This window comes from Heteronotia binoei, chromosome 5 (genome assembly GCF_032191835.1).
Source record: "Heteronotia binoei isolate CCM8104 ecotype False Entrance Well chromosome 5, APGP_CSIRO_Hbin_v1, whole genome shotgun sequence".
In the NCBI taxonomy this organism is placed as follows: domain Eukaryota; kingdom Metazoa; phylum Chordata; class Lepidosauria; order Squamata; family Gekkonidae; genus Heteronotia; species Heteronotia binoei.
In genome coordinates this window covers 41097920-41157762 of record NC_083227.1, presented here as the reverse complement: position 1 = coordinate 41157762, position 59843 = coordinate 41097920, and the positions used below count along the sequence as shown (strand labels likewise).

Here is a 59843-nt window from a genome sequence, read left to right as displayed (position 1 = left end):
TACCGGGGTTGCTGCATAGAGGTAGGCAGTGGCAAACCATTTCTGAACATCTCTTGCCTTGAAAACCCTACAGGGCTGTTGTAAGTTGGCTGCAACTCGATGGCACTTTCCACCACCTAAAACATTCCTCTTGCTGTTTCCGTAGGAATGAAGAGCCTAACTAATACTCCCATTGACAAAATCCCAAACTACCTGTGAAATTCCCCAGTGAGTCACACAAGTCTTGTGACTCTTACATTGCCGGTGTGCATATCAGTGGGCAATACTACATAGAGTTGGAGGCTATGATGATTTCCATTCTTGGGTGGAGGAGGAGGGACTGCAACACAGCAAATTCTGTTGATGGAAACAAGGCAGTAAACATTAATCACATGGTTTTTGCAGTTTTACTTGATGGTATATGTATCTGATACATATAAACACCATAAAAGTCAATACCAGCCTGAGCATGGAACAACTAAAAAAGATTGGAAAACATGAAGAGAACTGGCTCACAGAATCACCAAGAGTCAAACATGGCTGAATGGTTAACAAAGACAACATATGTATCTGCCAGTCAGCAGGGTCGACCCTAGACTGTCTGGCACCCTAGGCAAGGTTAACTTATGGCGCCCCCCTGCACTGATAATGTCACTGAGTCATGTGGGAGGGGGCGCCCAATTTGGTGCACGCAGAAGGACAGCGACCTAGGCAATCACCTAGTTTGCCCAGTGGCAGAGCCGGCCCTGCCAGCCAGAGTGACCTGTTCACTGCAGTTTTGAGCTTGCTTCCACACCAGACCAACATTTACTTCCATCAGCCTAAGTTTGCGCTTCTGTACAGCAAACAAGTTGCTTGGGCTGGTTTGCTAAGCTCTAGATCATGTATGTAATGGATTGCATCTATACTCATAGTCAACAAGATGATGGCAGCTGTCATAAAGCAAATCTCTTTTGAAGCACAGATAGTTGATACTGTCAATCACAATGCACTCACAGTGAGCAGAAGTGCACCTTTTTGCATGGCTGTAATAAATGTGCACAACAATTTGGCACATTTCTATAGATTACTGTGCGTTGTGTCTCTTGCATTCTGAAAGGTAAGCCATGTCTGTCACACTGTCCTAAGAAAAACAAACAGGACGTGTAGGAACAAACTGAAAATTTGTCACAATGGTGGAAATAAACAGGAATCTGCATCAGGATCAGTTAGTGTTATTTCACACTTTCATAAATTCCATGTTAATCACTCTTTGACTAAAAAAGCCCTCATGTCTGTTTTGAATCTATTGCCCATCAACTTCATTGGGAAGCCCATGCATTCGTAAGCTTCCATCATGATCTGACCCCAGCTGTTGTTTCTGTAAAAAGAAAAATCTCCAAGCCTTTCTTCACAGGAACTCCTTGATCATTTTAGTTGTCTTTCTCTGCTCCTTTTCCAGATCGAAAATGAGATGTTTCTGAAGTTGGATTTGGAACCACTTGGCCATCCTAGTTGTCTACTGACCCTTTGATCATTCCAACCTTTATAGTTTGGGGGCTCTTTGCTGTACCTTTCCAAGCATTGCAATATGCTTTTTGAGAAAGGATGAACAGAACTGAGAGCCAGTGTGGTGTGGTGGTTAAGACTGTTGGACTACTACCTGGGAGATCCACGTATGAATTCCCACTGATGCCACAGAAGCTTGCTGGGTGACCTTGGGCTAGTCACTCTCTCAGCCTAACCCACCTCACAGGGTTGCTGTGAGGATAAAATGGAAGATATGAGAATAATGTAAGCTGCTTTGGGTCCCCTCTATGGAGAACGGCAGGATATAAATGAATATATAAATAAACATTAAACATTAATCGAAATGCAGCACCCACCTAGATCTATAATAACTGTGTGCCAACAAGTCACAACAAACTGATGGCACTGGAGACCTCAGCTCCATGGGCTTTCAAGGCAAGAGGTAAGCAGAGGTGGTTTACCATTGCCTTTCTCTGCATAATAACCCCAGTCTTCCTTGGTGGTCCCCCATCCAAGTTCTAACCTTGGCTAAGCCAAAGTCTGAAAAGACTGGGCTGGCTGAACTATTAGGCAGCTGTGTCAGTGTGCCATCAAGCTGAGGATTATGGCAACCCCACTGGCATATCTCTTCAAGGCAAGAGAAATTCAGAGGTCGTTTGCCATTGGCTGCCTCCACATCACAGCCCTGGTATTCTTTGGAGGAATTCCATCCAACTATTAGCCAAAGCCAATCCTGCCTAGCTGCTGAAATCGGGCTAGCCTGGCCTACCCAGGTCAGGGCTAGGTAGCTGTAGAGCCAGGGCTTTTTTTTTTTTTTTGAGCAAGAATGCACAGGAACACAGTTCCAGCTGGCTTGGTACCAGGGGTGTGTGGCCTAATATACCTGCTGGGCTTTTTCTACAAAAAACCCTGTGTGAAACAATAGTGATGTCAGGGAGTGTGACCTAATATGCAAATTACTTCTTGCTGGGCTTTTTCTACAACAAAAACCCTGGGAGCTATATAAATATGTCATGATACTTACTGGTTTTCTTATTTTCAGTCATTTCCAAATTAATCTAGGGTTGCCAATCTCCAGGTGGGGGCAGGGGATCTCCTGGTTTGGAGGCCTTCCCCCGCTTCAGGGTCATCAGAAAGCTGGGGGGGGGGGGAGGGAAATGTCTGCTGAGCACCACCCCCAGGTCTCCTGGCTCCACCCCTAAAGTCCCCAGATATTTCTTGAATTGGACTTGGCAACCTTAAAATAATCCCTAGCACAGAATTTGCCTCTCTTGCCACTGTGGCACAAGGAATTGACAGCTTCATTAAAACTGGAGTGAAAATAAAAGAGCAAGCATTCTAAAAAATCTGCAGTCTCTTTTGCTCACGGAACTGTTTAACATTCTGGCTAACACATCTAAACATAACAAGCACAGTCAGGCTTGCCAAGGTTTGACCTACTGTAGTTGTCTCTTTAACAGCAGTTTGAGCTGTTGCAATTAGCAGGTGATCATGTTTAACTCCATGCCATGCAAAGTTTCACCTGCTGATTTTTGCAGCTCCAACCTCTGTTAAAGGCACAACAGCTGACCTAGATAGGGTTCCCTCCCCCTTTCAATTTGATCTCTTAATTTCAAGAGATAGTGAACGTCACTAAGATGGCTTTATAGCCCCTTCTCCCAATCTTTTAGAGCCTGTGGGCACCTTTGGAATTTTGAGATGACATGGTGGACACAGCAGCTACAAAATGGCTGCCACAGGAGGCAGACCCAGCCCCAAAATAATTGTCCATGGAGGTAATCAGCAGGCCAGGGTTGTTGTCCATGGTTCTTGCTTGTAATGTTCCCTGTGCCACTGGACTGGTCAGTTAGAAATTGAATACTGGGCTTACTTGATGGCCCTTATCCAGCACATCAACTGTTATATTTTTATGCTTTTCATAGCAGGGCTTCAGCTAGGGTTGCCAGTTCCCCCTTTGCTACTGATGGGAAAGGGGAGATAGGGTTGTCAGATTCTGGGTTGGAAACCTCTGGAGATTTGGAGATGGAGCCTGGGGAGGACAGGGACTTCACTGGGATATAATGCTACAGAGTCCTTCTTCCAAAGCATCCTTTTCTCCAGAACTGATCTCTGCAGCTTGGTGATGAGCTGCAATCTTGGGGGATCCCCAGGTCCCACCTAGAGGCTGGCATCCCTCATTTTAACACTGTTGTTACCCTCATAACGCTTCCAAGCACCTTTACATGGATTTAGGGTTCTAAATGACATGGAAAACCTACTGAAGTAATAGAACCTCACTGGCACATTGTAGCCATCCAGCATTATTTTGTTTACTCCTAAGTAAGGCCCAAGTTCAGTGAAGCTGGCTCTATAATCAAGAGGACTTATTCTACATTTTGGGAGGAAGTAAGGCCTACTGGATTCGCTGGGCTTTACTTATGCATAAAATTGCCTCGATCCAGCCTGTTCGTGTGAAATAGGCCAAGAACTAGAACGTGAAGGTTCTTTTACACATGGAAACGGTCTCAGTTAAGCCTTGCGAATTCGAGGGGCTGCCAAGGGAATTACATTTAGGAGGAAACTGGAATTACATTTAGGAGGAACTGAACGGTTCAGATCTGGAGCAACTCAGAAGCTGCTCGTCACTTTTTCAAATTTCCTTTTAAAAAAATTTCCCTAGCGCTGAATTTCAGGGGTTAAAGGCGGGAGGGAGCCACTCAGGCAGCCTTCATAAGGGCGCCTGGCTGAGGCCGTGCCCGCTAGAGGGCTCCTTTTCCTGCGAAAGCCGGGAAGGTTGCTTCTTTCCCGGCCGCCGCTCGGCGGCCCCCATCAGCTAGGCGGAGTTTCCTGAGTCAGCCGCCGCTGCACATCCGGATTAATCTTAAGTGGCTGCTGCTGCTCCCCGCAATAACGAAGACCCCCTGGAAGCAAACTTGAGGAAGCCCCGGGGCAGCAGGCGGATTGCCTGCTTGCAGGTGATCCATGGCGAGGCTGCGGGGCAGAGGGTGGGGCGGCAGGAGCTAGGCCTGGAGGGCTGGGGCACCCATTGGCCTGGATCTCCTCCCCCCTCCTGCTTTTTGTGTTGCTGTGAATGGGACGGGAAGGCGTGGAGTGGCTGGCTGAAATGAAACCCCTTGCCTGCGGGGGAGGGGGGTCTTTCTGGGTAAATGGAGGATGAAGTCTCAATAGGGTGTCTTTTGCAGTGAGAGGGGCGGAGGCCTTGTCCGGAGGGAGAGGGCAAAAAAAAAAAAAAGAAGGGGGGAGGAGAGAAGGAAGAAAGGAAGCACCCCCCTTTTGTTAAACCGAATTGCTCGTGCAACGAGCGGTTTTAAATATCTCTACACGGGCCAGGTTAAGGTGCTCGTCGAGTATCCAGGTAAACAACTTTTTAAGGCCGCCCCTTAATTGCAGAGCGGTTGATACAGTTGGCTGGAGTCACGAGCTGGTTCTCCCTTATTGTGGATGACTTGAACGGGGATAAATAAACCCGCCGAACAGAAACTGGGCAGTGCTGGTTATCCAGGCCAGTCCTCTCGCGCCACTCGGCTTCTGTTGCCTGCCTTGCTGTCTAATTTTTCTATTCCCCCCCCCCCCCCTTAAGTACCGCAGAAGTTGTATGACGGGGCTTGTGCACAGATGGGTAAACTTTAAATGTGCTGTGCCGAAGAAATGGGGATGGGAAGTCGTGCAGTGTAGTTGAAAGGCAGAAGAAAGTGTTGGTGGTGCTTGGAAGCAAGAATGCTGATTGCTGTTGAAGAGTCTCCAGTAATGAAGGAGACTTTGGAAGATGATAGTAGGAGGGAAGGGGCTGGTTCTTTCATAGGTGGAGTGTGATGGTGGATTTGGGGTGCAATTTAAAGAGTGCTATATCACCAGTCTCAACATTCCAGAGGAACACAACTTGGTCTTTTTTACCAAAACCAGCAGTTTGGTGGGACCTCTGAGGTTGTCTTTTTCTGGTGTTGGCTGTTGTGGGCGTGCCCACTTTGTGTGTCTGGTAAAATAGGCTCTAGTCCAGAGTGCATATGCTGCAGTAAATGTGTTAATCTCTGAGTAGTTGGTCTTTATATGCTGCTTGTCTCTACCCAAAATAGTCTCAGAGGGGCTTACAATCGCCTTCCCTTCATCTCCTCACAACAGTCACCTTGTGAGGTAGGTGGGGCTGAGAGAACTGTGACTGACCCAAGGTCACCCAGCAGGCTTCATGTGGAGGAGCGGGGAATCAAGCCTGGTTCTCCAGATTAGAGTTCATCTCTCTTAATGACTACACATTGGCTCTAACATGACACAAACACCTTGATTATTTTTTAAAAAATTGCATTTGCAGGGATGACAAATGCAGAGCTCAAATCCACCTCCAAGCAACTTCCTTCCCCTGCTTCCTTTTCCAGTGCTGCTACTGCAGTCACACTGTGAGTTGCTTTTCCCCCAGCTTCCTGCTCCCCCCCACCTTGCAGAGAAAGAGATACAAAGACAAGCCCCTCCCTCCCCAAGCATCTGCTTCCTTCTCCAAGGCTACTGCCCCTCTTTTGGAGAGAAAAGGAGGGGGAGGGGAAAGAGAGAGAAAACAAATTTGTTGGAGTCCCATGGCAGCTTTAAGACCAACAATGTTTTATTCCAGGCATAAGCTTTTGTGTTGAAACACACTTCTTGGGAGGGTGGATTCTTCTGACAAGCACAATTTACATTGAGGAAATTATTTTGGCTTATTCTGAAAAGTTTTTAATGGGTTTCTCTGTTCCTATCTGGATTTTACTTTCTTTTTTTTTAAAAAAGACCCTGATTAGGAATTAGAGCACTTGGATTAGTCCTCATATCTTGGAGAGTGGAGTGATTCCAGATGCCCAATGACAATAGCCCACATTGGTAATGAGACAGGAAAACTAGCTCCCAAGTCAGTCCTGCACTGTCCATTTGTTCTTTGCATCCTTCTGGATTGAATCCTCCTGGATGGAATTGAGACCTAGGTTTCCTGTCTCGTTACCAATGTTGGTATCTCCATGCCTAGTACCCCTCTGCATATCACCCCTAATTCAATCAATCCTGCTATTGCCATTTGGCATCTGAAATCACATTTATAAAGTTTATATTTCCAGTACCTTGTCTTACATTTTATGGCACACATGGGCAGTGCAACAGTGACATTTATAGCAGATCCAGCCTCTGGTGCAGTTTCTAACATTACCATGTAGATTTTCTGGTGCAGTTGCTAAAATGTCCTGGAGAAGAGGGACTGCATGAGGTGTTTGACCAGTTGCAGGAAGGTATATGTCTCTTTCATGAGAACATAAGAATAGGCTTGCCAGGATCCAGCCATTGGTTCCTTAAGTCCTATTTTCCCACAGCAGGTAGCCGGAAGGATGTTAGCAAACTAGAGTGCAAACAGTGTGCAGTAACTGGCATGGTAAATGATTGGGATAGCAATCCTTCTGAACAAAGGCTAAAGAAACAGGGCATGTTTAACCTGAAGAGGATTAAGACTAAAGGGAAACATGATTAAATGCCTGAAGGGCTGCTGCATGGAAGAAATTAAAGACTAATTTTCTTTTGCTCCAAACTAATTGGTAGACATTACATGGAATTTAGATTTTGGCAAAATATTAGGAAGAACTCCCTAATATTATGAGCTGTTCAACAGTGGATGAGGCAGCCTTAGGGGATGGTGTGTCTCTTTTACTGGAAGCCTTTGTGTGTGTTCCACTATTGAGTAAATGAAATGACTTCCAAGTTACTTTCAGTCTTTAGAATTCTGTGGTTTTTATCAGCAGGGGCACAGAGTCTGAAGCGCCCTGCCTCCAGTTGCTGCTGGGTGAAGCATAATAAGGAAAAGCACTCCTGGAATTTTTTGGGCAGAGGGGTAGGTTATCATTGATAAAGACACAGCCTTGGATAGAAAGCGATAAGCAATGATCGGTCACTCTGACAAAGTGTTGTCAGTGCCCTAACAGCTGACTGAAGGTGTTTTGGTACACCCAAATGGGTATGCTGCCTGTTGGGAGCAAGCTGGCAGGGCCTTGGCTCAGGCTGGGCCAGGGTTGGGGGAGGGCAGGTTTTGGGTACCACCTGCAGTGCCACCGCCATCTGGGAAGAAGATGAATTGTGCTGCTCTTCTAGTGCCCCTGGAACTCTCCTTGTGCTCTGGCAGCAGTGGTGTTGATCAGAGGAGTGATTATAGGTGCAAACCTGCTTTATGCTGCTCCCTCCGTCTATGCCCTTGTCTGATTATACTGCCCAGAGTGGCTCCTTGGATTGCCTTGGTGGTGGAGAGCCAGCCCAGCAACTCATTGCTTGGCTATCAAGGGACTGCCACTATGAATCCAAATCGTCACACCCTGCAAATAAACCTTTTTCGGGAGGGCTGGGTTGGGTAGCAGGAAGTAGCTGTTTGCCTGCTTAACCCCTCTCCTTTTTAGGAACTGCATAGCTCTTCTGTTACATCTCTTAAATGAGAAGCAGTATGTTTGGGGGGATGAAGCCCATCAATGGCTGGGATCAGTCCATGACGTGCAGCAGTGAATCACTTGCTAAGGCTAGTCTGGTTGAATTAAGCCCTGCATTTGGACTCAAGGAATTTGGGCACAAAGCCCTGCTTGGCTGTGGAGTTCACAGGGAGTCTAGTTAGGCAGTTCTAGACTCTGGATTTAATAGTCCTTTGCACATACATCCTCTTTACACCCCTTCCCATGTTTCTTTAGATGCAAAGCACAGAAAGAACATTCTGTAATACTGTTTTATCCCACCTGGCTGTCTCCACAGATAAACACAGGTGGTGTAATCTGATCTTGTGCATATTTACTCAGATGTAAATCTTGCTGTGTTCAATAGGGGTTATTCTAAAGCAAGTGTGCATAGGATTAAAAGTGGCCAAGAAATCCCAAAGAGAGATGGGACCTTAGAGACCAGGGAGAAGCCAGGCCATAAAGGCACACTCTTTTACCTGGACACCCCTTAGGCTGCGGCTGGTGGCAGAAACTGCTGCTCTCTTTTGCATGTGTTCCCCAGCAGATATAAACAAACCATGCATCAACATCTTGCTCTCCCACACATTTGTCTGATGCTGGGGAGCAAACAGTTGGCTTCCCCTTGGTGTATGTCTAGCCAGACCTGCAAACAGGATGCTGGCTTTGGTCTCATTCATCACTGCTGCTCAACTCCCTGAGAAATTACAGCAGGACTGTATTCTCTTGTGTCGGTGGTCATAGTGTGGCAAGAAGCACCTGCTAGCATCTGGAATCACTTTACTTGCAGTCCTTTCCTCAAAAATCTAAGCAGACAAACAAGGTTCTAGTGTTTGCAGTTGAAAGGTTTAATGCTATGCCTTTAGCGTCTGCTAAAGCAAAGTTTCTGGAAAGTTTGGGCCTAATACTAACAGTTAAGTCATATTTTTAAACTCTGTATAGGGCTTTTGAAAAAATGCATTCTTGGTTGAACCCTGTTGGCAGTCTTCATACAAAACAGTCAGCGCTTCAGTGGATCGTTTCAAAGTTTCAGTAAGTTGCTATAAAATGCTGCAATATAGATCCAAGGAAATAGCAGTCTGCCAGTTGTAATCGTAATTGCTTTAAACTGCTTGCAAAAGTAGTTTTCTATTTAGCTTTCTCTAATGGACATGTGGTAATGCTTGCCAGAGCTTGGAAGCGGAGAGGGTAGGCTATGGCTAAGACTTGGTTGGAAGTCCACTAAGGAAGTCCAGGATTGCTGCACAGAAGAAGGGAATGGCAAACCACCCCTGCTTGCTTAAACTCCATGGTCATAGGGTCGCCATAAGTTGGTTGTGACATGACGGCACACAATGAACCTATGAAGTTGCCTTACATAGAGATCAGACTGATGGTCCCTCTAACTCAACATCGCCTTCTTGAGTGGAGAGCTCTCTAAAGTTTTGGGTCAAATTCTCTCAGCCTGGCTACTGGGGTCTTTAAACCAGTGCTGTCCAGTGCTCTGCAGGTTAAACTTGTTCCAGAAGTGTGAGGATGTCTAAGTAGGTTCCCTTAGCATTTATCTTTTAAATAAGAGCCCCGTGGCGCAGAGTGGTAAAGCTGCAGTACTGCAGTTGGAGCCCTCTGCTCACGACCTGACTTCGATTCCTGCGGAAGCTGGTTCAGGTAGCCGGCTCGAGGTTGACAGCCTTGCATCCTTCCGAGGTCGGTAAAATGAGTACCCAGCTTGCTGGCGGGGGGGGGGGGAGTGTAATGACCGGGGAAGGCAATGGCAAGTCATTGGGGAGGGACAGTGGCTCAGTGGTAGAGCATCCGCTTGGTAAGCAGAAGGTCTCAGGTTCAATCCCTGGCATTTCCAACTAAAAAGGGTCCAGCCAGGCAAATAGGTGTGAAAATCCTCATCTTGAGACCATGGAGAGCCGCTGCCAGTCTGAGAAGACAATACTGACTTTGATGGACCAAGGGTCTGATTCAGTATAAGGCAGCTTCATATGTTCACCCCGTAAAAAGGTCTGCCGTGAAAACATTGTGAAAGCAGCGTCACGCCAGAGTCGGAAATGACTGGTGCTTGCACAGGGGACCTTTCCTTTCCTCCTTTCTTTTGAGTGTCAGCAGCACTGCCAAGCCTTGTTTCCGTGTGCTCAGAAAACAGGGGAGTTCCTGTTGATGTCATTCTGTTGCTCTTTTAGTTTGCTTTGCTCTCTGCTGGAGTGCTGTGCACTTTTAGCAAAGTGGAAAATGAACTCAGGATGGTGGTGATGCTGGTGCTGGTAAAGCTACCATTCTAGAAGGGATTTAGATGGGGGTGAATCTATTTTTTTTTTTTTTGATGTCACGAAGAGTCATAGGGTATTTCTTGATCTGCTGTTGCTGGAGAAGCTGCTGGCTAAGGGTTTTTCTTAAAATGGTATCTGCCACTGTTAGTGTCAAAGCAGAAGAGATAATAGGAATTTTACATCTGGAGTCCCCCATCCTTTGTTACGTAATAGGTGGTCACCGCTAATCCCTCCCCCTTCTCCCCCCATTTGTTGTAGGATGTGTGTGTGAGGGTTACCCTTTTCTCAAGAACCTTTGTGAAGTGCCTGTTTGCCATGTTGGGAGATCCTGTGGGTGTTTCGTGGAATCTGTTTGCCCCAAGAAGCAAGTTATAACTTTGTGTGGCCATTTTGGATTAGACAGTGTAATGGGAAGAGGTTTTTCTCCCTGTGTTGTGTGTCGATCTGAATTTGGACTTTGCCTGTCTCTTCAAAAAGAGAGGCCTCTTGAAATCTTAAGGCAGAACTACCAGGGTTGCCTGTAGTTCAGCTGTTCAAATGTAAACTATGTCCCATTCTCACACTTTTCTAGTAATACCCCAAGTAGTTGTTTTGCAGAGACCCAGGCAACTTCTTAACTATTTGGTAATTCTATGAACCGTTAGAAGATGCAGCCTTATGCATGGCCTTGTTGTGCTGAATTGTGTGTAGAACTATTGTGAGCAGGAAACCTATTTAAATTTCTGGTACATTGCAGTAGTTGCAAAATGGTTTCTCTAAATCCCTGCCAGAGGGCTTGAATTGCATTTGGTAACATAATGATTGTGTGCCCTCAAGTTGCAACTCATGGGGATCCTAGGACCACGGGGCTTTCAAGGCAAGAGATGAGCAGAGGTGGGTTGCCGTTGCCTTCTTTTTCATAGCGGTGGTCTCCCATCCAAATACTAGCCGTGGCCAATCTGGCTTCGCTTCCAAGCTCTGAGATGCTCTGAGTAGGCTGCTCTCTCAACTCTCTACTTGTCCATTTAATTTGCTGCAGGTTAGCAATTTTTCTGATATGATTGGGGAAGAAAATCTATTTCTTTAGCTCTTGATGGATTTTAAGGCAGGTCATAATTTTCTTTGTTGTCTGTGCATTTCCTTTCATACCGTTGGAACAAGCTGTATGAATTCATGAAGAATTTGGCTGGTGGTTTATTTGGAGGAAGAATTTTCTATGTCATGTAGAAAAGAATTCCTTTGTGCAAAGGAAAGGGCGAGATATGGGAAATGGGAACTGGGGGTTTGTCACTGGATGTTCATGTTCATCTTGCAACCGTGAGGTCTAGAAAGCTGGGGGGGTGGTGGTGGTTGTTTTTGAATGGAAGCATGGGTTTCTCAGGATTCTTATCCTTTTTGCTGTCCAGTCACAGCTGACTTCCGGTGACCTCCATAGGGCTTTCAAGGCAAGAGACCAACAGAAGAGGTTTGCCATTGCCTGCCGCTGTGTAGTAACCCTGATATTCCTTGGTGATCTCCCATCCAAATAATGACCAGGACGAACCCTTGCTTAGCATCCAAGATCTGATGAAATTGGAGTTGCCTAGGCTAGGGGTGGCCAACGGTAGCTCTCTAGATGTTTTTTTTTTGCCTACAACTCCCATCAGCCCCAGCCAGCATGGCCAATGGCTGGGGCTGATGGGAGATGTAGGCAAAAAACATCTGGAGAGCTACTGTTGGCCACCCCTGGCCTAGGCTATCCAGTTCAGAGCCAGGATTCTTACAGTAGTCTGTAATTTCTCAATAGGAGATTTAGAGCCAGCTCCCCTCTCATGTAGACTTTGTGGCCCCTAATAGAGCACCATTTCTTAGCTGTGAGTCGTCTATACATAATTTGCCCTTTTGATGTTCTGCATATTGAGTGTGATTCCTTTGCTGTCTCATAGGTGCTGGTGGGCTTCTGAGAAGACCTCTGTTCGCCATGGAGCCATGGGTGTATCTGGACCCACGGCAGAGGGCCTTGTATCGAGATGTCATGCAGGAGAGCTACGAGACACTGATGTCTCTTGGTAAGGATGCATTTCCACCTTCTTTCCATTTCATGCTCTGCTCCTTTTGCACTTGGTTTCTCTGTGTTTGGCCCTAAAACAGATTACCAAACCCTCTTCCCCCGAATACCCTGTTTCCCTGAAAATAAGACCTACCCAAAAAATAAGCCCTAGCAGGATTTCTATACATTTGTTAAATATAAGCCCTACCCTGATAATAAGACCTAGTGATGGGCGTGGCTATGCAGCGTATCTGCATAGCCATGCCATGCATTTTGGCGCAGAGTGGTAAGGAAGACTGAAATACCTGGAGAGTTATGACAATGTTACAGAAGATGACTTAACTGTATTTGAATAAATGTAGATTGTTGTATCATACTTAATAAAAAATAAGACACCCCCTGAAAATAAGCCCTAGTGTGTCCTCTTGAGAAAACACAAATATAAGACAGTGTCTTATTTTCGGGGAAACACGGTATACACAGAAGTCATGACCCCAGTGGTATGATAGGCTAACAGGCAGGATCCTTCCCTTCAGACCAGACTCTGGAGGGGTGGAATTAATCTCCCAAGGTGAGATGGCATGAGGGACTTCTGTGGCTTCTTTCCTTCTCAGAAGCTCGGTGACTGTGAGAGAAGACTGTTTGCTGTGCATGCTGGAGGATTTTGGGGTGTGGTTGGCTTGGCTTCACTTGGCATGGGGCTTGCAGAAGTGATGTGGAGGGCTCCTGTGCTGCCTCTGCAAAGCTGATGGGAAGACTGACTCCTGCTTTGGCCAAGCTTTTTGCAAGTCATGGAGGGCTTCAAGACTGGCACTTGCAGCTGGTGGAGTGGGCAGACTCCACTGATGTAGCAGATGGATTTGTGGAGCCCCTTGGTGTTTTAATTCACACTCTTTTTAGCAATCAGCTTCATATACTGAATGTACTTAAACCCCTCCCCCCACCTTATTGGGTAGATCAGTGGTATTGTTATGCTATATGTTGGGGCTGGGGTGGGCTGAAGGATGGCAGCTCTTCTACTTAGTGAATTTCTGTTGGGGGTGAGATTTGAATTGGCAGTTTCCAAGCTCGTGCTGTGTCCTTACTCTACACTGCATTTGCTCTCAGTGTTGCTTAAGTCATGTTTTGAATGTCCAGATTCCCAAATCCTACATCAGTTGACAGCCAGGGTGGAAGTGATTTGGAAAACTCTTTACGTGTTAGCAAGGCCAGGGCCAGCACTAGGGGTTCTGCAAGGCCATGAGGGTATGCTGCTTCCTTCACACCGCACTGCCTCTTGCCACTAGTCCCTACATTTATGTGCAGGAAGGGAGGCAGTGTGTGTGTAGAGGGGGCACCCTGGTGGGTGTGGCACCCTGTGGCAGCTGCCTACCTAGCCTACTCAGTAGTGCCAGGCCTAAGCAAGGCAGAGATTTGGAGGAGCATCTCTGTGCCAGTATCAAGATCCCGGATGCTCAGTTACCCTGGCTTCTTTCACACAGATGTTGTTCTTCACCATGGCTGCTTTACAGCCGTACTGCTTTTGGAAGCATCAGCATGCCATTGCCCTCTCAGTTCATCTTGCTTCTGTGTTTTCTTACCTGCTTTGTTAAGATCTTACGCAGAACTGGTTTGGTACTAACTTAATTGTAGTCAAAGTGCCTTTGGAGGCCATGTGGATGGCTCCTACCCCCATGGTCACCATTTTGCCCTGTGCTGCTGAGATGGCTTCTCTAGGCTGTTTTTTTTAAACAAAATCAAAAATTGATACACTGATAAAGCATTATGTGACATTCTATTGTTATGCACTGCTGGCTCCCCTCCCCTTCTGTAGCACTTTATTGTTGTGGACTTAAGGGGGAAAGTGCAAGCTGTGTATTTGCCCTTGTAACTCTACAACCAAAGGGCTAGAAACTTTTTTTTTTTTTAAATGAAGCTGGGGATCATGATAGTGTTAGAGTAAGATACCAGTCATTTTATTTAATGTGGTGTGTGGTGGGGGGGGGGGGGAATGGGGATCTGTGGCAAGAACAGTGCTGGGAAATGTGTCACATGAATGCCTCTGCATTTGCAGCAACAACAAGAACTTCACAGATAATAGTCTCTAGGTGGAAGCAGCCTCTCTCTAGAATTTTCCTAGTTTGGATTCTGGTACTGACCAGAATTTGAAGAACCTTCCCTACATGCGTAAGGCATTTTAGGCAACGTTCCTCCTCAGGATACATATTCTAAAGAAGCTGCAATCCAATCAGCTGTAAAACCTGTTGAGCGGATCACACAAATCCACATATGTGCATTTCCTTGAAGCTTATTTTGAGGCAAAGCAGTAGGAAGCTGTTTTAATAGTCCCAGCTACCTCAGTCTTGTGTACTCCTGTGGTCTTCTGCTCAGGGTTCTGAGCCTCCATGTGGGTCTCAGAGTCCCATCTGCTGTTGGGTCACAAGTGCAAATATACTAGAACTGTCTTTTTGTGTGTGTGCATGTTGCTTTTTGTAAGGACCTGCTGCTAGCATGCATGCATCAAAAGTGAAGGCAGCGTACCCCCTTCTCAGGACGGCAGGGGCATTCAAGTGGGAGAAGATTCTGTTGGCACAGGCAGGTTTAGATTACACCCCTCCCCCTACACACGTATAAAACTCAGCTTTGCTTTCTCTTCCTTCTGAGCATGGCCTGGCTCACTCCTCACTCGGTGGAAGAGCCTCTGCTGATCTTCTGGAGGGAAATGGAGGTTCTGGTATGGCAAATGTAGGAGAGGGGCATTGGATGACTGATGGAAGTATCCGACCTGTAATATAAGCAGCAGCTTTTGTGAGGATTTTTGTTTGCGTGTGAACCTGTCTGTGTTGACTTGTTGCTCACTACAGAATGCTTCCCATCCCTGTTTGATCGGCTGTCTGCAGTTCTCTCCTTGACACAAGTCAGGTTATATAACTGGTTGCTCCTCTTTGGGTCTTGGGACTTTGATGTCACACACTTGTAGCTCAGTGGGTCCCATGCTGCTGCCTGGAGAGTATTGCAGTTGGTGGGGCTGAGGCAGAGTGGCTTGCCTGAGGTCACCTAGTAAGCTTGTGACATGGGCAAGACGAAACCCAGGGGCCCTCCTTGTTCACAGCTCGCTCTATGGCTATTTGACAAAATTTGGGTCCAGCAGCACTTTTAAGACCAACAAAGCTTTATTCTGGGTATTTAATTTTAATTAATTAAATTTAATTTTTAGATTTATATCTGCCCTGTCCTGCAAGTGGGCTCTGGGCGGTTTACAACAAGCTTTTGTGTGCGTGCATACTACTTCAGACACCACACCCAGAATAAAACTTTTGTTGGTCTTAAAGGTGTCCCTGGACTCAAACTTCGTTCTGCTGCTTCAGACCAACATGGGTGCTCACCTGAATCCATTGCTATTTATTATTGATTTATACCAGGAGTGGCCGAACTTGCTGAACATAAGAGCCGCACAGAATAAAGTCAGATGTTTGAGAGCCACAAGACATGAATGTCAGATGTCGGAGAGCTGCAGGACAGAAACGCAGGAAGGCAAACAGATGAGGGGAGAGGTGGAAATAAAGTAACTTTATATGCATTATCCAAGCCATCAGCTGGCTTGGCTCAGAGAAGTAATTGAAAGAGAAATGCCTTTTCCAAGCTGGCTGACAAGGCAGTGGGGGCTTTGAGAGCCACACAATATGTGTGGAAGAGTCACATGTGGCTCCTGAGCCACAGTTTGGCCACCCCTGATTTATACCATGTCTTCCCAATGGGCCTCCAAAATTTTTTTTCAACATCATTCTCTTCTCTGGTCTTTTTCTCACAACAGACATGTTAGGTATGTTAGGCTGTGAGTGACGGGCATCAGGTCACCCTGAGAGCTTCCATGACAGAGTAGGGGTTTGAAACTGGCTCTCCCAGGTCCCTAGTCCAGCACTCGAATCACTACACCATCCACCTCCTAGTGTCAAATACACGAGCCATTGCCCGCTTAGCAGTTCAGTTCATTAAAACTTTAGGTAATATCTTTCCCCTTAAAAAAAAAAAATCTCTTGCAATTTGCTCTGTTCAGGAAGCAGCCTAAATTACCATTGCGATAACATCCATTCTGTTTTATGGCTCAAATTATAAAGGAGCACAGCGTAAAAAGTCAAACTCTAAGTAAGTTAAACCTGGATTTCCTAGCACCTAACTGGACAGTATAGCCTATAAATGTAGTGAGCATCTGCTGTAACAGAAGGCTGTAGCTCTATTGGGTAAATTGTTATGGCCAGATAAAACTGGCTGCACCAAACAAATTTGGCTACACTAGGAGGCACAACTCTTAACTTACAACCTCTGGATGAGCCCATTTTGTACAAAGAGTTAGTTTTAACTATCTGTAGAGCCCTCAAAGAGCTTTTTATATTTTCAGTAAGACCACAGTTAGTCTGGCTTCCTTTACGCAGTGGGCTGCTTGCTTCCCAGGGAGTCCCAGAGAGGCCACTGGGCTGAGGGGAGGGGTTTCCAAAGAAGGTCTCCTTGGAAAAGTCTGTGCTTGTTTTCCTTTGAAAGTGTGGTTGTTTTGGGTTTCTTTCAATGTAATGAATGTTAAATAAAAGAATTACAAATTTATTGTATTTCATTTATGTTGTGAGCTTCCTGGAGCGCACCATGGGATAGTGTGGGATATAAGTGCAAATAAATAAATTTTAAAGCATTTAAGGCCATATCTGAGTAGTGGCTCCCTTCCCTTGTGCCTCAGGGAATACTCTTTCAAAGCCCTGCCCACTGGCCCAGTGACTAATGGCCCTTATCTCTCCCACCCTTTCTCTCTGGGTAGAAGAGAGGGGAGGGAGGGAAGACAGGGCAGAGCCCCCCCCCAGAGATGGCAGCAGTGAAGGCAAGGAGCAGGGCTTGTGCCTTCAGCCAGACAGGTCAGTGTAAAAATAGGAAGCTGTGATGGGGAGAAGTGGGTGCTTTAATGGATGATGGAAAGAAGGGCTACCTTATCTCGTCCTTCCTCTAGTAGTATCTTTCCTATACTTACTGGATGATGTCCTCCCTGCACCCTCAGTTATTTAATCTACAAGCTCATTTCTCCCTCTTTGCCCCAGCGAGGGTCCCTTCTCCTTGCTTCTCCTTGCTCTGCATTCCCTTCAACTGCATTTCTTTCCCTCTTCCTCTCCTACCACAGCAGGATCCCATCACAATCTTTCTTCCAATTTTTCAGTCTGATCTTTGTTTCGGGTTGTGGGGTGGGATACTTTGCTGTTAGAAAGTAGACAGGAAAAGGGATTTGGTGTGTTAAAGCGTTGGACTAGGATCTGCATAAACCCAGGTTCAGATCCCCACTCTTTTAGAAGCTTGCTGGGTGACCTTGGGCCAATCACACACTCTCAGCCTAACCTGCCTCACAAGGTTGTGAGAATAAAATGGAGGAGAGGAGATTGGACTCCCTTTGGGGAGAAAGAAGGGATATAAATAAAGTAAATGTATACTTAAAAAAAACCTTGGTAGGGATTGAAAATGGGCATCTCTCTTGTTCCTTGGTAGACTCTCTAGCTTGGTGTTGTCTATTCTGACTGGCAGTGGGTCTTCAAGAGCTCAAGAAGAGCATGCTGTTTCCTGACTTGTACCTTGAGGATTGAGCCCAGAACCTTCTGGAGAGAAAGCCATGTCTTGTGCCATGGAACCTGCCCCCTCCCAGAGTTGGGGGAATCTCCTTCTCTTTTGCCATGATCTTGTTTTGTGACTGTATCTAGGATCCTTTGTGCCCAGAGAGAGAGAGAGAGAGAGATTGAGAGCATAGCCTCTAGATCAACAAGGTGGAACTTCTGGATTGGTGCGACTATGCCCTTCAGCAGTTTGGGGTGTGTGTGTGTGTGGGGGGGGTGCTGATCTGCAAAGGAATGGGGGAGGTATTTGTGAAGTTCCTGCATTGCACAGGGGGTTGGTCTAGAGGACCCTGGAGGTGGTTTTCAATTCTGTGATTCTAAATGCTGGATCGGGGTGGCTGAACTGTGGCTCAGGAGCCACATGTGGCTCTTTCACACATATTGTGTGGCTCTTGAAGCCTGCACCACCTCATCGGCTGGCTTGGAAAAGGCATTTGTCTCTTTAAATCACTTCTTCAAGCCAGCTGAATGCATTTAAAGTTGCTTTCCTTCCACCTCTCTTCCATCTATTTGCCTTCCTTCCTTCCCTTCATATCTTGTGGCTCTCAAACATCTGACTGTATTCTATATGTCTCTTACATTAAGCAAGTTTGACCACCCCTATGCTGGATCAAACCAGTCATCTATTTAGTCCAGCATCCTGTTTCTGATAAGTGACCATCAGATGCCTCTGGGAAGTCTATAAGCAAGACAGCAAACAACAGCCTTCACTCACAGAATGTTTCCTAGCATCCAGCAGTGGCAGGCATTCTTCCTTCGAATTGGCTGTCTTATTCTCTGATAGACCAATCCTGCATTAATTTGTCCAGCCCTTTAAAAAAATTGATCTAACCCAGCGTAGGGGTGCCACCTTTGGGTTGAGAAATACCTGGAGACATGGGGGCAGAACCTGAGGAGGGTGAGGTTTGAGGAGGGAAGGGGCCTGAAAAGGGTATAGTGCCATAGAGTCTATCCTCCAAAGCAGCCACTTTCACTAAGGGATCTGATCTTGGTCACCCGGAAATCAATTATAATGGCAGGATTTCTCCAGGTGCCTCCCATAGGTTGGCAACCCTAGTCCCCCACATTTATACGGCAGGGAATCCCGGCATAGATATTCATGAGAGCTCTTCCCTTAAATTTGCTCCTTCCCCCGTTATAACCATCCCATTTTATTTCTGATGATTTATTTCTTCCATGCCCAGGGAAATGCTGTTTGCCACTTTGTCTCCAGGCCAGTTTTTTGCCAGGAATCCTGGAGGATTTGGTTTTTTGAGAGGAGACTGTCTTCTAGGCATGGAGCAGGTTGTCACTGGGGGTTTTGGGGGGAGATATTTGTCAATTTCCCACATTCTTCAGGGGGTTGGACTAGATGACCCTGGAGGGCCCTGAGAATCTGTGATTCTATTTATTAATGCTTTTAATCACTTGAGACTGCCTCCCCCCCCCCCCCCCCAGCAAAACAAGGCCCTGCATGCAGGTTTGCAATCTGAAATTTAAAGCCAGGGCATTTTAAAGATGTGGGTGGGTGGGTTCCTTTTTCTAGCCTGAGTTGGTAAACTTCCACCCTCCCCCTTTCTCAGCTGCAGACAAATTGCTGAACAGCAGTAACAATGACGAAGAGGAGGAAGACGAGGAGGAAGACGAGGAGGAGGATGAAGGCCCTGAGGAGTTGCGCCCAGGCACGTCTCAGAGCCCCCCCAAGCGAGTCAGGCCTTTGGCACCCCGGGCTAGTCCTAAGCAACAGAAAATGCCTGCCGTGGTGAAGAAGCAGGACAAAGCCACCCAGCGGGGCCACGCTCTGAAGAAAAGCCTTGAGAGCCGCTGCTCGGACTGCACCAAGAGCCTGACCACACCTGGCAGGGGCCGGCAGAAGAGCGAGGCTAATGCTGCTCGTGAGAAACCTTTCCAGTGCACGGACTGCGGGAAAAGCTTCATCTGGAGCTCACACCTGGAGCGCCACCGGCGAATGCACACAGGGGAGAAGCCCTTCAAATGCCTCAACTGCGGGGAAGCCTACAGCCAGAACTTCCACCTCTTGCAGCACCGGTGTTCCCAGCTGATCGAGAAGCCCTTCAAGTGCGAGGACTGCGGCAAACGGTTTGCTCAGAGCTCCGCCCTGGAGAACCACCGCAAGGGCCACACCGCGGAGAAGCCCCATAAATGCACCGACTGTGGGAAGTGCTTCATCTGGGCCTCCCACCTGGAGAGGCACCGGCGAGTGCACACTGGGGAGCGGCCTTTCAAGTGTCCCGAATGTGGGGAGACATATAGTCAGAGCGCCCACCTGGCCAAGCACCGGCGCAACCACATGGGAGAACGACCTTACAACTGCCCGGCCTGCTGGAGGAGCTATGCTCAGATCTCGGAACTGGAGGAGCACAAGAAAACTCACTTGGGCTGCGAGGACTGCGGGAAGGTCTTCCGCAGCAGGCAGACCTTGATGCGGCACCAGCGAGGCCACCGCCGGGAGCGCACTCACCTCTGCGAAGAGTGTGGGAAAGGGTTTGTGTGGGCCTCCCATCTAGAGCGCCACCGGCGGGTGCATACTGGGGAGCGCCCTTTCCCTTGCCCCACCTGTGGGGAGAAGTTTGCCCAGAAAGTTCATCTTCTTCAGCACAACAAGACTCACTCGCACGCCCGGCCCTACAAGTGCGGGGATTGTGACAAGCGTTTTGGGGACAGTTCGGCTTTCCTGGCTCACCAGCGGGGCCACGCCATGGAGAAGAACCACAAGTGCCAGTACTGTGGGAAGAGCTTTGCGTGGAGCTCTCACCTGGAGAGGCATCAGCGAATCCATACAGGAGAGAAGCCCTACAAGTGTCCCGACTGCCCCGAGCACTTCAGCCAGACCTCCCAGCTCTTCAAGCATCAGCGCAGCCACCTAGGCAAGAGGCCCTACAAGTGCAGCGAGTGCGGCCGCAGCTTAGGCACCACTCTGGAACTCCTCATCCACCAGCGGACCCATATGGGGGGCAAGCCCTATAGGTGCTCTAGCTGCGGGAAGGGGTTCACCCGACGGGCCAACCTCTTGAAGCATCAAAGGTGTCACGTCAAGGAGTCCCCCTAGGAGACATCCAGCCCAGGCCCAGGGAATGGATTTATCATTAACAATCTAGAAACCACACAAAGTTGTTTTTGTACATTCTGGTTATGGGGAAGGTCAGTGCATATTCACCTCTTGCAACAGCGCTGGGTTGAGGACTCCTTTGAGGAGACATGCTGTTCAAATGAGGAGATCCTTTGAACCCCCGGATGGTGAGGTGTGGCTGACACCAGACTTCTGGAAATCTGTCTAGGTGAAAATGACCATGTGCATCGGGAACTGATTCTGATTTAGCGTTTAGAGAATCCAAATGGATATTCCCCCCCCTCCCAACCTTTGACACTGTACATATATACCCCAGTTTTGGGGGGAAGAAAGCTTTACCGATCATCCCTGTATTTACACATCAGAGAACTTGCCTGGATTAGACCAACTCCTTTCTCCTGTTCCTTTATAATTTTGAACCCTGGATAACAAAGCTTTAACAAATGTATTGACCTCCAGACCTTTAAATGCCCTACAGGTGGGCTCAAACTCGAGTAGATGACTCGGGAATCCACAGTGGGGTGGGGTATGAAGCTGTGGAGGCCTCTTGAATGTGGAGGAAAAAGCTTTATTGACTTGTTCAGCTCAAAGAATATGAACACTTGGAGGTCCTGCAAAATCCTCTCAAGCAGGGCTGGTGAATTGCATCACAGCAGTCCCACATGAGGCTGTGGTACCGAAGCTGCAGCAATAGCTAGTCAGACTTTGTGCTTCATCTAGCAACTTGTGGATGGATGGAGTTTCAGTTGGTTTCCTTGTGCTTGTGGGAGCCCTGGCTGCGCAGTTTTGGCTTGCAAAGGTGATTTGGGGAAAAGACACCTTCCAAGCCCAGGAATTCACAGCTTTTTCCTCCTGATCTGGAGGAGCTGAGAGAATGGAGACATCCTGGCCAGCGAAGCCTCCACTGTGCAGACTGGAAAGTGGGGATGCTGGGCGTACAAGACACTTATTCAAGCTAGCTGATGTGTTTGGTGCTCTTACCCCTTGGTTGGGGTTTTTTTTTTTTCATTTTCTATTGGTCAAAGGCATGGCGATGTGTAAAGGGGAGATCGGACTACCAAGAAAATGGAGGCGGTGGTGTGAAGGAAGCCGCCTGGGGTTGGGGCAGAGGGTGCCACATAGTGAGAGAGAAGACTAGAGAGACTCAAGGAGGATTGAGCTTTTGGAATGGGGAAGCAGCCAGTCTGTGCCTCCTTGGAGGAGGTAGCATATGGCTGGAAAGTTAGATTTGAAACGAGGAGGATACGTTAAGCTCCTAGTTCCTATTTGGGCACAGGAAGGGCATCACCAGGTCTCAGAACCAGCCCTGCACTAACCTGTGTTTAAAAGAAAAATCAGATTTCTAAGCGGCAGCAGCATTTGTCCAGATGTCCAGGCATCTGGTAATCTTGGTGTGGCTTTAAAGAAAATCAAGCAAAAGAAGGTTTTGGTTTTGTTTTTTTTCCCCTCAGAGGGGAAGACCCTGCCTGGCTCAGAAATGGAGCCTTTGTTATGCTTTTTTCCCTCTTTTTTGGGGGGTGTGGGGTGGGGGGGGGGAAGGATATTGTGTGACTGGAGTATGAGGTTAAAGAAGCAGACCTTGTCTAACCTTAAGAAAGGCACACTGGCAGTACAATTAAAGGCAGTTAAAGCCTGTTATTTGAGAGAACAGCACTCCTAGTTTGCAGCGTGAGGCTAACTTACGGGATTGACTGCTGTAAGACTGGGGTGGGTGGTGGGCTGGCTGGCTGGCATCTTCACTCAGACCTGCAGGTTGGTGGCCAATACTGCTGGGGAGGGGGAGTAGGTGAGTTGTTACTACTGACCGTGGCTGCTCCTTGTGTGTGAGGGAAAGGGGCATACCTTGGGTTACCAGCAGAGAAACCTTCCCTTTAAGTTTGTGAAGGTGAGGGTGGGGGGGGGGGGTGAAGGAAGAAGGATTTCTAATGCTTAGGATTGTTGAACTGGCTGCTCTGGCTGCCATCTCCCCTTCCCCCGCACCCCTTGCTTCCTCTCCTAACACCTACCTCAGAATCCTGCTTCCAGGATGACAGACTGAAAGAGTCAATCCCTCTGGAGAGGGCCGTGGAGGCAGTGCAGGCCTCTGGCTTGCGGGAAGAACCCCCTCCTCTGCCGGCAGCTGCTGTCTTAAATGCTGTGATGTTGCACCCGCAGGGTTCAGATCCACCGCACTCTGTTGTTCCAGCAAGTCATTCAGTGGCTGCTTGTTGGGGACGGCTGAGTCTCTGGCATCCCCTGGTATTGCATCGGGTGCTCTGCTTCGGTTACTGTGTCTGCCTCTGTCCTTCACGACCAGCCTTCCCCTGTTCTACCTGTTCTCTGGCAGAGGTATATTTTTTACTTTATCGCTTTTTTGGAAGTACCTGTTTTGAAAACAATGTGTTTTTTGTTTCATTTCTTCCTCCTTTGTTTTTATCCAAAGCAAGTATTGTTATTGTCGTCCTCCCTGTTTAGGGTTTTCTTTCCCCCACCCTCCCCTGAAATGACATATAGAAAGATGTTTCTAAGCTCTGATTCCTTTGTTGTTGGTTAGGAGTAATAAAGTTAAAAAAAAAATCAAACTATCCAGTATCGTGTGTGCATCTGTTTTATTTGCTGTGTATGGAAATAGATGTATGTTGTGAAATGTAATTTGGCCAACAGCACAGGAACTTGTTTCCAAAGTGCATAGGTTTGGGGCTACAGCATAGCGGGGAGAGGAGGCTTCAGCCTTCCTTGTACCAGTTTTGTGACCCATAACAGCACCAGCAGCTGCTTTTGGCCCCCATTCTGTGGCTGTGTGCGCAGCTCAAATGTATACCCCTCAAGGATGTTTTGTGTGAGGAAAACAGCACTGGCCGTGAAGCCATATGTGGTTGGGAAGCCACATGTGATTTGGGAGCGGGTTCCCTTACCTGTGATGGGTGAATGTCTGGGTGGGGGAATCTACATTAATGCCCATCATGCCTAGTTTGGGCCTTAAGCCTGTTGAACCTTATGTGGTTAGTGCAGGCTGCGTAGAAGAGAGAAAGCCAGGGCTATGGGAATGCAGCTGCAGTTCCTCACCCGTACTCTATGGCCGTTTTCGCACTTAGCGTTTGCTCCCCTTATTCCGCGGCGCAATTATGTCCGGCTCATTTTCCTTGTTTTCGCACTAGTGACTCTTTTGTGGAGTCGCGTTCCCTGAAGCCCCGGCTCAAATCGTTTTCGCACTGGCATCGAATTGACTTCGATGCCATGTCAATCTTTTTTTTTTTTAAGCGCAATTCCAGTTGCGTAACAACGTAACAAGAGAATCCCCTATGTGTGACAAGACAGCATGGATGATGAGGGGCTACTCCAGCTCCCATGCAAAGATGACTTGGGTTTGACTACAAAAAGTGGATGTAGCACTAGTTTTGTTTTCAGATCCAAGTGTGCCAAGTTCTTGGTTCCAGCTCTTAGTTTATACCCTGCCTTTCCTATATGGCTCAAGGTAACTTAGTTCAAAAAAAGTTCATACAAATACAGTAAAATTCCATTTGTCCCTAGAATAGGAAATGTCCTCAGCTTAAAGACCTTGCAAATAAAACAACTGACAGTGCGTCCTGTAAGCTGATGAGGGCGTCCCTTGCTTCTCCCAGGTAGGCCACTCCTAAGGGTGGGAGCCACTATAGGTAAAGGGTCTAGTGGGTGCCAAGCAGGTGCCACGTTCAGTGTGAGGAAGGGAACAAGTAGAAGGTTGCAACCAGAAGACTGCAGTTGGTGCACAGGGACAGAAGGGGAGAGGCTGCAGTGGCAGCCTTAGAATTATTCTGCATCAGTCCCTAGTTCGAACCATGCCCAAGTGGGCAAAAGGGGGGGAGGCAGAATTCTGTTGGTGGCAGAAATGGTGTCAAGTCACAGCCAACTAAATAGTTGATCCCATTGAGTTTTCAAGGTGAGAAACGTTCAGAGGTGGTTTGCCTTTGCCGGCCTGAAATTCCCATCCATATGCTAACCAGGACCGATCTTTCTTAGCTCCTGAGATCTGGCTAGCCTAGGCTATTCAGGGCAGGGCAGAACTGCATTAGCATCATGCAACCCATTCTTCTAATTAGGTTGCCTCATTTGTCCCTGACATTATAGTGTCCCTAAATCAGGAATCCTGTTAGGTCATGATCTGCCAAGGCTTCAAGAGAAAAAGGCTAGTGTGTAAAGAGGCGCTTTGGTTGAAACCTGCCTAGAAGTGCCACTGTTGTCTTTAAAAACTTCCAAAGAGCTCCAAACCTGGTCCTGCCTTTCTTTCACAGCAGTCTTGAGAGGTGGCTGATGGCAAGCCTAAGGTGATTTGCTGAACTTAATTGTAAAAGGGGGAATTCTGCTGCTTCATATTGGATTGCCTTTTATGCAATCATGCAGACTCTGACCTAGAGATGGTTTCCAGGAGGCCTTGGATTTGTGGTTGTTCAGCACATCAGGGCCTGCTCTCAGCTCCTCTTTGGTACTGCCAAAATACTGGCTTGAGGTATACCTTGGCCTATTCAGCGAGGGTAGGGGTAGGAAGGGCTTTGGTAGAAGTTCTAAGGTTATTTAATTTATAGATGCACAAGTGGTTGCTTGGGATCACCCTGTTCAACTATTTGCTATTGGGGGGTAGTTTTCTTAGTGCTGCTAAAGATGCCAGCCTCTAGGTGGGATTGGGGGATCTCCTGGAATTACAGCTCATCTCCAGACTACACTACAGAGAGCAGTTTCCTGGGGGGGCGGGGAAGGAGGAGGATTTGGAGGATCCTGTATGGCATTGTACTCCACCGAGGCCCTGAGGCGCTTGTCCTCCCCAGGCTCCATCCCCAAATCTTTAGGAGTTTCCTAACCTGGCTCTGGCAGCCTCCACTTCATCCTCATGAGGGACCTGGCAACTGTGGAGCTGCTAGATGGGTGATGTGTCTGCCATGTGTCTACTTAGAAGATGATACTGGATTTATATCCCGCCCTCCACGCCGAATCTCAGAGCAGCTCACAATCTTTATCTTCCCCCCCCACAACAGACACCCTGTGAGGTGGGTGGGGCTAGAGGATTCCCACATCAACTGCTCTTTCAAGGACAACCTCTGCCAGAGCTATGGCTGACCCAAAGCCATTCCAGCAGGTGCAAGTGGAGGGGTGGGGAATCAAACCTGGTTCTCCCAGATAAGAACAGGATTAAATGGCAGGATTTGGTGCAACTTTCTTGTAGCAGCAAAAAGGAATTAAAATATTGCTGCATGGGAGTACTTTCACATGGTCATTCTGTCCCCCTGCTGTATCAAGAAGCATAGCAGGTCAATTATATAGTCAATTTGCCACCCATAAAACAAGTGTGGGATAAGCACTTGCTTATTTGGGGGGGGATGGGCAGGATTGCTGCAACCTAAGTGGTGGTTAAGGGTAAGAGCAAATGGGTCCTGACCAGAGGAAGACAAGAACAGTTAAAGAGAGTCTTGCAAGTTGGAGCATGGTGTAGGGATTACGGTGTTGGGCTAGGGCATAGGAGACCCAGGATTGAATCCCCACTCTTCCATGGGAGCTCACCGAGTGACACACTCCGCACAGCCCATTTCACAGGGTGCCTGTGAGCATAAAATGGATGACAGAACCCATAACAGTCACTTTGAGTCTCTGCTGGGGAGAAAGGCAACGTATCAGTGTATTAAAATACTGAAATTTGGTATCTTACACATCTGTCAATAAAAGCCTCTGTGCAGCAAGTGCCCCTTTGATCCAAACAAACCCATGCAAATCCAGCACAAATACATTCAGCTTTACTTAGCATCCAAGGTCCAGATTTTCAATGCATTCTGGCAAGGAGTATAGCAATAAGGAGGGAAGGGCATGGAAAGCACAGATTGGGGAAGTGGCAGAATTAAATAAAAAGTGCATGTTGTAATCAGGGTCGAGCCTTAGAAAATCACACTAATTAAAAAAAAGACTTCTCTAACTCAGGTAACTTAGCTTCTGGGCCAAGAGGAGCTGCATTCTGTAACCCCTAAAAAAGGTAAAGGTAGTCCCCTGTGCAAGCACCAGTCATTTCAGACTCTGGGGTGACGTTGCTTTCACGTTTTCACAGCAGACTTTTTATGGGGTAGTTTGCCATTGCCTTCCCCAGTCATCTACACTTTCCCCCAGCAAGCTGGGTACTCATTTTACCAACCTTGGGAGGATGGAAGGCTGAGTCAACCCTGAGCTGGTTACCTGAACCCAGCTTCTGCCTGGATCGAACTCAGGTCCTGAACAGAGTTTGGACTGCAGTACTGCAGTTTACCACTTCCTTTCTGTAATCCCTACAACAATGCAAATGAATAGTTCTGTGTTATGCATATGAATGTATATGAAGCTGCCTTTGACAATTGGCTTATCTAACTCAATTTTGTCTACACAAAGGTGGGGGGAGAGACTTTGCACTCAGGGCCTGACATCCTGTAACTAGGGCCTGAATCTGCATGCAAAACAGCTGTTTAATCCTTTCTGAGTATGATTTCACAGCCATTAACTGGTATACCTTGACCTTTGGAAGCTTTTTTCAGATTTGACCTGCAGTGCCCATGTTGGTGTTAACTCTTTTCTGTAAGGACTGCAGTTCTACTTTTCTCCCCTTAATGAAAACTGAGTTACTTGGGGTGCTAAATTCTACATATGCACAGAAATGAACACAGACCTGATTACAGTGAGTGGAATAATGGGTTTCCCCCTGCCCCCAACAACCTCCCACACAGAGAGCCCTTCCTCTGTTCCTGCATTTCCAAAAATTTCTCTGCAATCAAGAGGTCTAGAAACTTGGAGCTGTTATTCTCAGGGTACTTCCTCTCTCAGAAAACTCAGTTCTATAGACATGCAGTACTGATCTGGGTTGCTATTGCCCATCCAAACAAAAACATTTGCACATCCACCACTTGCAGGAATTTGACAACAGAAAGCAAACACATTTTTAAAATACCCGCATACATATATCCAGATTCTAGATCCAGGTGGTGAAGAGATTCTTAGAAGTGCATTTTAGGCCCAAATGTGGCATCTGCCTCTGGGTAATGGCATTAAATAGCAGCCCACCCCCAGTTCATTATGGCTAAGGAAGCCATGGAAAGCCTGGACTGGATAAACTGTGACTTCAAGTACGCTCTTTTGTTTTTTAATCACTTCTCTCTCTTCACAGACTGCTCCTCAAGATGCAGTTGATTGTCCAGGTAATCCAAAGACTCGCCCTGGCAGAAGTTCCCTGGCTGGCCAGTCTCCTACAACAATCTATCTCACTGTAGTAGGGTGAAATTTGTTTTAAAAGGAAGTGTGTGTGTGGGGGGGGAGTAAAGCATTGTACAGCAAGCCTCTTCCTTCTCCACCTCACAATGTGGAATATTGTTTGGTCCCCAGAAACCCAGGAAACTAGGCACTCGCCCTTCATTCTTGCCCCAAGATGGGTTGACTAGGTCATCTCATAGGGGTGACAAAAAGGTCAGGCATGTCTGAAACCACAGCTTAATAAAGGAACACAATTGGCACAAGCATGAGTCAAGGGAGGTTAGGAGGGGAAACCGGAGGTGGCGGTGGCGGCCGAGTCCAGCTTTCAGCAGGGTGTGTCAAATTCTCTGCCTCCTGCCCAAGGTCACTTCCCCCCATTGTTCTCCACGTGTCTCCAGGAGACTTGCCTGTCCACTGGAAAGGGACCACTGAGTCCAGTGCAACAGGCCAGGTTTCCTGATGCTCCAGTGAGGATCTCCTGTTTCCTTCCTCCTCCCACCAGCTGGCCACGGCTGCTGTTGGTAAAGCATCCTCTAGGTTGTTCTGTGGCTGGTCTTGGCCTTCAGGGATGGCATGGGAGCGCTGGTGCCGATTGCGGTGGGAGCTGCGTCCAAAACACTTCCCGCAGTACACGCAGGGGAAAGGCTTCTCTCCAGTATGCGAGAGCTTGTGGCGGTCAAAGTGCGAGCTCCAGGCAAAGTCTTTGTTGCAGACATTGCACTGATAGGGCTTCTCACCACGATGCAGCCGACGGTGACGTTCCAGCACAGCGGCGGCACTGAACCCTTTCCCACATTCGGGGCATCGATGAGGCTTGGCTTCATCGTCATGGAGGTGCTGATGGGTGGCCCCTAAGGCAAAGGTGTTGCCACACTCCCTGCAGCCATGGGGGCGGGCCCTGATGTGGATCTGCCGGTGCCTCTCCAAGTGGGACCCCACAGTGAACCCCCGGCCGCAGTCCCCGCATTCGTAAGGCTTTTCTCCTGTGTGGCTCCGTTGGTGTCTCTCCAGGTGGGAGCCCCACCCAAAACATTTATCGCAGTCAGGACACTGGTGAGGCTTCCTGCTGGTGTGACTGAGCTGGTGCTTGGCCAGGGAGGTGGGGTCCCTGAAACCTCGAGCGCACTCTGGACAGGTGTATGGCCTGTCCTTGCTGTGGGTGCGCTGGTGCTTGAGGAGGGCAGAGCACCAGCTAAACCGCTGCCCACATTCTGAACATTGGTAAAGCTTCTCGCCGGTGTGGACTCGCTGGTGTTTGAGCAGGTTGGCGCTTTGGCTGAAGCACTTCCCACACAGAGTGCACTGATGGGGCCGCTCCTCTGTCGCTCTCTCTTTGGCCCTCTCCCCATCCTCATGTTCCAAAGGGGTCTGGGTGCCCTTGTGCTTGAAGCGATGTGGGTGCGTGATGTGGTTGACCCGCTTGCCACAGTCTGCACACTTGGAGGGTGGCGCCTCCTCAGGCAGGGTAGACACAGCATGAATGCGCATGTGACGGTCCAAGTGGGAGCTCCAAGCAAATGCCCGGCCGCATTCAGGGCACTGGTAAGGCTTTTCACCTGTATGGATTCGCCGGTGTCTCTCCAGGTGGGAGCTCCAGGCAAAACTTTTCCCACAGTCCCCACACTCATGGGGTTTCTCCCCAGTGTGGCTTTTGCGGTGCCGCTCCATTGCCGCTGGATCACTGAAGCATTTCCCGCACTCAGGGCAGGGATTAGGTTTCTCACCACCTGGGGCATGGATCCGCTGGTGGGTTAGCAGAGTGGAGCTGACGCTGAAGCTTTTCCCACAGTCTGGGCACCGGTACGGCCTCTCCCCTGTGTGAGTTCTCTGGTGGATAGTCAGGTCTGACCGCTGTATGAAGCTCTTCCCACACTCTTCACACTCATACGGCTTCTCTCCAGTGTGGATCTTCTGGTGTTTCACCAAGGCAGATTTGTGGCTGAAGGCTTTGCCACATTCCTGGCAGACGTTGGGGTTTGGAGGTGGTATGGGTGATGAAGGTGGGGGGAGAGAGGAGGGCACAGCCCAGTCCTCAGTGCTCAGCTGCCCAACCTCAGAATCCTTGGGGGTTTCCCCTGTGAGTTCAGCTGCTTTGGAATCTTCCTGTGCTGGACGATTCTTTTCCTCTGCATCCTGATTGGCTGCTGTAATAACCAACCACAGGAAGAAGCAACCAGAATGAAACACACGGAATAGAGACTGGACCACTTATGACATTCTCAGCTCTACAGGAATTCCCAGTTCACAGGAAAGAAAAGAAAACTTTACGTCATTCTGAAGATGGTGGGAGTCCAAGATCTCAAGGAACAGCCAAGCAGAGTATCCTAACAACAGCACATCCTCCCACACAAGACCCATGGAGATCAACAGGAACTGGGCAACAGCGCATCTATGCTCTTGACATTCTTGTGTGTGGGTTAGAATAAGGTTTGCAAAAGAGTTGTGGCTCAGCGGCGGAAAATATGCTTTGCTTGCACACAGTCTCATCTCCAGTTAAAGGAATCAGGTCATGGGGGATACGAAGGACCTCTGCCTGTGATTCTGGAGAGCCACTGTCAGTCAAAGTAGACCGTACTGACCTTGATAGACCAAAAGATCACACACATGAAGCTGCCTTAATCCTGAATCAGGCCATTGGTCCATCGAGATCAGTACTGCCTACCCTGATTGGCAGCAGCTCTCTAGGGTCTCAGGCAAGGGTCTTTCACCTCCCTTGCTACCCAGTCTTTTAAAATTTGAGATGCTGGGATTTGAACCTGAGACCATCTGCGTGCAAAGCAGATGCTCTTCCACTGAACTACAGACCCTCCCCAATGATCTGATTCAGCATAAGAGAGCTCCGTGTTCATACGGGTTGTTTCTGGTATATTGTCTTGAAAATGATTTAGAATTCCAGTGACTGTGCTGCTCCAGTACTGTTCCATTCTTTCCTTTTTTTGTTAATTTAAGCTTCATCCATTAAAAAGTCCCCTTTGCACCACCCACACTAAGGTCACATGTCTCCACAAACAGCAGGTGAAGTGGTAAACAGCAGGTGAAGTGGATTGTACTATTCAGGGGTTGTTTTGTAGAAAAATAGGTGACAGAGCTCATTAGCATATGCCCCCCAGCCAAAAACAATCTGATGCAATCTGTGAGCTCCTGCTGAATCTGAGGCCTGATACTATTCCATACTGCAGGTGGAAGTTGACATGACTGAATGCCCTCCTGTACAAAACAAAACAACACTTCCCACACACGAAGAAATGGACACTTCACAGATAATAGTAGGCTAGAAGCTTTGTCCTTGACATCTAGATTCTCCATATGGGGAATATTGTTCTGTAGAGGAACATTCAGTTGTGTGAACCCTCACCTCCAATCTGAAATAGTATGCCCATGCACAATGGGTTGGTACATCCAGAAATAGTCTTACAACCTCATTGATGAGAACCTAGTCTAAAACAAAGCCATTATAATATGTGAATATGTGTAATAGTTGCTAATTCCACAGCAAATATTGTAGAATTCAAAAATTCTGAATCTGTGTGCATACAATTCTGCAATGCAAAAACTAAGACATTTAGCCTAGTTTTTTTTTTAAAGGGAGGATTACAGCATGCTGATAACGTATATGCAATGAAAAATTCACATGCAGGACTTATTCTGGATGCACACAATGGACTTCCTGGTGGCAGAACCTGGATATAATTTTAGCAGCAAAATCCAGACTTCCTGTTTAAGCCCGTGACTCACCTGGAGGGATGATTCCCGGTTCCTGCAAGTCAAGAGTTGTTGCTTCATCGCTTCGCCCCAGTTGGGAAAGCAGGTCAGGCTTGGACAGTGGAAATTCTTCTCTCCATGAAACAAATGGAGAACAGCAAGAATAGCTTTATGCAGAAGCTGAAGTGCCCCAGTTACAATCTCCATTTACTTCTCCCCACCCCGGTTTATAATTTTTATTAAATTCTCCATTTTCAATGGGCTTCGTTTTTACTGGAAGGGAAAAAAAATACCCCAAAGAGCAATGAAGGTTCGAAGGCCTTCTGTAAACAGTGTTCTCTGATCTGGTGGCCTTTCCAATAAATGCCTGAAGCTGCCTCATACTAAGACACAGCACTGGTCTTTTTAGACCAGTATTGATCCACCCTCAGTGACTGCAGCTCTCTGGAGTGTCAGACACAGAAAGGTCTTCTCCAGCCCAGGCAACCTGAGGGCTTTGCTAGACAAGACATGGAAGATCCAAGACTATGTCTCTGACAACTTCAATTTTCTCAAAAACACAGCTGCTGGGGGCTACAAGTTGGCTCAGAGCCCTGATGCAAACGTGTGGGAAGGTAGCTCCTCACTCCCGGTGCCATTATCCCAATACAGAGAGGTGCCCCTCTAGCAGCTTAAAGCCCTTTCTGCGAAAATAGATCCACAGCTGTGGACCTGCTGTGTCTCCTCTAGGTAAGTCCCAGATCCTTCATCTGGAAATGCTAGAGCAGAAGTAGGCAAGGCCTGGGGGAAAAAATGCAACATCTACCTGTAAGTAAGATGTCAGAGCGCTGCTAAACAAAATGAGAAAAGAGACTTAGCCAGCATTGTTGGACTAAGCTGAGTCCCAGCAGTGCTGTTTATAGCTTAGGAGCTTTGGTCTAGGAAGTGATCACTTGAAAGTTTGCAAACTCATACAAAATGCAAAAAAACTCAGTGTCATATAAGTTGTTGCTGTATTAGTTTAGTAGTTCTTATTTTCTGGGCCTCCAGCAGTAACTACACTAAAAGACAGACTTCCAGCACATTCCTTCAGGTCCAGGATCCAATCCCCCCTCAAACATGAAGCCTGCAGGGGCAACCTCCACCCATCACTGCTTCTTGGCTGGGGTTGTTGTGGAGATAAAATAGGGAACAAGAGAATCATGGATGCCTGCTTGAGCTCTTGAGTGGGAAGGGTGGAATAAAAACCTGACAGAAAGTGAAATTTAATCTTTCCCACTTGGGAAGGGACACTGGGAAGTTCTCAAGGGTTCTCCCTTCCAAAGTCTTTTTGGGCAGACAAATCCACCTTGGCCTTCTTGGACCTTTCAATCTGAGAAACGATATGGATCCCTACCCAGTGCCATCAGCGTCTCATAGCTCTCTTGCATGACATCCCGATACAAGGCCCTCTGCCGTGGGTCCAGGAGCACATATTGTTCCATTGCAATCACTACCAGCAGCTGTTGTTTTCTAGGTCACCACCTCTGGAACAAGAAGTGACAGTACTATTGGCCAAATTCCAGGAACAGAGCTGAAGCATTTCCAACAGTAAACCAATGGTTATTTTATGGATTGGATAAATTTGACTATTAGGGGTCTAGTTTGAGAGGAGAGCAATACACCTGGGGCAAGGGAAATAAAACACCTTATTTTCCCACAAGGTGTTCTTTATTCTGGCTTCATAACATACAACAGCTGCACCTCATCATCATCAGGACTATAATCTTTGCCCTTGCAGAAATCTTGAGCATTAAACCACTGTACTTTTTTGTTGCCATCAAGTCACAGCTGACCGGTTCTCAAGTCAAGAGACATTCAGAGGTGGTCTGCCATTGTCTCCTTCTGTATATGGACTCTGGAATTCCTTGGTGGTCTCCCATCCAAATTCTAGCCAGGGCAGCCTCTGTCTGCAGCATCCAGGTCAGGGCAAACTGCTGGATGGCAGGCAGAAATTCGATGGGGAAGGTTTATCTAGGAAAGAGATAAGTGTGTGCGCACATGTGGGGGAGAAATGCAGAAGTGTTGGATTTTTGACTGTGCTAAAAGGCACAGAGCTGATCTCAGGGCAAAAAGGCAGCACCCCACTTAGAAGCACCACTATTAACACAGAAACTTGAGTCCAGTGGCGCTTTTAAGACCAACAAAGTTGAATTCTGGATATAAGCTTTTGTGTGCCAGTGTGCTACTGGACTTAAACTTTGTTCTGTTGCTTTAGACCAACACAGCTTCAGACCACTGAACTCTGAATGTATTTATTTATAGCTTCTCATCCAGCGGGCCTGTTGAACTTGATGTTTTGACATCGGAACACATGAATGGGGCAACAGCTTTTTCTGGTGGTGCTCAGCTTACTAAATCCATAATAAACAATCTTTCCTCCCATGTGTATGTACAGGCATGAGCACAAGGGACAGGAGACTAGTACTAGCAAATGGGCTAACTTCTAGGGAGTCATTATTGGTGGCTCTGTTTTTTCAGAAGGCACCTTAAAGACTAACAGCATTTTATTCCATTCTCTTTAATTAACACAATTCTCTGAAGAAAGTTTATGTTGTAATAAAGTAGTCTTTAAGATGCCACTATATTCCAGCTTATGATTTTTTGCTTCAACAGACTAATACAGCTACCCCTCTACATTTAAGTCTCCTATGCACAATTCACATGAGCATTAATTCCGAGCACCTTTGTTCTCAATAATCCCAAATTAATGGGAGTGGCAATCTTTCTATGTTGTATGAGTAGCTGTGTAAATCTATTTGTAGCAACAGAAAAGAGTATGACAGCCCAATAGTAGCATTTTAAAACAAAATAGGAGTCGATTGCACTTTTAAGACCAACTTAGTTTTATTCTTAAAAAGTCTTAAAGGTGCGATTGACTCCTATTTTGTTCTACTACTTCAGACCACCACGGCTGCATACTTGGATCTAGTAGCACTTTAAAGACTAACAACATTTGTGGCAGGGTAGGAGATTTCGTGAGTCACCGCTGTGAAGAAGTCTGAAGTGAGCAGTGACTCATGGACGCTCATACCCTGCCACAAATATTGGTAGTCTTTAAGATGCTACTGGCCTGTCTTGCCCTTTTCTGTTGTGTAAAATATACGAACCTAAATTCCCAGGCTCCCTGGCTTGGAAAGAAGGCTAAAACCAAGCCATTTCCAGCGCACGCTGTCTTGACCACAACAGTCCAGGCTCGACTCTTTCCTGAATTACCTGGAGTCGCTGGCTGCTGAAGGGTTAAAGGCTGCAGAGCCCTCGGCTGCCCCAAGAGACTGAGCGGTCAGAAACAGTTCTCACTCCGGTCGGTTCCCTCATCAGCAAAATGTTCTTCCGGGCAGAGACTCCAACAGCAGGAGCAGCCGCGGCTCCCATGTCACTGCGGAATTGACACCTCCCCCCCCCCGCTCACCCCCCGTTGCTGCAAGCATCCCGTGTGACCTAGGAAGCTCAGCCTCCCGATATGCTGGGTGGGAAGAAGGGAGCTTCAGAAGGGAAGGGATCCTTTAAGCAATAGCCAGAGCCCTCTAGTGGTCCCGGCCAACAACGCCTCTTCTCTGCACCACAAGGCAATTTGACTCGCAAACCGAAGTGGTTGCATAAGGTGGTGTTTTTCAGAATTTCTGCCTTCGGGTCATCCTTTTCAGAATAGACTGGGGCACGTGCAGACTGAGGCACGAACTCAGGGCTGCTTACACAAACGGCAATGTTTCTGGCCTGCGTGTCCCTCCCCGAGGGTTGCCAACTCCGGTTTGGGAAATACCTGGAGATTTGGGAACTGGAGCCTGGGGAGGGCAAACAGCTAATTGGTTGCCAGGCCTGTGTTGGAAAAAATCTGGAAACTTTGTGGGTGGCTCCGGGAGTCTCAGGCGGGGTAAGGGGAGGAGTCTCAGCATGGTCCAATGCCATAGAGTCCTTCAAAGCAGCCATTTTCACTAGGGGGAATTGATCTCTATTGTCTGGAGGTCAGTTGTAATTCTGGAAGAGCTCCAGGACCGACCTGAAGGCAGCAACGTTACATCTCCCATTCCACGTGAAAGTAGCTCTCGATTAGAACACTTCTAGGCATCCAATTTTTGATGTGGATTGAAGTGTTTGGAATGGAAGAGCATTTCACGAGGAGAAGCACCCCCCCCCAGCAGTCTGAAGTGGAACAGTCCAGAAAAGCTTTTACTTAAGAACATAACAGAAGCCATGTTGGATCAGGCCAATGACCCATCCAGTTCAACACTCCGTGTCACACAGTGGTCAAAAAACCCAAGTGCCATCATGAGGTCCACCAGTGGGGCCAGGACACTAGAAGCCCTCCCACTGTGCCCCCCCCCCCAGCACCAAGAATATAGCGCACCACTGCCCCAGACAGAGAGTGCCATCTATACCCTGTGGCTAATAGCCACTAATGGACCTCTGCTCCATATGCTTATCCATTCCCCTCTTGAAGCTGTCTATGCTTGTAGCCACTGCCACCTTGTGTGGCAGTGAATTCCACGTGTTAATCACCCTTTGGGTGAAGAAGTACGTCCTTTTATCAGTTCTAGCCCGACTGCTCTTTTTCATCTACTTGGGAGGACTAGATAAGTTAAAGCAGGGCATGCATGCATTGAGGAAATTTTAATGCTCCCTCTCTAGAGGTGTGCTCAAATGTTTATAAGCACCATGAAGTCATAACATCCTTTGTCACATTTGATATACTTACAGGAATTGGGACAACAGCACAGAATATGGCCAACATACACATGACTCTTGCAAATTCAAGGGGAACACTGGGATGTTCATGTGGTCTTTCATTGTCTCTAATCTTCTCATCAAGAAAGTCCTGCTAAGGTGATGAAGGAATCACAATTTTCCTGAGGGTGTAAGCTGGAAAAAATACAGTACTAATATCCCAAAGCTGTTCATGGGCCTCTGAATACAAAAGATGAAGATGTGGCTGTAGAAAAGCTGCCACTTTCTTTTCTGGCGTTTAACAACTGCCTAATGCTGTACAAAAATTCAAGTTACTGCTTCTCCCAAGGCACCACGATAAGGGCCCCATGACTGCAAGAAGATGGCTGGAGTGTAATAGCAGAGTCTCAGTTAATTACAGAATGAATTACCGTAATTACTCAGTTAATTACATTCCGTAATTAAGGATACATCTGCCTATCAGTCTCCAGTTCTGACATTTCTTTCCTTTGCTATGTTTCCCCCTAGGATTAAACCCAAAGAAATGGTCACCATATAAACTAAGCTTGTTATTCCTGTTTGGTCCTTGAATCTGTTAAACATCTTCGTTATGGTGCATGCTAATTTACTGTTCACCCTCTACCTATATGTATGGACTGGTAACTTCCATTTCATTGTATCTGAAGAAACGTGCCTGCATATGAAAGCTTATACCTTGAATAAAACTTGGTTGGTCTTAAAGGTGCCACTGAACTAAAACTTTTTTTCCTGCTTGCTTCAGACTGACATGGCTCCCCCACCTTGTTACATGTAGTCTAGAAAGGGAGATGTGAACACATGAAGCTGCCCAATGTGACTAGCTGTGGCTTTTCCGTGGCAGAGGCCTTTCCCATCACCTACTACCTGATCCTTTTAACTGAAAATGCTGGGGACTGAATGCCTGCAAAGCAGATGCTCTAACTCTGAGTCATGACCTCTTCTGCTAGGTAAATCTATGAAAAGGAGCTATGCTGACAGGCTCAGCTGTTTAAATGGATTTTAAGAGATGATACAAAGGCTCCACAGGGTTGCCAACAGCCCAAAGAAATAGTTGTTCTGCCCCTTTAAAAGGGGTTTAATGGAATGCTATTTACCAGTCTTAAAGGTGCTACTTGATTTCTGTTTCACTTAGGGACTAGGAACCATCACTTCCAGGAGACAGGCAACTGGACTGGTACAGGTGGTGATGAGAAGGACATTTACTGTACTGTACACCCAACAACATGCGACCTGGACCCTTGCCCATCCTGGCTGATTAAAGCTTGCCGGATGAAGCTACGATATCTTATACGGGATATCGTAAACAGATCCCTCTCTGAGGGGCTCTTCCCAGGGTCCCTCAAAGAGGCAGTAGTCCACCCTCTCCTGAAAAAAACATTAGATCCGGCCGAATTGGCACACTACCGGCCAGTCTCAAATTTGCTCTTTTTGGGCAAAATTAATGAGAAGGTGGCAGCATTACAGTTACAGAGTTTTCTGGAGGTCACTTCCATCCTGGACCCCCATCAGTCTCCCTTTTGTCCAGGTCATGGGGTGGAGACAGTACTGGTTGCCCTGGTGGATTATCTCCAGTGGCACCTAGACCAAGGTGGTTCAGTGATACTGATGTTGTTGGACCTGTCGGCTGCGTTCGACATGGTCGACCATCAGTTGCTGATCCACCACCTCACCAACGAGGGATTCAGGGGTCGGCCCTACAATGGCTACAATGGGGGTATTGCTGGAGGCTTCATTGACAATGGAGGCTCAGATAGCAGCCACTGCCAAATCCGCCTTTTTCTGTCTTAGGCAGGCAAGGCAGTTGGTCCCCTTCCTCGACCGTGGCGACCTGGCAAATGTGATCCATGTTACGGTCACCTTGAGATTGGACTACTTTAACGCCCTCTACATGGGGCTGCCCCTGTCGTGAATCTGGAGACTGCAGCGGCCAAGCTGTTATTGGGGCACTTCATGCAGGAGCACATACAGCCTGGGCTGCGAGAGCTGCACTGGCTGCCAATAGTGTACCGGATTCACTACAAGGTGCTGGTTATTACCTTTAAAGCCCTATATGGCCTAGGACCTGCCTACCTTAGGGACCGTCTCTCCCCATATGTTCCCCAGAGGGTACTTAGATCGGGGACACAGAATCTGTTACTGATCCCTGGGCTGAGGGAGGAAAGATTGAAGACCACGAGAGAAAGAGCCTTCTTTATAGCGGCCCCCTATTGGTGGAACCAACTCCCACAAGAAGTAAGAGCCTTGTGGGACCTTCCCCAGTTCCGCAAGGCTTGTAAGACAACTTTGTTTCAACACGCCTTCAACTGAGATGTGAGGATACCTAAAGAGGGCTGAATACACTGGAAACAACACTAGTACCAAATTGCTTTTAATGTTTTTAATTGTTCACTGTTTAATCTGTTTAATGTTTTTAACTATTAGAATTCAGAATTGGAAATGTTTTTTATTGTTGTGAGTTGTCCTGAGCCTGCTTCAGCGGGGAGGGTGGGATATAAATCCAATAAAATAAAATAAAAAATAATTCTCAACAAGCCACAGATCCCAATGGGATAGATAAGGAGAGGTTGCTGGACCCAGAAGCCCCAAGATCTAGGGACTGCAAGAAAACAGGCATGAGCACTGCACATGAGAGAAACAAAAAGGGCATTCAGTCATTGGCCAAGATAAGGAAGGACCACTGAGCATTTATACACAGCCTCGCCCCCTGGAAGAACACCGGGGCAAAGGGGGGGAGTCTCTAGTCATTGGCTAGAGAAGGAGTGGCTGTGGCTCCAGTCCCCGCCAGAACGAACTGTGTTCCATTGGCCAGTTGCCCTGGGAATGCAGGAATGGAAGGAAATATACAACTGGCCACAATCTCACCCAAGCAAGACTACCATCATGATCTGGCCTCATATGTATAAACTCTAATTGTCACAACCTTGATCTCTCTACCCTTCCATTTCCATCAGTGCCCCTTTTGGGATTTTGATTTTATATCTGAGGGCAGGGCCTCTTTCTCTCCCTATTGATGTAAGCATTTTTGGAGGTGACTGTTGGAAGAACAGCACAATAAACAGGACACTGTACAACGGTCAGTCTGAAAAGCTCTCTGAAGTCATCAGCTTAAGGTGTTTATCTATCTAGGAGATGGACAGGATGTTAAGAGACTATTGAGAAAGAAGCCAATTTTTGCAAAAAATGCCATTCCATATCAATTTTTTAAAAATTAGCAGCGGTGAACAACAAATGAATCGTTACAAATAAATCCCTTTATTTGTACAATAAGAAAAGTTCCATAAACAACATATGTGTGCTTGTGTAGAAATTAAGTATGACACATTAATGTATAAATCATACACAACAGAACCACCCCTTCAAAATCCTGAAGCTATTTAATATCTTTAATCAAACTGGAAACCATCACTAATTGCACACTATTCTGCAGAAATTATTTAATCACAGAATCTTAGACTGGAAGGGACTCCAGGGTCATCTAGTCCAATCCTCTGCACAGTGCAGGAAATTCACAATACCTCCCTCACACACATACATCCACAGTGACCCTTGCTCCATGTCCAGAAGATGGCAAAAAACAACAAAACACACCAACCCACAAAACAACTCTCCAGGATTCCTGACAAAATTGGTCTGGAGAAAAATTACTGCCAGATGGCTGTGCATTTCCTGTGTGTCTACAGATCAATTGTCCAATTGTAGAATCTGGCATCAAGAGAACTGAAGGCTACCAAAAAAATATTGGTTGCTTTCAATGCTTTATTGACAAGTATGACAGGAGGTCCAGAGGGCTTGCCTGCCCTTTTGTCAGACTCCACAGGACTCAAACTAGGACCCCATAAATCAAGATTGGCTGAAGTACACTGAGAAGCAGCAGAATCCAGCCTCCCAGTTTTTCATGTTTCACCATTCATGGGAACGGAGAGGGTCGACTGTACTAAATAAAAACATACAGGTTTGCTGCTTGAATGCTGATAGAGCTGGAGATGGGAAGTGCTCTGGAAATTCTCCCCATGTCAAGAGCAGGAACTCTAGCACAGGGTCTTCCACTTGCTCTGGGGCTCCTTGGAAGGAGCTCCTTGTAGCAGTTCCCATTAAGTCAGCGTTAAGATCAGGGGTTTTTTTTTTGAGCAGGAATGCAGTTCCGGCTGGCTTTGTGTCAGGGGGTGTGGCCTAATATGTAAATGAATTCATGCCAGGCTTTTTCTACAAAAAAGCCCTGCACTAAACAATGGTAACACCAGGGGGTGTGGCCTAATATGCAAATGAGTTCCTGCTGGGCCTTTTCTCCCTCAAAAGCCCTGGTTAAGATCAAAGCATCTGAGAAAGTTTTGTGTTCACAGAAGCGACTAAGAGCTGACTTGTGGAACTCTGATAAAAATGAACGTTTGCAGTAAAAGTAAAGATATCTATTTCCTTGACAGTCAGTCAAGTGGGATATAAATAGATACCATTTGCTCTTACTTAGAATACATAACTTCAGTTCTAAATGGGGTTAGCCAAATTCATGGAATCTAATCCAATGGTTAGATCAGATGAGTGCATCATTTGCCTCTGATATTCAGGGCAGTCTAAGTAGCTTACAGCTTTGGGGGCTGGGAGGTCACAGCAAGGAATGGAACACTTTAATATCCCAGTAAACCAGTCTTTGTTCAGGCCTAAATACTGTCAGAGTTTGGAAAACAAGGAAGAAAGATGAGAACTATAACTCCTTATGTTTCCTGCCTCTTGTATTGCCCAGCTCACCAGTTAAGATTCTCTGCTAGCTTAGTGGTGAAGAGACTGAGCTGTAATCTGGAAGGTTGTGCAATAGTGGCCATTCAGGCTGTATGGGAAGGATTTGGAAAGGGAATAAAGGGTTCAGCTTTGAATCTCTGGGAAATTCCATGCTGGGTTCTTAAGAGACAGATTTAATTCACTCAGAATTGATGGGCAGGAACTAACAAAAGGTTAATCTCCCACTTGCAGTGTCATGGCTCGACTGATTTCCAGAGGTGGATGAAGTTGGTTTCCATTTCTGCTTAAACAAGATCTTAGATCCAGCTTAAGGCAGGAATTTGTGCTGAAAAATTTGCTACAGCTGTGGCACTGAAAAGGCATTCCCCCCCCACCCCACTGCACAGGTGTTCTGGCGACCAAGGAGATGTGGTTTTATACTGCACTGCAGCATTTCTCATAGCTGGAACACCAATATGGCCTCTCTCCCATGTATGTCCTTTGGTGGATGACAACGCTTAAGCTTTGAGCATTTGGCACAGTGAGGACCTTTATGGGGTTTCTCCCCAGTATTGGTTCTCTGGTGTGCAATCAGGCTGGTGGAGTTTTGAGTGAAAGTCTTCCCTCAGTCAACACACTCATAAGGTTTGTTTCTAGTGTGGATACGTCTGTGGTTAATAAGAGTTGATCTGCTGCTGAAACTTTTTTCGCAGATAGGACATTCGAATGGTTTCTCTCCAGTATGGATTCTGTGATGTATGATGAGACTGGAGCACAGGCTGAAACCCTTCCCACAGTCAGGGCACTTGTAAGGTCTCTCGCCTGTGTGGATTCTCTGATGGTCAATGAAATGTGAACTCTGAGTGAAGCTTCTGTCACAGTCAGGACACCTGTAGGGCTTCACCCCGGTGTGAATCCTCTGATGCTTAATCAGGTTGGAGCTCTGCGTGAAGCCTTTGCCACAATCAAGGCACACATAGGGTTTCTCCCCAGTGTGGGTTCTCTGGTGTTTAACAAGGGTTGACTTGTTATTGAAACTTTTCTCACAATCAGCGCACTGGAATGGCTTCAGGCCCGTGTGAATCCTCTGATGAGTGATGAGATTAGAGCTCCGACTGAACCTCTTTTCACAGACTGGACACTTGTAGCATTTTTCCACCTTGTGGGCCCTGTGATGCTTTGTCAGAGCAGCAAATGAGCCACAGCTTTTCCCACATTCGGTGCAGATGTGATGGGTCTCTTGGGGGTCATTATTCTGAGCAGCCACAACCTGGGGTGGTCCCTTGAAAGATTCCCCTGTGTCAAAAAGCATCTTCTCTTGCTGAGGTAGGAAGTTCTCCTCAAAAGTCAGTGTTGTCTGTTGACTGTCCCTGGCTTTTGGTTTCCTGGGGCTCCCTTTTGACAGGCCAGCGAATATGCTTTTTTTCTCCACTGGCTCTTGGATTTTGTGCTTGGAGTTATTCTTTGGATTCTCTTTAACTAGACTACTCTCTGCAGGAATAAAGGGAGAATACATAATCTTAGAATGAAAGAACAAGAAGCAAAGAAAGCAGCAACAGCAGGGAATGAAAAATAATTTCTGACCTATCTGATCAAACATCAGACCTGACATCAAACTGACATTCACTAATCTGTTTTCTAGATCATTTAGGCATTGTACTTGCTCTCCACATTACTTCAGTGGCTGCAGCTCTCAAAATGCAATCCATGGGTGCTGTTCAAGTTGTCACTGCCATTGGCAGTTGATCACATATAAGGTATAATGCAACAAAGTCCTGTGATAGCAGTGGCGAGTGGGTTACCCAGCTGCCTCAACCATATCTCGCTGCTACCGAAGCTAAGTTTCTTGAGAGGGGAAGGATTTTGGGAGAGGGAGAAAAAGTTCTCTTTGTCAACTCTCTTCACCTCATGCATAGTATCTGTCATCTCCCTCCTTAGCTGTCTCTTTTCTAAACCTGAAAGGTCCCAGACTCTTCAGCCTTTCCTCATAGGGAAGGTGCTCTAACCCCTAACCATCTTGGTTGCCTTCCTCTGTACTTTTTCCTTTGACCTGAATTCTGAACTCTCTCCTAAGTGAGATCAGGGCCCTGTGGGATTTGTTGCAATTCTGCAGGGCCTGTAAAGCGATGGTGTTCCACCAGGCCTATGGCTGAGGCGGTGGACATCTACAAATACATTGGTTTTCCCCACCCTGCTTTGCACCATGTATTTTTTACTACTTGGTAGCTTTTTGCCCACCTGCCCAGTATCTGGGCTCATCTTTGGGCATACATAACAGATAGTTTTCAGGAGCACTTATTAATTTGTACCTGACCACCATCCTGATTTATATCACCTGATGTTTGTATAGGTTTTTTTTTAATAGTGTGCACTAATGTTTCAATTGTTTTAAATCTATGTGTATATCTGTTGATGTAACCCACCCTGAGCCCTCCTGTACAGAGAAGGGAGGGCTAGAAATCCAATTAAATAATAATAAACAAACAAAACTTAATAACACTGTGGTCTGTTCCCAAATGATGCAACAACCTCTACATCTCTCACCAGGTATCAAGACCAGCTCAGAGCCAAGTCCAAGATCACTACACCTCAGTGATGAAGAAGACAATGTTGGAAGGAAAGGAAGTGGGAGACTGCAGGTTGATGGGGGAGGTACCTTCTAAAGCTTAAGAACCAGCCTACCTGGAGAGTGTAGGGCTGGGGAAGACGTAAGAAAGACGTAGGCTAAGGTGACAACCCAAGCAAACAGGGCAAGGAGAGGAGGAGGAGGGTCCTCCTCCATTTGCCACCACAAGCAGGTAGTATCATCCTAATCCGAACAGGAAGAAGAATAGCATGGTTGTCCTGGATGCCTCTCCCAGCTTTGAAAGGTCAAGTGGTACAGCCCAGGCCATTCCTTGCAGGATGTTCCAAATTTACCAACTCTAGCAGATAAGTCCCAGTACAGATGGTTTCTAACCTGAACAGATGTCACTTAGGATTTCCATTTCTTCACAGCTCTGGAGATCAAAGACGAGTGATCTTGGTTTCCTTTTCAGTTTTGATGCCATCTCAAGTTTAAGATGCAGGGGTTCTGTTTGTAATAAAGACAGCAAGGAAGAATTAATGGTTTAAATTTTCCTGTGGCCTTTGATGGGCATTTTTACCTCTTGTTTACTGCCTTTAGATTTCCAGATCTATTTATACAGCAGTAAATTTTCTCAGTGTGAGCCTATCTAAGGTTTTAATTTGCCAGCAAGGACATTTTTCTGTAACTTTTACCACCAGAGTCTTCTGGTGTTTTGAACATGCCAAAACTTAAACCATGAGAGAAGACTGTGATCCAGGCAGGCTCTTTTTCATTCTTTTATCTATTGGATTTATATTCTGGATTTTCTCCATTACTGGAACTCAATACAACTTAAAATAGGATTCCTAGGAGATCAAGGAACTCACTAAGGCCAGATCTACTCAGCTTTAGCAAATTCACTGCACTAGTTCTAACTATGCTCCTTGACATCTGCCCTAAGGTTCAACCTCACCTCCTTGGATCAATGGCTTTGTGCCATTTCCCATAATTGAAAGACATTTCTTGAGCAGTTATAATGATTTTTCACCTGAAAAGTTGATTTTTGTTTGCATCCTTTTTTCTGAGAGCTGAAACTTGAGAGTCTCTCCCTTTTTACTTTCTTCTGGTGGCCTCAAATCAGTCTCTGGTTTCAAAAACCCTGAGGCAAAAAGAGCATGAAAATTCACTGCAGATTGCAACATCTTGGTGACAGAAACCATATGGCTACTGATGGAAAAGCACATTCAGATCTGTGAGTTGTGTGGTTGTGAAGTCCCTGGTAAAGGTAAGTCTCTGGCAGTGTCTTCCTAAGCAGAGTTACACCCTTCTAACCTATTAACTTCAGTGGGCTTAGAAGGGTGCAACTCTAGATTGTGTCTGAAAAGTGAAGGCACCTCCAAACATCTCAGAGATTCATTTCTAAGAAGAAAACTGTAAGAGTTCAAACCCATCTTGGAATCCTTCCAAGGAATACCAGGCTCACTACACATAGGCAGCATGGCAAACCACCTCTGAATTCTCTTGCCTTGAAAACCACCAGGGGTCACCAGATGTCAGCTGTGATGGCAAAAAACCCAAACATATTTCCACCTTCATGCATCTGATGAAAAGGGTTCTAGCTTATAAAAGCTGATGCCGGCAGACATTTTTAGTCCCTTAGTTGCCACAATGCTCTCTTTTTGCATGCAGGGGTTTGAGTCATCTGAACATTTGCCTGTAAGAAAGGAAGCCAGGAGACATTTTGTCCTTCATAAGTTTATGCACTGAAATTATGTCTTCATTGATGTTATGAAATAAAATTATAATCCTGTGCCTGTGGAAACTTATAAAACAGTAAGTGGAATATCAGCTGTTCTGTCGCACGCATATTTTTTCATGGGCTTTTATGACACTGGAACATGACTGCATACATTGACTCTGCTGGAATCTAGGTGATTACTATGAACTGAGTATTTTATTATTGGACTGAATTTCAATGGCTATATATTGAGGACTGTAGTTTTTGCCTGTCTTTCTCGTAATAAATGCATGTTTATTATTATTATTGTTGTTGTTGTTGTTGTTGTAATTTGGGTCATAGGAACCCTTTGGGTTTATGTTGTTAGTCTTACAGAGTGACCTCTTCTCATTGTACTTCTCTTTCTTTTTGCATGCAGCAACAGGTAGTCCCCTGTGCAAGCACCAGTCATTTTCGACTCTGGAGTGACGTTGCTTTCACACCATTTTCACGGCAGACTTTTTACGGGGCGGTTTGCCATTGCCTTCCCCAGTCATCTACACTCCCCCCCCCAGCAAGATGGGTGCTCATTTTACCAACCTCGGAAGGCTGAGTTGACCTGGAGCTGGCTACCTGAACCAGCTTCCTCTGGGATTGAACTCAGGTCGTGAGCAGAAGGCTCCGGCTGCAGTACTGCAGCTTTACCACTCTAAGCCACGGGGCTCTCTTGTTACCATTACCCCTCTAGAATTCAGCATATCCATGTTTCTGAGGAGCCACAGAAAGGCCTAGTGATCCTACAGGGTGCTTCAGTGCAGATAGCTTCTGATTATTAATAGACAACTTAACTTTTTTAAAAGAGCTAGTGCTTGTAAGAGCAGTCACAAAAAACAAGAGGTTGACAGCCTGTATTTTAAAAACCAGAGCAGGTCAAAGTGAAAAGCAACAGCCATTGCTCACAGTCTAGACCTTATACTATCTGAAAGAGGAATCCTTACCCAGAGAGGCCACATTGTCATAATTGTCCTGCATGGTTTCCCAGTAAAGAGCCTTTTCTCTGGCTTCTAGAAGTGCCCACTCTTTCTCACTGAAAGTCACAGTCACATCTTCAAAGGAAATTGGCAGCTGTAAGAGATAGAAAGAAAGCCAACCCAATGAGAACCTCAGGCACGGCATGTCCTAGGTATCTGGTTTATTCCTCTGCATCAGTCTTCATGGGTACCATCTTAGATCTGACCCTTGTGATGAAGAGCTCAAGGATGAAGTAGAAGTGATTCAGATTCTCAATGAGAACTGGTTTTCTAGATCAGATGTTCCTAGACCAGCCGGACATCCTTGAGAAAGTCATAAGAAGTAGTGATGGTTCTTCATTGTTGCTGGGTCCCACAATTTCGGTAATCTCAGTGCCTGAATATGGAGGCTCAAATAGGCTATAGTGAACAAGAGAAGTCCAGCTGCTCCTTAATTTCATCCCATGCTTTCATGGGTCAGAATATTATATATACTTTTTGAAAATCAAGTTATGAATTCACCTCGCATTTGGTACCCAGCCAATTACCAAGAGAAAGAATCGAGTTCAAATCACTGCTCACTCAGGAAGTGACACTAGGAGAAGTACTCTGTGTCTGAGTCTAGCCTACCTAGGGTTACCAACTGCTGGGAGAAAAAAGAATCCTATCTCTCTAATAGAAGCTTAATGGAATATGACTTATTTCTATGCCATGAAATGTTTCAATTTCCTATTTCCACACATCAAAGGGACAGAGCATTTTTCTCCAGGCCTGTTGAAAAGCTTATGAATTCTCAAATAATTGTTTTGACAATGGTGGTGGAATAGATTCATGCATAGAAAGTTGGGAAACCAACATCCTTATTATTATAACCCAGTAGGAACATCTTATGCAGAGCCCCTCTGAAATGAACGGGAGCTGCAGAATGGAACATAAATGATGATCCTGCCCATTTCAATGGAATTTGTGCAGGAGAACTTCCTTTGGACTGTATCCTTGATGCCTCCCTGTCTCAAGACCTTAGGACAGGTTATAATACAACTCCTATCCCAAATGCTACCCTTTTAAAACTCTTATAACACAAACAAGGATGGGAGAAAAGGACTGGCCAAAGGGCACCTAGGCCAAGTAAGATTTGTTCCCCCTCCTTGTGTTTTAATAAAATTCTTGTAATGTAACATCCAATATAAAAACCTGGTTATCCAATGCTGCTATCTGTTATCCAATGCTCGTATCTGTAGCTAAAAAGGGAATGAATGTGGGTCCTGCCCTACTGTTCTAGGACAGGTCCCCCTAACGTGTCTGTGGGTGCCACGGCACATGCCAGAACCTTTCCTGGAGCCTAATTAGGTAAGGCCAGCAAAGATTCTGATTGGCTGTGCAGATGTTTTAAAATGTTGTTTTGGCTGCAGCTGCTTCCAGGGTACAAGGATCTTCACAATGTGACTGAAGGTAAGCTATAGCAGCCATTTTGTAGCTGGCTTCTCCTCCTGAAGTTGCCAGTTTGTGGTTGTACCCATTGCCTTTTGTCAGAATTCTGAAGGTGCCTCCAAGCGCAAAAAGGTTAGGGACTCCTGCCACAGGAAAACAGACCTGTACCCTGTGATCCAAGCTTGACTTGTCAACTATTTTCCCCACCCTGACAAGGATGCTGTGCTTTTAAAAGCTGAATGGAAAACAGGAATTCAACACAGAGAAGCTTTTTGCAGCCTGCAGATATGAGATACAAATGTGCTGTTCTCTGAATTTTCATCATCCATGAAGTTGTTAGCAGCACAGGAGTCCTGCTGGAAAGGAGAGGGGGGATTAAGTGGCAACTATATTGGAACGTCTTATAAGCCAGGTCTAGTCATGGCTCTATCCCACAGTACCTGCCAGTATCTATGTCCCAAATACTTGCTATCCAAGTCCTAAATATTTGCTGGCTGGTTGCAGACAGCGGCATGTGTTGAGGAAAAAAGATATGGTTAAAGTTAGCTGTATGTAAGACAGTTAACTTGAGGTTTACTATAGCTGACTATAGTCACATGATACAATATTATGATGGGGTGGGGGGACAGGCTTCCAAACTTGAAAGAACTGGTTTGGTTCAGCCTGAAAATTGGAGGGAAAGTCTGTTAAGAGCTGGAATTTTTCACTGTTAAGTTTGAGCATGAACCTGAGCAATAATATAAATACAGGGATGGGAGTTGTCATTTTTAAAGACCTTCTCAGCCATCTTCTTTGATTGCATGACAAAGATCAGACAATAACCCCAAATTCAGATCTCTGACAGATTTATCAACAGCATCCTACCACACCACTGAACAAAGAAGCCTTCCTGTACCTTAAGTGGTTTCTCACCAACAGAAGATCCAGTTCAGCTAAAAGAAGGCTCCTCAGCAGTTTGGAGTCTCCAGCATCTAAGGGGGTCACTCCATTCACAACATAATAGTGCAAAATTCTGAATCAGGCACCTTCCAGACTGGAACCACCCCCTTCAAATTTTCAGATCACCTCCAGAATCACTTTCTTTCCCCGCTCCTCTGCTTTTAACAGCAATCTGGCCAGATAACATCCCCTGTCCCTGAAAAGTGATTGTTTTCTGCTAATTATATGCATGTCAGAAAAGAAACATATTAAAACGAAAAGGAGTCTTGTGGCACCTTAAAGATTACTTATTGAAGCACAAGATGTGAGATAGACCTCTCTTCATCAGATGTATGATGTGAAACATCAACATGCATACGTATGGGAAAAAAACATGCATACGTATGCACAACACACAAGGGAAATCTGTGAACTGAAAAGGCAAGAGAAGTTATCCGTCATATTTTCCTGCAAGACTAAAAAAAGTTCATAGCAATAATATATAACAGCTATAAATAGTGACAATAACACAGTCTACCTAGTTACATTAACCATTTTAACACCTGTTAGTGGCTAAGAATACGTGTTGTCTAAGCCCTCATTAACATAATTACAGCAATTTAGTATGTAATTTGCAGTTCTTATTAACACTTCCAATGCAAAACTGAACTGGTTTCCTACAGAATGTCTAATCCAAATTACACAGGGTTTTCATTACACACGCACCAAGGCTCAGGGCAATGCCACTTGACACACACATGTTGGAAATACGTATCTGTTTTGTATGTCCTTTGCAATGTTCTAAAGTTCCAGTCATTATAGGGTTAGCACTGTGCCTGATTCCCTTGTGTCTGCATGACCTAGGAAGAAGATACTGACTGCTGTCAATCAAGGTCTAGAAGGGGGAAAACCTGTTTTGTTTGTTTGGTCAGTTAGTCAGGTGACTTCCTCTGTTCAGGCAGAGAGTTCAAGGAGGAGGAAGTGGTCTCCATTAAGCACATGATCTTCTGGTGTAAGCATGTAGTTCTATAGTGTTTGTTATTTTCATCTCCCAGTACCCTTCTCTGTAGAAATAAATATGTTTTTGCTTTTTCATGTTAAATGCCTCTCAATGATTATTTGATCCAGTGATCCATTGCACTGTTTGAGATAAAGAAATAGAATTTCAAACAGAAATCCCTAACAAAATTGGTAGCAGAGTAGATGGTTCTTGGTTTTTGCCATCAAGCTGGTAGTTTATAGCATGGACTGTTTTTTGAACTCTAAATGTTTTTTTTAATCTGGATTGCCTTTGAGAGCATTTAGAAAGCAATAGGCAAAAAGCTGCTATGCTGTGCAGACAAGCCTCAAGTTTAAAACGCCTTTTTTTCTCTTGCCATTACTGAGAGCATTCTGATTTAAATGAGCTTTGAATTCAGATTGTCTCGCTCTGGAAACGCTGCTACTTTTGTCTAAAAGCCTCAGATATGCTAGAAAGAGAATTTTTTGAGCTTTTTAACCCTTTTTCTGTGGATTACGTTGGAGACCTTGGAAGAGCCTTGCTGCAACCACGTGCGTACATTCAGCCGCCTTTTCTCTCCAGTGAGGAAGGAAGAATCTTTAACCCTGCCCTGCCTGATTGCTGTGAAAAATGTCGAACCCAGAGAGAGGAGCCACTGGACCTTCTGTTTCCACATCTTCAGGAACAGCCACTGCAAATCTTGGTTTTGGTACCGTGAGTAACTTACCAGTGATAGGATTTTGTACCCTGAAGTTAACTAAGATTAATTTCTCATTCTGGCTGTCGCTCATAACACAAAGACTTGAGATTTATGGAGCTGAAAGAATTTTGTCTGAAAATCCCCCTGAGAATGAACAAGAATAATCAAATTTTAAATGGCTAGATGGTTCCGCAAAAACTCTCATTTTAGAATCTCTTGAGGCATATGAAATTCCTGAATTGCACACTCTTAAAACTGCAAAAGAAATGCTTGAATGCCTTAAAGATAAATATAACAAAACTCTCATAAGCACTATTCATGATTTAAAGGGCAAAATATTTGGTTTTCAAGTGCAAGAAGGGGAGAATGTGACTAAACATCTGAAGGAATTTATGTGCGTACAATCCAAACTACAGAAGTTTGGTGAGGCTATTGCAGAAAGAGACTTACTCTCAACTATATTGAAAGCTCTACTCAGTATTTACAAACCAATTAAGACGATTTTGAGATAGCAAAAGGATTTGAGTCTGGAAGGCCTGTTAAATGCTATCGAGGAGGAAGCAGCCTCCAGATCTGGGGACAAGGACACTGAACAAAGGAATAGCAATTTTAAAGCACATGTTTCAAATGAGGGAACACGGGCGCCATCTCGTGGCCATGGAAATAATAGCAGCCAGAAATTTTTAAACCAGAAATTTTCCAAGCCACATGCCCCAGGTGGGAACAAAGAAAAGAACAGAGGAAGTACCATGCATGTTAATAATGTGAATTTTATTGGTGAAAGAGGAAGATTTTTGATTGATAGTGGAACGTCTATGCATATTTGTCGATGCAAGGGCATATTTTCAGAGTTGGATGAAAGTCAGAGACCTGAAATGATAGCTGCCAACCAGAAACACTTACAAGTTTGTGGTGTGGGTGAGATCAAAATGGAATTGCTTACCACTGATGGAGATTTAATGCCAGTAAGACTGAAAAATGTAGCTTATGGACCTGAATCAATTGAGAATTTACTTTCAAGGCAAGTGCTTATAGGAAATAATTAAGCTGTATATCTTGATAAAGGAGATGAAGGTGAAATTATTCAGAAGAATTCTGGAATTAGTTTTAAACTAGATGAAAGAAATGGAGCTCATTATATTATGGACTTAAGTGAAAGGTCAGATGCTGTTGATGTTGTGGAAAAGACTGTTTGCCAGACCGAAGGCAGAAAGTGTGATCATAGGAGATATGTTTATGCTTGGCATGTAAAGTTAGCACACAGAAGCATATGCAGAGTGTTGAGAAGTTGCTAAAGGATTGTGGACTTGATGTTGTGCATTGTGATAAATCCAAGGGAAGATGTGATGTTTGTCTGAGAGCAAAAGGAACTGCACCTTGCTTCAGTGGAAAAGGCAGTGTGCATAATGAAAGATTTTTGGAGACAATATTCAGTGATATTGTTGGGTCTATAAAAGCTTCGATTGGGAGAAATAAATTTTTCTCAGTATTCACAGAGGCAAAGACAAAATATAGCACTGTCTATATGCTCAAATCAAAAGATGAGACTCTTGATAAATTTAAAGAATATGTTGCCATAGTTAAAAACAGATTTGGGCATGCACCTCAAAGCTTGTTGACAGATGGAGGTGGTGAATATTGCATCAATGTGTTCAAGAAATTTTTGAAAGCAGAAGGGATCGAACACAAACTGACTGTCCCATACACTCTGCAGCAGAATGGGAGTGCAGAGAGACTTAATCGTGTGTTACAGGAAATGACCAGAGCAATGCTGATGCATTCTGGATTACCTAAAGGCCTGTGGGCTGAAGCTGTAAATACAGCAGTGTATATCCACAATAGAATACCTTCAAAAGTAACAGTAATTACTCTGTTCCAGGCTTGGTTTGGTAAGAAGCCAGGATTTAAGCATATCAAAACCTATGCATATGTTTCTAGAGAAAATAGAGGGAAACTTAATGCAAGGACTGAGACTGGATTCATAGTAGGATATCCCTCAGTGGGAAAAGGCTACAGAGTCTATGATCCAAAGCTGAATAAGACCAAACATTGTAATGTTGTGTTTGTGGATGACAGTGATTTGCCTAAAGCACCCTGTGTACCTGAATCTAATCCTATTAGTGATGATGCTTCTGAAGACTGGTATAGTTGGTTACCTGTAGTGACCACTGGTGAATCGGCAGGTCTACCTTCTGAAGACTCTACTGAACCAGAAGGGGAAACGGGGACCACACCGCAGGGAGCGACAGAACATCCACTCATTTTAAGACGATCAGAAAGGAGTACTAAAGGGCAACCACGACAGAAATATGGATACTGTGACATTGTGAGATCTATAGAGACAGTGAAACGTAAAGAGGAACCCAAGAGCTGGAAACAAGTGTGTGATTTACCTAATGAAGAAAAGGAGAAATGGATTCAAGCAATGGAACAAGAGATACTATCCATTTATGAAAAAGATGTATGGACCCTTACAAAGCTACCTGCAGGAAGAAAGCCTGTTGGATGCAAATGGGTCTACAAAATAAAGTACAAAGATGATGGAACTATAGACTTGTACAAAGCAAGGCTAGTAGCCAAAGGATATGAACAAGTATTTGGAACTGATTATTCAGAGACTTTTGCACCAGTTATCAATAGTGCTACACTTCAGTGGCTATTAGCCACAGTGTGTGTGTGTGTGTGTATTTTGGCCACTGTATACAGAGTGTTGGACTGGATGGGCCATTGGCTTGATCTAACATGGCTTCTCTTATGTTCTTAAAACACTACTGAATATGGCATCATCTAGAGATATGCTCCTAGAGCTCCTAGACATTAAGACAGCATTTCTTAATGGTGAGTTATCAGAGGAAATCTACATGGAAATACCTGAAGGTTTTCAAGTCCCTGGCAAAGAGAACTATGTTTTCAAACTCAACAAAGGACTGTATGGTTTGAAACAGGCCGTGAAAAGCTGTTATGACAAAATAACTGGACTACTACAGCAACAAGGATTTGAGCAAGGGAAAGCTGAGCCTGCATGTACACTAGACTCAAAGATGGAGAATATCAATACATTCTGGTTTACGTTGACTATTTGGTTGTGAGCTGCAAGAACAAAGAGGACATTAAAGACATTGTTGAAAAGCTGAACAAAGAGGTCGAAGTCAAAAAACTTGGAGATATTAAACACTATCTAGGAATACAGATTGAGAGACTCGAAGATGGAACCTTTGAACTGTGCCAAAGACGAAAGATTATGGACTTTATAGAATCTCTTGGCATGAGAGACTGTAAAGGATCTAAGATACCTCTTGAACCTGCATAGCTGAGAGCTCAGGGTGGTCAACCTCTCAAAGACACCGGAGAATACAGAGAAGCTATAGGAAAACTTCTGTACCTGAGTGAAACTACTAGACCTAATATAACAGCTGCTGTTGGAATACTGAGCAGAAAAGTAAGTTCACCTAATCACCACTTTTGGAATGCAGTAAAGAAACTTGCCAGATACTTAAAAGGGGCTATGGACTTAAGACTGATCATTGAACCTTCTGAGAATCCCAGACTAGTTGCATACATAGATGCCAACTATGCAGAAGAATCGTGCAATTACAGATCAACCAGCGAATACTTGTTCTTCTATGGAAATGGACTTGTAGAGTGGAATAGCAGAAAACAGACTATAGTGGCACAGTCTACAGCAGAAGCTGAGTGTGTGTCAGCAGCCAGTGCCTGCAGTGAACTTGAATGGATTTTTCATCTGCTGAAAGACTTCAAGATAAAAGAACCTGTACCTATTGTAATGTTTGAAGATAATCAAGCTTGTATTGCTATATATAAAGGGGCAGAGAGTTCAAGAAGAAGGAGGAAGTGGTCTCCATTAAGCACATGATCTTCTAGTGTAAGCATGTAGTTCTATAGTGTTTGTTATTTTCACCTCCCAGTACCCTTTCCCTGTAGAAATAAATGTTTTTGCTTTTTCATGTTAAATGCCTCTCAATGATTATTTGATCTAGTGATCCATCGCACTGCTTGAGATAAATAGAATTTCAAACAGAATTCCCTAACAACACAGAGTCGGGCTGCCAACTCTCATTGCCAGTTTCTACCCTGTGCCTTTGATAGCACTTCAGTGTGCAGGCTTTAGTAAGCAATCACAACCTTGAAAAAGGCACCTGATGCTTCTTGCTGTGAAAGGCAGAGGGGCAACTTGGGATGTTGTTCCCCCTCACACCACCAATCATTAATTCTAACAAAAAGTATTAGACCTTTCAGTTTTTAGTGGCAGTGTCTCTCCAATCTGTGGTTTCTGGCTGCAGGAGCTCATGAAAACCCCAAAACTTGGCAATTGCCTTTCCTCCATCCTGCACTCTTACCTGAGCAGACTTGGCAGGTTCTTGCTCCTGCAGGTAGGCCTCAGCCAGCTGAGCTGCCTCCTTGCTGCTCCTCGGTTCTTTGGCTCTCAGCCAAGCCTGCATGTCCATTGGTAGCACAAACAGGAACTGCTCCAGGATGACCAGGTCCACAATCTGCTCCTTGCTGTGCTCTTGGGGACGCAGCCACTGCTGAGTTGCCTTGCTCAGCTGGGAGAGTGTCTCCCGGGGAGTTTCTCCTAATGGGATAGTTCCTGCACGGAAACTCTGTGGCCCGGCTTCCTCCTGAGACTGGAGTTGGCTGAAAAGGGCCTCCTTTCCCACAAAAGGAGGGTCAATCGGTTGTTGCCTTGAGGGGTGATATTGCTCAGGGAATTCCCAGAGGCGAGAAGCTGCTAGAAAGGGAAGACGATTCTCCTTCACAGGCTGGGTTCTGTGTAGCTCCATGGATCTCAAACATCAAGTCTCTTCTGCCTCTGAGAGGCTTGGAGAGGCCCTCAGTGAAGAGGATTCAGCAGCCTACAGAGGTGAGAGAGGCAACAAAGGAGTTTTCAGAAGGCAACAAAGGAGTTTTCTTTCCAGTCTAGTTTTCTTCTACATATGATTTCTAATGTCCAAAATGAACAGCAGGTGGAGAGGAGATTAAAAGGGAGCTTATGAGGAGAACTCATTCCCTGTAAGGCAGCAACTGGAAACCAGTGGCAAAGAATGTGCTTTGAGTGCTGTAAGGGTGAGATTCAATCCCCAGGTAAAGGATCTCAGGTAGCAGGTGTGGGAAAGACCTCAAGGTCTGCTTGACATCAGGGAGAACTTTTGCCATGATACGAAGCTAGATACGAAGCTCAGATACGAAGAAACAGTCTGATTGGAGTGATCTAGGGCCTGGGAGACAACTTTCTATCATGGGTTTAAATGAAGGTTGGAAAAGTACTGGCTGCATATTACAAAAAACCTTTTGACAATAAAAATTGTTCAACAGTGAAATCAGCTAGTGAGGGAGGTGGTGAACTCCCCCTCAAGGGCTGTCTTTAAGTGGCAGCTGGACAAACACTCCTTCAGGGATGCTCTAGGCCAGGGATGTCAAACAAGCAGCCTGGGGGCTGAATCAGGCCCCCGGAGGCCCCCAAGCAACTGGCTGTCATCTGCTTCCTTCTCCCTCTCTCTTGGTCCCTTCTGCATCACAGCTTGCTTTGCGAAACTTGCTCAGTTGCACAAAAGCTACAGAGCAAAGCCTCTCTTTTCTCCATTGGCTGAGGCTCCTCCCTTGGGAGGAATAACTTACTTCAAAAGAAGCTCTGGCTCTTTCCTCCTTTCTCCAAGGGACCAGGAGAACATAAGAACATAAGAGAAGCCATGTTAGATCAGGCCAATGGCCCATCCAGTCCAACATTCTGTGTCACACAGCGGCCAAATATATATATATATATACACACACACACACACACACTGTGGCTAATAGCCACTGATGGACCCCTGCTCCATATTTTTATCTAACCCCCTCTTGAAGGTGGCTATGCTTGTGGCCGCCACCACCTCCTGTGGCAGTGAATTCCACATGTTAATCACCCTTTGGGTGAAGAAGTACTTCCTTTTATCCATTTTAACCTGTCTGCTCAGCAATTTCATCGAATGCCCATGAGTTCTTGTATTGTGAGAAAGGGAGAAAAGTACTTCTTTCTCTACTTTCTCCATCCCATGCATTATCTTGTAAGCCTCTATCATGTCACCTGCAGTTGACGTTTCTCCAAGCTAAAGAGCCCTAAGCGTTTCAACCTTTCTTCATAGGGAAAGTGTTCCAGCCCTTTGATCATTCTAGTTGCCTTTTTCTGGACTTTCTCCAATGCTATAATATCCTTTTTGAGGTGCAGTGACCAGAGCTGCACACAGTACTCCAAATGAGACCGCACCATCGATTTATACAGGGGCATTATGATACTGGCTGATTTGTTTTCAATTCCCTTTCTAATAATTCCCAGCATGGTGTTGGCCTTTTTTTATTGCAAACGCACGCTGTCTTGACATTTTCAGTGAATTATCTACCACGACCCCAAGATCTCTCTCATGGTCAGTCTCTGCCAGTTCACACCCCATCAACTTGTATTTTTAGCTGGGATTCTTGGCCCCAATGTGCATTACTTTGCACTTGGCCACATTGAACCTCATCTGCCACGTTGACGTCCACTCACCTAGCCTCAACAGATCCCTTTGGAGTTCCTCACAATCCTCTCTGGTTCTCACCACCCCGAACAATTTAGTGTGATCCGCAAACTTGGCCACTTCACTGCTCACTCCCAATTCTAAATCATTTATGAACAAGTTAAAGAGCATGGGACCCAGTACCGAGCCCTGCGGCACCCCACTGCTTACCATCCCCCACTGCGAAGACTGCCCATTTATACTCACTCTCTGCTTCCTATTAGGGGGAGGAGCCTCAGTCAACAGAAGGAAGAGAGGCTTGGCTAAGTAGCTCTTTTGTGCAACTGAGAGAGCCTGGATTGCACAGGAGAAATGCAAAGAAAGGACCTTTATGATCAACAAGTGCTAATGTTTTAAGCATGTTTTAAGTTTTTAAAAAATCTTTTGTTTGTCTGTGTCATTTATACAATTTACATCTCTGCTACCTGGCATTACTTTTTATGACACACATAGCCTGGCCCAGCAAGGTCTCATTTATGTTAGATCCAGCCCTCATAACAAATGAGTTCGACACCCCTGCTCTAGGCTGATCCTGCATCGAGTAAGGGGTTGGACTAGATGACCTGTATGGCTGCTTTCAACTCAGTGATTCTATGATTCTAACTCACAGCTGCACTGTGGTCGAAAGTCCTCATGGCCAATTCAAGTAAAAAACAGCATGTAGCTTGGTTCTCAGCCTAGCCTTCCATATAGGATCACTGTAAGGATGAGAGAATTGGACTATCTTCACTGTCTTGAACTGGTTGCAAGAGTGTATTTTTTCTCTCTCTAAATGTCGGGTGGGGAGAAATATGCTCCACTCAGCTTCCCTCCTCATCATGCTTTCTGTTGGAAACGCAGACGCGCCATACCATATTTTAAACATGTGGGCATAAAGTGGTTTCCAACCTCCAGGTGTGACCTGGAGATCTCCCAAAATAACAACTGATCTCCAGACCATAGAGACCTGTTCCCCTGGATAAAATGGCTTGCTTAGGAAGGTGGACTGTGTGACATTATACCCTGCCGAGGACCCTCTGCTCTCCAAACCCCACCCTCCCCTCCAACATCGCACAAGGTAGGATGCAACAAATTATTTCTAAAAACACAGTCACCGGCCCAAAGTGTCCTCCTTGAACCTGAACCCCCACCCCCTCACACACACACCCTGTGTATGGGAGAGTTGGCTTGGCTGTGGTTAGCCCATGTTAAGAGAAAGACATTCTTCAGGTATTTAGAGGCACTCTCTTTTTTAACCATTTCACATATTGCAAGGCTGCCTCCTCATACTGAAAATAGATCCTGGAGCCAAACCTTGGTGAATGCTGTCCAAGGTGTGATATGTGGAGAAATTATACTTAAATCTGTGACTAAGCATGAATCAAACGGTGGTTATTCTCCCGGATCCTCTACAGAAGGATGTTCTGCCTGTGTTCTCCTGCCTTTTCCTCCCTCGCCTATATTGAGATGATACAGCTTTTCACTGATTCCGAGGAAGGGGTGTTCTTCTCTGAGTCACGATCTGTCAAGCAAGAAAGTAATTCGCATATCACCTTCTTCAGTCTCTTTTAAAATACCGGCAGTTACAGGGTTAACGGTTGAAGAGGATTCTGTGGGGAGGTGGAATAAGCGGAGGATACGGCTGGTTTTCACTCTGGTCCGCACGCACAGCCGAACTCCCTGATGAAAGAATTTTATAACATAGACCTGACCTGAGTTGCAGAATCCGCCGAGATCCCGATGAAGCGAATAGATAGTAGTGTCTGATAACCCAGGAAGATCAACTTTGGGTTGGAGGAAAGAAGGGGAGGGGGGAAAAAGAGAAGGAGCGATTTTGTTCTCGTTCCTTCTCAACCAGAGCCCTCTAGTGGGGGAACTGCACGGAAAATTGCGACTCCCTCCTTTTTTCCAGTGACCGGTGACAATTTCTCTCTAAACCGTTGCAACCTTTTCTCCCTACCCCGCCCAGGAAGTGACTAAGCGGTTCAGAATTCCAGATGTAAATTTTAGGGATGCCATCTTGAATTTATTGAATCTATTTTAAATCGGTTTATAAGTTACTAATTCTGTTATACTTTTTTTAAAAAAAATGTTTTTGTATACTTGTTGTAGGGCTTATGCATCATTATACATCGCCCAGAGCCCGGTGTAAGCCGGGATAGGGCGATTAACTAACTAACTAACTAACCACAAGTCATATTTTAGTGGGGTGGCTATCCCATGTGTTATTTTGCCAGTGTATTTTTCAGTCAGGGATGTTGTAGAATAAATCTGACACCCCCCACCCCCTATGTGTGCAAGCATGCATGGTAGTATATATTTGATAAATGGATGCAGATGGAGGAGGGAAGGAAAGAAGTACAAGGGCCTCTGAGAGCCTTGCATTCCAAAGGGGCTCTACATTCCAAAGGGAGGAAGAAGGAAAAGTTAAAAACACAACACTCACCCAGTTTCTTATACTGTGTACCCACATCCAGGGTCTTCTCAATTACCTACAGCCTGAGACAAGATGTCTGTAAAAATCAGATGTGAGAAATTCCAGACCCATTTCTTATTTCAGGCTTTAGTGAAGAGGTCTTCTGCATCACACCAGTCTCCAGCAACTACAGTCCTAGTTTTAGGAATTGCCAGCTAGAGGGAGTTCAGCCCCCAGCACAGGTAAGACAGAGAGAACAACTTTCACTGATCCAACAACACTCATGCATTCATTGCCTTCTGGTAGGAAAGAGCCTTGGAGACCTCCTACCTGTTAGCATTT

The 59843-nt window shown here is 45.8% G+C and overlaps 3 protein-coding genes and 1 long non-coding RNA gene across 4 annotated transcripts; 1 reads left to right on the top strand and 3 right to left on the bottom strand.

Moving 5' to 3' along the window:
* Window positions 1-12067: 12067 nt before the first annotated feature.
* On the top strand, window positions 12068-23443 carry LOC132572355 (zinc finger protein CKR1-like). The gene is made up of 2 exons (XM_060239281.1): window positions 12068-12210; window positions 19375-23443. Exons 1-2 carry the CDS (start codon window positions 12123-12125, stop codon window positions 20859-20861), a joined length of 1575 nt encoding a protein of 524 aa, XP_060095264.1. The 5' UTR covers window positions 12068-12122; the 3' UTR covers window positions 20862-23443.
* Window positions 23444-27628: 4185 nt separating this feature from the next.
* LOC132571990 (zinc finger protein 345-like) lies at window positions 27629-31877 on the bottom strand. The gene is made up of 3 exons (XM_060238782.1): window positions 31830-31877; window positions 31450-31456; window positions 27629-30238 (listed from the first exon to the last, which is right to left on the bottom strand). The coding sequence occupies exons 1-3, from the start codon at window positions 31875-31877 to the stop codon at window positions 28365-28367; spliced, it is 1929 nt and encodes a 642-aa protein (XP_060094765.1). The 3' UTR covers window positions 27629-28364.
* A 9-nt stretch (window positions 31878-31886) lies between these two features.
* On the bottom strand, window positions 31887-35220 carry LOC132572371 (uncharacterized). The gene is made up of 3 exons (XR_009555425.1): window positions 35031-35220; window positions 33172-33301; window positions 31887-31925 (listed from the first exon to the last, which is right to left on the bottom strand). It is a non-coding gene; the product is annotated as an uncharacterized LOC132572371 (long non-coding RNA).
* A 6455-nt stretch (window positions 35221-41675) lies between these two features.
* Window positions 41676-55357, bottom strand: LOC132571989 (zinc finger protein 383-like). Its single transcript, XM_060238781.1, has 5 exons — window positions 54914-55357; window positions 46495-46621; window positions 44828-44938; window positions 44191-44304; window positions 41676-42722 (listed from the first exon to the last, which is right to left on the bottom strand). Exons 1-5 carry the CDS (start codon window positions 55355-55357, stop codon window positions 41857-41859), a joined length of 1662 nt encoding a protein of 553 aa, XP_060094764.1. The 3' UTR covers window positions 41676-41856.
* Window positions 55358-59843: the final 4486 nt, after the last annotated feature.

Excerpts from the sequence above, each read along its gene's own strand:
- LOC132572355 (XM_060239281.1), top strand. The coding sequence starts at position 12,123 with ATGGAGCCATGGGTGTATCTGGACCCACGGCAGAGGGCCTTGTATCGA. Across the intron at positions 12,211-19,374 it reads CGAGACACTGATGTCTCTTG|CTGCAGACAAATTGCTGAAC; the intron begins GTAAGGATGCAT and ends CCCCTTTCTCAG.
- LOC132571990 (XM_060238782.1), bottom strand. The coding sequence starts at position 31,877 with ATGAAGCAACAACTCTTGACTTGCAGGAACCGGGAATCATCCCTCCAG.
- LOC132571989 (XM_060238781.1), bottom strand. The coding sequence starts at position 55,357 with ATGGAGCTACACAGAACCCAGCCTGTGAAGGAGAATCGTCTTCCCTTT. Across the intron at positions 46,622-54,913 it reads AACCTGCCAAGTCTGCTCAG|CTGCCAATTTCCTTTGAAGA; the intron begins GTAAGAGTGCAG and ends TATCTCTTACAG. Across the intron at positions 42,723-44,190 it reads CCTAAGTGACATCTGTTCAG|AGAGTAGTCTAGTTAAAGAG; the intron begins GTTAGAAACCAT and ends TTATTCCTGCAG.